Consider the following 71,599-nt stretch of genomic DNA (forward strand, 5'->3'; position numbering starts at 1 on the left):
AATATATTGATAAAAGTACTGGTTCATGAAATAATATAGGCTCCTATATGGATACCAATGCACACACACACACGCACGCGCGCGCGCAAGAGAGAGAGAGAGAGCACCAGGCTCTAAATCAATAGTGAGGTTTCAGCCAGGGCATGTAGATGTGGGCTGTGGGCTGGGTTGTCAAGGTGACACGAGGAGCTGGGAGCTCTGTGGGATGTGTGATGAATCGGTGGAGGATGAATGACCCTCTGATCCGCGGGTTGGTTGCTCTACTGCTCGGCTGTGGGTAGGCTCCACTGGGTATGCTCAGGCTATGCTAGCAAGCTAACCGCACGCTGCCAAAGGGAGGGACACCCATGCATTACAGGAGGGGCAGGAGGCCAGACTAGTCGTAAGGGATCCGACTGATACGAACACGCTGTACTTTGCCGACCTCAACAGAGATTTGACTGACATTACCGTGAATCATATAAAAGCATACGATCATGTATCCGCGATTGGTTCAAAACAAGTGCATACTCGCAACATCTTGTGCGGATTTTTGATCAAATGTGATGTACTATTACTGTACATCTTTAAACTGTTCTCCCCCCCCCTAAAAAAAAATGGTCTACAGATGGTGCTCTCACGCCTTATGTGTTGGAGATAAAGACAGTAAGAGAGAAGAACACTGATGTGACTGACACTTCCGCAATGTGTTCATGCCATCTGCTCAGCTTGGCACCAGCGCTGGCACCCATGGGTTCTCTCTGATGATGAAACGCCTGTGCCATGTTGAGCAGGGTCTGGGGGGGGGCACTGTGGACCTCTCCAGGGGGCTACTTGCCAAGTTGGCATGACTGTGTGGCATGTGCCCATTAACACCCTATCACAGATTATTGTGAAATAGACACTAATTGCTTACTCGAAATTTGCGATAGGCACACACAGTTTTGTTCATAAGGGTATACGTGTCTAGTACACGATTTTCATGTCCACCACATGATTTTATTCGTAATACATTTGTAGCCAGTAACGTTAAACGTTTTCTTATTAAACTATTCCAATTTGTTGTGGCTAACATTAGCTAGGTGGCTAACGTTAGCTAGGCTAGGAATTAAGGTTAGGAGTTAAGGTTAGGGTTGGGGTTAAGGGTAGGGTTAGCTAGCATGCTAGGTAAGTAGTTGAAAAAAAAGTAGTAAGTAGCTGCAAAGCTGCTAACTAGCTAAAGTGCTAAAGTCGTCAATCCTGTGATTTAAACACAGGATGTTTCGGTTGCTAGACCTTTGCATTATGCGCCTAAACATCCTCCCAGAAAAACCTCCCTCCTATCGTTTCTGTCTTAAGCAACCTGCTGCCTTCATCTGTTATTGAAATGCGCTGTATACAAAAATATTGGTTGTCACGAATTTCACCTAACTAATTTGTGTCTATTTCACAATAATTAGTGATAGTGGGTTGGTGCCCACAGGTAGAGGGGGTGGCTGTATGTGACTCATACTGCAGTACGACCATGAAGGTTAGGTGTGCCTCAAAAGCATTCCAGCAGTCTCACAGTCAATGGGCATAGGATGGAACACACACACGTGCACAAAGTAGTAGTGTACACACACACACACACACACACACACACACACACACACACACACACACACACACACACACACACACACACAAAGAAGCGCATGCATATGCATAACCAAACACACAGTGTAGGCTGGGGAGGCAGATTTGAAACTTTAGTTACTCTCCCCTTCACCAGAACTGCTGCCTACACTCATGAAGGCTCATTTAAACCACTCTAAAAAAAAAAGCTCACTATTTACATCCTGTCCTTGACTCTCTATTCATGCATGGGACACAGTGGACAATTTATGTTCAGAATGGAAAACACTATGCTGTTTGCAGGGATTTCAGAGCTGCGTTTCCTGCAGAGAGCGTTCATACTTCAACGAGAAAGAGATTCAGGCATGACAACAACAACAACAAAAAACTTTGCTCCGACTCAACTCCCAATTCAGGCAGTCAGACACACAGACTGACTGAAGCAAATCCTCCCAGATTAAGTCTCCCTGCTGTGGTCTAGGTTGTGCGCGTCTCCACCGTCAGTGTACGTGTGTGAGAGAAAAAGATAGAGAGAGAGAGAGATCCAGGATCTAAGATCTAAAACACGCAACCATTTCAAAGAGACCGTAGGGGGCTTCTCCTTGATATCCGCCCAACAAACCCAAGGTAGAGTCTTCCTTCCTTCTCTCTCCCCTGCCTCCATATCCCACCACCTGCCTCCAGAGCCAGAGCCAGGCGGGCAGGGAGACAGGCAGGCAGGGAGACAGGCGGGAAGGGAGACAGGCAGGCAGGTGGGCCCGCGCTGCATGGCGCACACTGGCTTGGCCTGGTGCCATCCGATTGGAATCTCTCAGGGACCTAATTAACTTGACAGCAGGCCCCTACTTTTCACTGATGAGCAACAGAGGAAGTCAAGCCTTGGTTGGCTATGGTTTGTGTCTGGCTATGTCCTCAACTAACCAGTCCACATTATCCTTCTGTAGAGGTCTTATCATCTCAGCTCCAAAGGCACTAGGGAAAGGCTATGGGATTGGAATTTGTACAGAGTTAACCCCTGTGGAATAGTAAAGGGAATTCTCCAGTCCAGACCGCTTGCTTGTCCACACACCTGCCACACTTCTGTGTTCCACATGAAGTCCAACTCACTGTTTTAAACATGAATTTAATGTAATAGACTAAATGGATTTAAATCCTCAAATCAAAGTAATTCAAGTATTCCTAAAACCTTATAGGGAAGCACTTTATAATAACACCTTGTAATAAAGCATTTATAATGGATTAGTAAATATTTTATTCATTTATACAACGGGTGGGTCAAATCCTGGATGCTTATTGGTTAAAACCGCATTTCAGACTGTGTCTGTTCCACAAGTTACCACCGTGAAATGCCTATCTACTCTATTCCATCTCACTGCGCAATCCGCTGTCTCATCAGCCCAGCCAGGCAATTTATCAACTTGATCTCCACTGTAAAAAGCATCTAGACATTATGTTCCATTTCTTTTAGACTAGCAATTGGTTTTCAATAGCGGAGATTTTTTTTAAAACCTTGCTGTCTTTCTCTTATATTTTCAAAAATGTTCTGTATTGAAATTCGACCTCCAACTGTCCCATAGTAATGAATGTGTCGGGAGTCAGGATGAGACAGACAGGCAGGCAGCTTTTCTCAGCCAGACGAAATCATGAATCGGCATAATTGTTATGGATGTAATACAAAAGAAATGTCAATAGAAAACAGGAAAAATGAAGCAAAGTGCAGCTAGTTTGCTGTCTTCCCAGCTTCAGTTTGAAGTTATTGTGTTAGCTGTATTGTTGGCTAGCTCCTCTGAACAACAGTGTCCTGACGAGAGAGCACATTTTCTATGTCAGGTGAAACCATGCATCATTAGCACATTGTTAATGATGTATCCAAATAAATGTCACTAGAAAACATCTGAAACAAACGCAAATGCAGCTACTTTGTTGTTAATCTCGCTGCAATGTTTGACGTGACTGTAATTTAGCCATAGTTGGCTAGCTAGCAAGCAAGGGATAAGAATGTTGCCAGCCAGTACGGCAATGGGGAATTTAGAACGAACGTCTGGGTCACTTCCATAGATAAAGAACAAAAAGACTTAACGACTGGGTCGCGTCTCTGACAACAGAACCGAAAGAATGAACGACCAGCCGGCTTGGGTAGCAACCCTAGATTTGTGTCGGGATTATATCTTGTGGAAGGATGAAATAATATGAATAAATTCTTCAAAATAAATTTTTTAATTAAAATATGTAAAACATTATTTGAATATGTTGGTAACCTCTTGTATAAATGTGATAATTCCCTCGAAGCCGATGTTTGGAGGATATATTGGCACGGTGTAAAGGTTTTCCTCCTTTTCGTCTGAAGAGGTGGTGTAGCAAGGATCGGACCAAGATGCGGCGTGGTAAGTGTCCATGGTTGTTCATTTAAAAAACAAACTGAACACTATGAATACAAAAAACAATAAACGTGAACAAACCGAAACAGTAACGTGTGGCGACAAACACAGACACGGAAACAATCACCCACAAAACAACAGTGAAACCCAGGCTACCTAAGTATGATTCTCAATCAGAGACAACTAACGACACCTGCCTCTGATTGAGAACCATACTAGGCCGAACACAGAAAACCAACCTAGAAACACAAAACATAGAATGCCCACCCAACTCACGTCCTGACCAACTAAAACAAACAAATAACACAAGAACTAGGGTCAGAATGTGACACACGGTTTACAACAACCGTGCCAATATATCCTCCAAACACCAGCTTTGAGGGCATTTTCACTTAATTATTAATCATTACTCTCAAATTTGTAAATATTATTAAGCTAGTTACCGTTAGTCACACATTTACAGAAAAAAAAGTATGTAATAATGATTCATAAGATGTCAGCCTACTCCCACTCTCTCTCTCCAGCGCTTGACGTTGCCGGTCTACTAACCACCAGCCCTGGCAACCATTATTACGCACACCTGCTCCCCATCATTACACACACCTGGACTCCATTATCACCTTGATTACCTTCCCTTTATTTAGCACTCAGCAGCCTCAGTCATCAGGCAGTATTGGTTTGTTTTCATGTTCACTACGCATTCCGTTTGCGTTCTGTTCATTTGCCTTGCATCATTGTTATTAAACTCTCCTTCTGCACCTGCTTCCTGACTCCTTCCGTATACGTGACGTAAGATCCTTCATAAAAGGTTTAATATATTCCCTTACAAACCATTTACTAATCATAACTTAAGTATTTGTGTATGCACTAGGAAACAGGACTGCCTTAAATTAGTATTAAATGTACCTTTCATTTTCCCTTAAAACATATCAATTCCCCTTAAATTAAACAATTGGCCTCTTAAATTTCCCTTAACTTTAAAAGGCAAAAGGGGACCCATTAAACATAGCCTATTATATTTTTGCAAATGTATATATATATATATATATATATATTAAAAAAAACGAAAAATACCTAATTTACATAAGTATTCAGACCCTTTGCTATGAGACTCGAAATTGAGCTCAGGCGCATCTTGTACCATTGATTATTCTTAAGATGTTTCTACAACTTGATTGGACATGATTTGGAAAGGAACACACCTGTCTATATAAGGTCCCATAGTTGACAGTGTGTGTCAGATAAAAAAAACATGCTATGAGGTCGAAGGAATTGTCCGTAGAGCTCCAAGACAGGATTATGTCGAGGCACAGATCTGGGGAAGGGTACCAAAACATTTCTGCAGCATTGAAGGTTCCTAGGAACACAGTGGCCTCCATCATTCTTAAATGGAAGAAGTTTGGAACCACCAAACTGAGCAATCGGGAGAGAAGGGCCGTGGTCGGGACCAAGAATCCAATGGTCACTCTGTCAGCTCCTCTGTGGAGATGGGATAACCTTCCAGAAGGACAACCATCTCTGCAGCACTCCACCAATCAGGCCTTTATGGTAGAGTGGCCACGGAAGCCCCTCCTCAGTAAAAGGCACATACAATTACTCTCAGACCATGAGAAACAAAATTCTCTGGTCTGATGAAACCGAGATTGAACTCTTTGGCCCGAATGCCAAGCGTCAAGTCTGAAGGAAACCTGGTACCATTCCTACGGTGAAGCATGGTGGTGGCATCATGGTGGTGGTTTTTCAGCAGGAGGGACTGGGAGACTAGTCAGGATCGTGAGAAAGATAAATGGAGCAAAGTAAAGAGAGATCCTTGATGAAAACCTGCTCCAGAGCAGGACTTCACACTGGGTCGAAGGTTCACCTTCCAACAGAACAAGGCTTTGGGACAAGTCTCTGAATGTCCTTGTGTGGCCCAGCCAGAGCCCGGACTTGAATCCGATCTAACATCTCTGGAGAGACCTGAAAATAGCTGTGCAGCGACGCTCCCCATCCAACCTGACAGATTTTGAGAGGATCTGCATAGAAGAATGGAATAAACTCTCCAAATATAGGTGTGCCAAGCTTGTAGCGTCCTACATACTGGCTCAAGGCTCTAAGTACTGAGTAGAGGGTCTGAATACGTCTGAATACGTTTGTAAATGTGATATTTCATAGCAAAAAAGGCTAAAAACCCATTTTTGCTTTGTCCTTATGGGGTATTGTGTGTAGACTCATGGGGGGGGGACAATTTAATCCAATTAAAATAAGGCTGTAATGTAACAAAATGTGAAAAACATCTAGGGGTCTGAACGCCGCCGCTACCGAATAAGTGTGGAGGAAACACTGGGTCTACTTTTAGTAACCTGTAATTTCCTGTTCATTTTCCATTTAGTTTCATACACTAAAGACAACTCCACAGAGCTGAGGCTAATTAATGTCACTCCAGACTTCTGGAGTACATCTGAAGTTTGGTACACAGACCTTTACCTACCCTATCTTAAGCGAGATACAGTATCGACTGCCATACGTCAAGACCAAGTCAGCACATTTGATTAAAATAATTACATTTCATTATACATCTAACAGTTGTAAAGCAATGTGAACAAGGCTACATATTGTCATGCAACCACTGTATCTGTGTTGTGTCTGTTTTATATGAGGGCCAGTATCTGTGGTGGAAAAGCATCTGTGTGCACCCTGAAGGAAGGGGAGAGGGAGTGGAAGAGAGAACTAGGAGCGGGGAAGAGAGGAGAGAGAGTGGAGCAGAGGAGAACAGAAGATAGGAGAGGGAGGGGGAAGAGAGGAGAGGGAGGGAAAGACAAGAGAGAGGAGAGAGTGGAAGATGAGAGATAAAGTATTGAGAGAGGGGGGAGAGGAAAAGAGCAGAGAGGGGAGAAGAGAGAGGAAGAGGAAGGTGCAGATATAGAGGAAAAAAGAGGAGAAGACAAGAGAGAGGGTGAGGTGAGAGAGAGAGAAGATACACTTGGAGCGAGCAAGGGGGGGGGCAAAAGTATTTAAGCCCATTAGAGGAATGTGAAAAATAAATAAATATGGCTTTAATAATAAGGCTTTCACCTGCTATATAAATTCTGATGAATTCAATTTGAGACAGTGTATTTTATTTTCTTAGAATCTAAAGGATAGAGTATCGCTGATGTGGTTTAACTTCTTTAAAGTGAACTGAGTTTGGTGTTTCTCCAGGGTCATTCCAAATATTTTAATTCAGACTTAATTCTTACTTGGAAAACTTAAGCATGTGTACATACCCAATATCCTTGATTTTTCTTTTTAATGTTTTCAATTTTGCATTTAAGGGAAATTAAGGTGAAATATACATGATTTGTAAGGAGTAAAACCCCTGAAAACCCCTTACAACAGTCCTTAATCAGTTGGCTGCAGATGTGCCTGTCTGTGTGGGTGGACCATTTCAGTTTGTCCGTGATGTGTATGCCAAGGAACTTAAAACTTTCCACCTTCTCCACTGCTGTCCCGTCGATGTGGATAGGGGGTGCTCCCTCTGCTGTTTCCTGAAGTCCACGATCATCTCCTTTGTTTTGTTGACGTTGAGTGAGAGGTTATTTTCCTGACACCACACTCCGAGCCCTCACCTCCTCCCTGTAGGCTGTCTCGTCGTTGTTGGTAATCAAGCCTACTACTGTTGTGTCGTCTGCAAACTTGATGATTGAGTTGAAGGCGTGCATGGCCACGCAGTCATGGGTGAACAGGGAGCACAGGAGGGGGCTGAGCACGCACCCTTGTGGGGCCCCAGTGTTGAGGATCAGCGACGTGGAGATGATGTTTCCTACCTTCACCACCTGGCCTGTCAGGAAGTCCAGGACACAATTGCACAGGGCGGGGTTAAGACCCAGGGCCTAAAGGTTAATGATGAGCTTGGAGGGTACTATGGTGTTGAATGCTGAGCTAGTCAATGAACAACATTCTTACATAGGTATTCCTATTGTCCAGATGGGGTAGGGCAGTGTGCAGTGTGATTGCGATTGCATCGTCTGTCGACCTATTGGGGCGGTAAGCAAATAGAAGTGGGTCTAGTGTGACAGGCAAAGTGGAGGTGATACGATCCTTGACTAGTCTCTCAAAGCACTTCATGATGACAGAAGTGAGTGCTACGGGGCGATAGTCATTTAGTTCAGTTACCTTAGCTTTCTTGGGAACAGGAACAGTGGTGGCCATCTTGAAGCATGTGGGGATAGCAGACTGGGATAGGGAGAGATTGAATATGTCCGTAAACACACCAGTCAGCTGGTCTGCGCATGCTCCGAGGACGCGGCTAGGACGCGGCTAAGACTACACTGTTAGTATTCAACCATATTCCCAGTCACCTTTCCATGGTTAAATGTTCGTGCTTTCAGTTGTGCACGAATTCCGCCTCCTATCCATGGTTTCTGGTTAGGGTAGGTTTGAATAGTCACAGTGGTTACAACATCTCCTATACACTTCCTTATAAACTCACTCACCGAATCAGTGTATGCGTCGATATTATCAGGTGGATGGATGATATTGGCAAAGGAGAAATGCTCACTAACAGGGATTTAAACAAATTTGTACACAAAATGTGAGAGAAACACACTTTTCGTGCCTATGGAAAAATTCTGGAATCTTTTATTTCAGCTCATGAAACATGGGACCAATCTTTCTTATGTCTCTCAGATATAAGACAGACACTTCCTTTCGATTTTTTGGGGGGGGATTATCTGTTGCTCCATATAGTTAATCTGTTACTTAAAGTGTGTGTAAGGGCCAATTTTCTTTTTCATCATCAAAAAAAAGAAAAAATTCAACTTAAAATTCAAAAATCAATATCAAAATCATCCTTGGAATGACCTTAAAGCATTCCATATTGCTTAGTAAACCCCCCCCCCCCTCTTTCTGTCTGTCTGTCTGGACGTGCTGTATTGCTGCTAAACCTTATGTGTGTGACGCCTGACCAACATTTTAACACCCCAGATTGAAACCGAACGTGTGTGTGGGCGGGAAGGGTGTGTGTGAGAGAAAGAGACGGAGGGAAGCCGCTCACTGAATCCCAATAACATCTAATAGAAATGGGTGTTGCATGTCACAGACTGGATTATCAGGCAGGGGGACCTATGGAGCAACTCCCATGTCTGTCTAACGCTACAGTGAATACAGGAGAGGTGAGTACTGTTGCAGCCAATAATATGACTAAAAGCCTTCTCCTCTCCTCCTGACCTCTCCTATCAACAACCCCTTCCTCTCTCCAGTCTCTACCCCCTATGACCTCACCCTCTCCTATGACCTACTGTCTCCTCACCCTCCTCAAACACTCCCTCTTGCACAAGTCTCTTCTCACCTCTGCTTGTCTTTTCTCTTTGTGTCACTCATTCCTGCTCCCCTTATTCTATCCTGTCTGTTCTTTTCTCATCTACTTCCTCACAGGTTTTTCCTAGCGTCGCTCCGATTTCTTCTCACTTCTTCTTGCCCCTCCTCTCTCTCTTTCAGTGCCTCACTCATTTCCCTGGGTCTCTCACATCTTTCCCTCAGTCTGTCTTCTCCATCTCCTCTGCTCCTTCCTGTCACGCCCCCCCCCCCCCCCTCCCCCCTAACACAGTTCTTCTCAGTTGGGTTCCTGCACCCCACAGTTTCTTCCCTGAATTCACCTCTCATTACGATGAAATATGTGCTCTAGGTGCTGCACAGGGAAAGCCTGGGGCGTGAGGGTAACCTAGGTTCAAAAGCTGATAGCAGCAATTAAATCTCTTTCTTTAGCCTCCGTGAGAGAAGCATTACGAAGATTTTTCTGACTTACTCAACGCAATGTTTTCACAGCAACAAATCGTTTTTGGGGGGTGTTTTCTTTCTGGTGCTGAGAAGAATAAACGCTGCCATGAGATATGGAGGGGAAAGTACTAGGATTATGGACCCGGGCTTGTCCTACAATCATTTTGATGCTCTGCTGGTCTGGCTAAGCTTGTCGACATCAGCTTTGTGTAGAAGTGCAGTACAGAAATATTGAATCATTATGTTCTGAGAATGCAGCTTTTTGTTTTGCTATTTTGAGCTACATTGCCCCGTCTAATGACAATTCCGAGGCATTGGATGTACCGAGAGCTGGGTGACAGCCCTGTCCTCCTCCTCCTCCTGTCCCCCCCCCCCCCCCCCACCCACACACACACACACAAACACGGCCAGAGAAAGAGAGAGCTAGAGGAGCTCCCATCTGCGTAATGACATCTCACGCTTGGTTAGGGATCTGCAGGATAATTAGAGCCCTGGCGGGTGATGGATGGCACTGCAGCGGCGCGCTGCACGGCCCGCCTGACCTTGGCATCATTATGGGACGGCAGGGCCGACTGGACCGGCTCGAGCACAGGCGAGCAAGCAGCTGCTGACTTTAATGGGACCATTTGTCCCCCCCCCTCATCCTCTCTTTCTGTGTCTTTTTTCTCCTTCTCTCTCTTTTTATTACCCTGGACGGCTGATACTCCCCGTTTTGTTCTCTGGAAGGAGTGCTGAAAGCTGCAGGACCATGCTGAAGGGTACAGTGTAGGAGGAGAGGGGGGCTGGCAGACATACCCTCAGCTGGTCCACAGATAGATGGCTCTTCCCAGACATGACAAAGTCATTACATGCCAGACAGGCGCACAGATCATTGTCATTAGTGCCCTACTGTTGCACTTGATGTATGTTCTCCTGAGTACATATTATCAACACACCTACTATAACTGCAACAGGCTCTGTACGATAATGTTCTATAAATAATGTGGTTTATATAGCATTCTCAAAGAGAAAGACAAGACTGGTACAAACACAGTTCCATTGACACAATTGCATGCTGGCAGGACAACATATCTCCAAGGCAACATGAAGGTTGCATTTGATAGTCACATAACATATCATACTGCTATCTTTCTTTCTGACTCAACATAAGAAACCAACAAAAGGAAAATAATAAGCTGAACCCACGCAGTCTTTGTAATTTTATGTTTTAAATCAGCACTGCATGTCTAATCAGTGTGTGTGCTTATTTCTTTTTTTTAGCATTTACTTCCTTTGGCCCTTGAATTGCTCAGTCTGATTGTGTGGGCGTTATGAAACACATTTAAAGATATTTACATGCACTGCCCTGATTGGCTGATAGGGGGTGTGCTTTAGACCATCCTTAGCCAGATGAACAGACATTGGTCTATTATAAACAGATCACATTGTGACATCATGATGTGGGACAAAAGTTTCATACCACCTGAAGTGACTGAATATCCAGGCATTTGTTTCAAACAGCTCTTATACAGAAAGGGCATCATTTTTCACAATGTCAGTGTTATTTCCACACGGAGATCGAAATATCAAAAAAGGAAAATCACATAACTGCCCTGTCCCTTTAATCTAAAGAAATGTTATTGGGACCCTGAAGTCAATGTACACATTCTGCACAAAGCACTGATCCCTATGTTCTAATGTTTCAGTAACCTTGCCAGTCCAACTGCCTCAGACCTGAACATTACAAAGAAACTCCTGTTCACAATGTGTCCTCTATCTGTGATAAAAGTAATTACTACAATTTTTAACAATTCTAGACCAAACTTTGCTGCCTTGCTATGCTAGACTGTGTCCAGGTAAAACTCAGTCGTAATACTCTCATAATAGTTATTTCTTACTGCGGCGTGTCTGTGTAGATGTTTTTATACAAGCCAGCAGGGGACAGTACAACTTCAAGGCCGTTCTCTTTCCACAGGCACAAACTGGAGCTTTTCATCCCAAGCAGCCTGTGGAGAAGAGACTTAAAAATGTCTCTATGCTGGCACAAGCTAATGCCTTGTTCTCAGACTCCTCATCAAGCTATGGGTTGAACAGCGGGACTAAGACACAGACTGACAGTTTACCAGTGTGGAGTTTTCCTAGCTCGAGTGGAGAAAACTCTGCCTCTCAGCTAGACAATAGAGCTAACGTGCTTATAGAATTCAAAATTCATGACCACAGTATTCAGTCTCCAAATATTGTCTCGACGAGGACCCACAAACGCTGGTTTAGGGGGGGACATTTTATCAACTGAACCCTGTTACTTTTTATGGATCTTGTGTAATTAGATGGTAGAAAGTGAAGACTTGCTGTAATTGATCGATACGTCTAATCTACAGAGAGTAAGAAACTGGGCTAAACCACCTGTCTGCTATTCTCAGATGGACACAAAACCCCATCTGATACCTGCAATTTTCGACAAGCTACAGGATGAGTTAGGAGAGTGTTCCTCTTCCTGAGCAGGTGTGTTCCGAGGAGGGAGGGGGGGGGGGGGGTCTGGAGGCAGCCTTGAGAGGAGGAGCTGCAGAGTACCGCAGTGCCAGCCTCTCACCTTGTCAAGCACCCTCTTGGGTATGGCTCACATGCAGACAGCAGGCTGGCGCTGCCCTCCCCCTCTGCCAGCGGTGCATGTCTCTGGGAGTGAGCTGTCAGGCTCTGAGGTGACCACACTGGGCCTGGCTACTGCCTAGAGTAACCCAGCCTCACAGGGTCTACTCCAGGGGCACCATGCCAAGACAGGGCCTGGATGCCTGTCTGCCAGTCGTGCCCGACACTTACCAGAGAGGGGAGGAGGATGAGGCGAGAGGAAGACGTGTGGGAGGAGGAGGGGATGGAGGTAAGAAGGGGAGGAGGAGAGGAGTAGGTTGCTGAGGGACGGTGGGAGAGAGAGAGACAGCATGAGAGGCTGGGAGACAGAAACAGAGGGACGGTGGGAGAGACTGAATGCCGGTAAAGAGAGGGACAGAGAGATACTAATGAGGCTGATGAAGTAACCTCCCGTGGCACAGTGGGTAGCGAGATTCATCTGCTCATACTTTTCAATGACTTTAGCTTCCAAGTTTCTTTGCATGTGCACATTCTCTTCTTCTCACTTTTCCTTTCTTCTCTTGCTTATGAAGAGTCTCTCTCAACATTGTTCACCTCCTATTCCCTTCATGTCGGCCCCTTATTTCCCCACCTCCAATTAATGTCCTATGACGACAGCAGGTTGAAAGGCATTAGCTCACCCTGTTGAGATGATAAAAACGAACTTGTTGTTCGACTACCTCTCGATTCGCGGAAACCAAACAATACTGAGTGAGTACTGCTGACAGAATGTCTTTCCTTTCACTGCGAAATCAAACGGTCACATTAGTTCTAAGGCAGGAGTTAGTTAGGCTGATCCAGACAGCTGTCATGGAAACAGATGTCAGTTCTGTTCTGAGGTGCCGCTTTGCTCCACAGAGGCGGCTGCCACGATGTTTGATTGTGACTCCCTCTGCCTTCCACAAAGAGTGGCTTCCCTTGATGTTTCCCACCGTCACACACACACAATTGCTGGATTCGTTAGGAGAGAATCATTCTCCATACATCTTCTAATGCACATGACAAGAGTCAGCTGCCAGCAGTCTCTGAACTGCGTCGGCACCAGATGTGCGGTAACGACTAGGGCTCAGGACTCAGTCTACTACTCCTCCCCTGCATCTCACATGGATGAATAGCGTTAGATACTTATCCTCAAGCCACACACAGAGAACTCAATATTATACCAAAAACAAGAACAGATTCAAATTGATTATCTGTATAACCACAGGGCTTTGCAATATCTTTCACTGTGGCAGTCAACACCCTGATAGAACACCATCTTGAAATCTAGATTTTATTGTGAGTTACTCATGCAGACAACACCCAGCGCTCTTAACAGTAACCAACGCAGAAGTCTCTTCGGTCAACCGCCGTGACTGACCTGCCCTGAGCTTGGCAAGCAAAACGAAACAACTAGGCGACAAGAGCTAGTTAGCCACAAGAGCCAAATAGAAGAGGAGGTGTCAAACAGATGAATACCTGAGCAGCATATTTGCTGATGGAGCAAATGTGTTGAGACGAAGCCCTAACGAGCTTCAGTCTGATGTGGTGAAGCGCCGTGACCCCCTCTCCACCCCGTCTCGCATCGACCTCCGACTGCAGCATCTCCCAACACCCAGCCCCAGGCAGGACTTCACATCTCCAGACAAGCCGGGAGCGTGCCGTGGAGAAGCCAACCAGCTAAGGTCAGAGACAGGCACAGTCATTCCTGGTGCTCTGGTTTTCTACAATCACCAACCTCACAGAGGGGAAAGGCTATATGGAGATTTCTCTCAGCTAGAGCTGTCATTATTTTCCCTCGCACACGTATAGGCCCACTGTCTAGACACCAGCTTACTGAATGGATGAGACACGTACTGAAAGACTAAGTAGTATCTGCCAAGAGCTGACTGAGTAAAGTGGAGAAGATGGAATTGTGCACCAACTAGTCAAAGAGAATATCACCAAGATCATTTCATGTCAGAGTATACATGAATAGATGATATTTGAAGCGTGTTGTTTTTCTTTAGAAGAGGGAAACGTTCATGTGACCACTAGCCCTAGTAACAGACGGGCTTTTGAGCAAGACAAATAATCCTTAGATCACACACACAAATGTCATAAGTGGCCGTTATCTTACAGCATGCAGCATGTCTCACATAGAAACCAGAGAAATCCATCTTCTATGTGAGGAATCCTCTTTCCACAGAGGAGCCTAGTACGGAATGTAATTCAGAGAGCCAGTCCTATTCCGAGGTATTGGATTTGTTTTGATGAGCTAGAGCGCCATCTACTGTCTGAAGTGTACATTACACAGTGGTTACAGAACCGTTTCATCAATCAGAATGGAATGATTTTGGAATATTGAGAAATGTTCATACGGTACAAGCACAAGCTGAATTCACTCCTTAACTTAGAAAGAACCATAAAGATGTCAAACAGGATGGAAGTAGATGTTATTTCATAACATTTAGAACATGGCAGCCCAACAGAACAGACAATATATAATTCCCATATTCCATTCAAAACCATAATCCAAATGTTGAATGAACTGCCCAGGTTTGGCTAATCTAAGTGTTTCGCTGCTCCCGCTCTGGACAGCCTGTCGGCCTCCTCGTTCCCTGGGTACCCAGCGTGGCCCGGGATGTGCAACTGGAGACAGAAGAGAGAGAAGATAGTCAGAGGCAAAAGGGGACTGTTAGTCAATTCAGTTGTGCATCATCCATGACTGAACGTTCTAGTGCAGGGGTTCCCAAACGTCTGTTGGGCCACGACCCAACTTCGATATCAGAAATGTATTGCAACCCCAACCAACCTTTATTTGGGGCTATGACAGTCGATTTCAAAAACAGTCAGAGGATTTATGATCTTCTTAACTCACCACTAACGAGATGGGTATACATAAATGTCCTGGGGAGGTTCTCAAAAGTCAGGGGGGCGCGTGGTCGATAATGCACACCTCGTCACTGCTGTCTCATCCTTCAGTGTTTGGATCGGACGCAGACAAGAGCCCCGAATCCTGCTTACCATAGATATGAGCTGGCAAAGGATACCACTCTCTTTCATGCTGACGAAACAGTTTATCATTCTGTCATGTAGTACCACGTTTTTATTTTTTGTTGTCCTAGGCTACCTGTTTGCTTGCCTAACTTCCATTCATGGGCAACGTTGGCTAGTTAACATTAGCCTTCTACATCCATCTACTGTACATATTGAACTTTGATCCTCTCAGGACAGGGGCACAACAATGTATGAATTAATGGTTGGATCAGAATTGCCGTTATAATCATTGGCCAGTATGGAGAATTCAGTAAAACCACAAGTCCAAATCCCTGTCTCCATCCATAGCTAATTTAGGAAAGGGCCAATTTTAGCTAGCTGGCCACCGGAGGACAACAACGCGAGATGCAACAATTGGAGTTGTTTCTGTTAACAACGTATTTGATAGGACAGACGCCAAATCCAAGCTGGCTTCCCTTGAAGATGGACGCTGTTTCACTCGCTCGGATGCTTTCTCCTGTGAGATACATTCAGCCTTTGCGAATTGTTGTGAAATTATGAAACACAGAGACGAAAGATACATAGTTTTATGGTTTTTGGCTTCCTTTGGCGTCCATGAATACTCTCCACTGCTCACTTAATGTGCTAGCCACCGAAGAACAAGCCGAGGATGGTCTCAAAAAAGGTACATTTTGCAGCAGCGTAGAGGCAGAAGCCATTCACCATGGGAAGGATCCAAGTGCAACAGTCAAGTGTAGGCCAGCCTTTGAGCCAATTTAAGGCACTCTCATTTGTTGATGCAAGAGAGCTTCTTCTTCGAGGTTTATTGGCAGAGTACACTCATAAGGTGTATGGCTGCCACCTACTGTACAGGGTAGTAAAACAGACCCCAATGAACAAATTCATACTAAATACCAAAAACACTAACCAAATTCACACTACTACACTGAATTTCAAAAAAATGAAATAAAAATGTACTCCTTCAGTCAGATTTAAATGTTTATTCAGATCACTACACAGGTTCAGGAACCTGGGGGGGGACCTCTTCATTCAGTACTCCCTGTAACACTTTGTCTGTAAAGTCCTGGAGATCCAGAAATCTATGCCGCCTTCACATATATAGTTTCTTAGGTGTCTAGCTTCTTAGATTTATTAGTTTGACTCGTGCAATTCATCACTTGCCCTTTAAAAATGCAACAAAGTCCACCTTCACTATTAGTGTGTCGGGATCCTTCTCCTGCATGGCATTCACTGCAGACTGTGGGACATCCCCTGACATCTCCTCTCACCTTCAGAGATTTTTCACTGACGCCATATAGGAGACTTGCTGGGTGGCCCTGATCCTAGCTACGGTGGACCCCTTCATCCTTACAGGGATGTATGAGAGCTGGACTTCTAATGCTTAAACAACTTTAAAAACAGAACAGAGGGGCGGTTCGGAGGTGAACGGGAAGACAGAGGAAGTGGATATTGAGTTGGAATTGAGCAGAGCGTCGAGTACATTTGGTGAAGACGAATATTCTAAATGGACAACAGTAGTATTGAAAACTAGTACAAAAAGGAAATGGTCAAAACATTTGAGTAGAGGATACGTGTGTTAATGATAATGAATCGTTTCTTGTAGGGATGCGGTTGTTCAGTAAGGATGCATGTGGGAAACCCGTTTGAGGTGTCAAATGGTGAAGTATATGCGCTTGGAAAAGTGGAGTCCGAGTGGCAAGGAGTGGTCTTATTTTGATTCATTGTATTTCTGAATAACTGAGGAAGAATTGCAGTGGGGCTCAAAAGAATCCGGACAACAGAAGTTTTGAGTTTTGAACTTTGGAGTAGAACAACCGTCAAAGGAGTCATCTCAGGGGTGACGACAGATGTTCAGGTTTGAGAACCTGAAAATAATTCCTGGTGTGGTCTGTTTCTGGCGTCTGACCCACTGGGCGAATGGAGAGAAAGAAGAAAGTCTGTCGGTCGTGTTGTTTTTTGATAAAGAGTAAATACCTACGTATGTGACGCTTGGTTAAGTAAAATAAGCCGTAAGAGCTTTTGTCCCCAAACCACTGCAGTGTAAAAATGTTAAAGGATATGGCCATGTTTCAAGTCTGAGCAGACGAACAAGAGTATACTGAAGAACGGTGTGTAGAAGGATGACGGTATTGCAATTGTGGTGGGGATCATGATCCTGAGTTCCTGGAGTGCCCGGTAAGGGTGAAGGAAATTGAGGTGGCGACAGTTAGAGCGGTCAATCGAATCTCCTATGCGGAGGTGATTAAAATAATTGAGAACACTAGTGATGCTAGTGAAGAGATGGTAGAGGACACACCACAGACTGTAGTAAATGTTTGCTGTCAGACAAAAGATAATGTGTGTTAAAAAGGTGGATTTGGTTGCGTTCATTCCCACAGTTATAAACTGTACAGCACAAGTCTCAAAGAAGTCGAAGAAACTCGACATTACTGTGGCTGCGGCAGAAACGTTTTTGGGACTCAAGGATTTTACATCGGAAGATTTGCAAGGGATACCAGCACCGGAAGATGCAGACCCGGTGGGGAGTGTGGTGAAACTGTCACTCTTTGAGTTTCGAGTCAGTCTCTACCAGACAAAGTCATGTTAGGATATATCAGTTATACTGTTAGAGGTCTTGTGCAGAATCCACTGCACTGTTTGATGTACAATGTTTATGGTCATATTGCAGCAGTGTGTAGGAGGGAGATTCCAAGATGTGGGAAGTGTGCAGGAGGGTATGGGAAAGAGGATTGTGTAGTTTTGGTGGGAAAGGTTGTGTGTGTCAACTGTAGGGGGGCCCATGTTGCTGGGGATCGGAGGTGTCCGGTGCGAGAGGCAGGATGAAGTGGCCTGAGTCAGAGTAGTGCAGAAGGTGTCGTTTGCTGAGGCAGTGAAGAAAGTAGAGGGGGATGGGGCGAGGGGTCAAGGGTGAGGGATCCTGAGAGGATGTGTAGTAGATTTGTGTCAGAGCAGAGGAATAGGGCAATGAGTGATTTATGCTTCAGTAAGGTTGGCATCTGAGTGTTCATAGCAATGGTTACCAACTGTATTGCAGAAACTTAACATAAATCATGGAAAATAGAAAAAATAGCAGAGAAGTATTTTGGTATAAGATATCTGACTTCAGAAGAGTTAGTGTGTAGGTGTCCTGTCCTCCCAGGCCGTTTGCATGGTGCAGGAGCAGATAGGATCAAAGTATAGGAATCGGGTAGTGGGTTTTTAATTTGTAGGTGGCAGCTGCAGAGGAGTACCTGGGTATATAAGATTGTACTGCAGAGGTTAATGGGGTGGTGATTTTTATGAAATGGTGGTATATACTGCAGGGTTAGTTGGTGGTGCTATTTTGTTCCTTTTAAGGAACAGGAATAATGAAGAGAATGTAATATAGGTAGGCTGTGACTGGTCTCACACAGTACAGTATGTGGCGGTGTATGCACCTTAAAGTTGGATGTGATCTGCCAACCCAATCCCAAAGAGGACCGACATAGAAACTGGAATACTGAATGAACTAAGGACATCCAACTTGCTTTACAAATACATTTCAAAACAAATGTATTTCGTGAAGGCGACTCCATCACAGTTCATTTTTTTGTGTGGTTAACCACAAATGTTTTTGAGATGCGGGTACAAACATTACTTATAATGATAAACGTATATATATATATATATATATAGTTTTTTTTAAATTAAAATATTTCACCAGGCTTTTGGGAGTTTCTCCTGCCATCACATCTTCAAATCAGGTGACCCCTCATGGGGTCGTGACCTCTAGTTTGGGAACCACTGTTCTAGTCTGAAACTCAAAACGCTTGCGTACTGAATCTCTGAAGTGAAAATATGTAGAGCAACATTGATATTTACCCATACAACCTCCAGCTCTTCATTCAGCTTGTCAAGTTTTTCAAAGTGCTCTTTGTTGATGACGGGGCCACCAGAGTTGAGCCTCCAGTTGTTCAGCTTCCAGTTCTTCACCCAGCTGGTGACACCTGATGGAGAAAAAACACCGACATATGCCTTTTCTTAATTGCATACACCTCACCTCCTCCTCAAAACCCATTGGAAGAGAAGGTCAGAGGGGAGGGACCTCTGGATTTCTCATCCAATGGTCACAGTAGGCCTAGCTAGTAACATTAGCTGCAGCATCAAGCCTGCAGCATTTCATGATGTACATGATGCCATGCCACATTTAGTCAGGCCCTTGCTGATAGTGTTGGTAGAGTGTTGTAAGCAGCACATATGTACCGTTTATGGTGAACTTGCTGTCTGTATAAAGCACCAACTTCTTGATGTTCATCTCTTTGGCCTGCTCCAAGGCTTTACATGCTGCCTGTTATTTAGAAGCAAAACGTGAGATTACATCTCGTGGGGTTGGTTACAATCTAAAGGGAACTGTGGCAATTCAATGAGTTGAAAATAATAACAATCTGGTTTAGAGTTCACAACTAAAGCAAATATGACATTAACACAGTACTTGCCTGTAATTCGGCTCTCTGGTTGGTCTGTCTTCCATCCAGTGGTTCAGCTACATTCCTACAATAAAGACAGTCAACGTGAACACTTCTGGACTCTATTGTGTCAAGCTCTCTTGAAGTATAATTTCCTACAGGCCTGAATCAACTCACAGAGGATGGTCAAGTCCCCAGTACACTCCGATGCCAGCTCGGGCCCCGGCCTTCCCATTGCCTGAACAGCAACCATCTGTGTACACCACCACTGCATCACCTGGAGGAAAAGACAACACTTTGTTTCCCCCCCCCTTTATTCACCCCAAAAACGTTGACAGTGACCGTTTCAATCTGCAACATTAACAACACAATGAGAAAGTCTGTACCAATGTAGGTGAATCCATCAGAGCTTTTTGAAGATGGGCTGCTGTATTGACTCTGTTTGGCAGGGGACACCTCCTCCTCGTCTATGTGATCATAGTGCCTCTTCTGACCAATGGGTATGTACTCAAGGGCCTCCGGTGCTCTTCTAGGGAGTGTTGCCTCATAGCTGGCTCCTAAAAGATAATATTGTGGTCTGAGTGCGAGTCTGATTTTGCCATGCCTGAATGGTGCACTAGTTGTCTAATGATTAGACGTGCTGCCCATTCCTAGAGCCAGTAACATCAGCACCCATCGTATTGCCATTTCAGTATAGCGACCTATAGAGAAAGAACATAGCCATCTAATGTATCTACCCTCTGACAGGTCTGGCGTTATCGAGGTTGCTAGGCTTCTGACAAATGCCCATGCATCCTTTTCTGCTGCAAACTTCTTGTAGCTGGCATATGGGAACTTGTCGACTTGGCTCTTACATTCATCCCTACAAAAAAAAAAAATAGACACATGCAATTCTATGAAAATAAATGGGACTAGAAATTATCATATAAATGTCAATGAGTTTTAAGACACACCACAGCTGCAATTAGCTAGCTAGTCAACTACACCACAACTCACCAGGTTTTGTAAACGCCAGGTTTGAATCCTTTCCTCACAGCGTAGAAGAATTTGCCTTTCACGATGTCCTCTGTGCCATTGCAGACTGCCCTGCGTACTATACTATACAGACCAGTCAATCTGAACATCACTTAGACCAGCAATTACTTGAAAGTGGAGGCACCGGTCATTGCACTTAACTTAAGCAGTGTGAACAAACTAACTTTCTATGTGTTGAAATGCTAGGAAAACGATTAGCTAGTTGTAAACAGTGCAGATAGCATGCTAGTTAACACAAAAACATATTTGGCTAGCTAACGTTAGGCTAGCCGCTATCTGACAAGCAAATATGTTATTTCTGTGTGACAAACGTAATGTCAACATATAAACATATAAAAGTTAGCTAGCTAGCTATACATTGTAACATGACGTACTTATGCTTCTCCTTTGCCTATGTATTCGCATGAATTAATTACTTTTGCTTTCGAAATAGACTATCTGCTGGGTGATGGAGAAAAACAGGTCTTCAAAATCACAGCTACTTCCGCGATCCCATGACTCCCTAGCGAGACGTACTTCTAGCTACCTCTCGCGAGATTCCGGCCTCTTCCCTGGCCGTTGTTGACTGAGGTTGGTTATGATCATGCTCCCAATTTCGGAATTTCTTTTCAAAATGTTGTACATGTGCATCAAATCCTCTGTATTTTGTATCAGAGTGCATGCAAGACGTTTGATGCGTTAGATTGTTATATTTCAGCTTTTGGATGGCCGGTGTGTAGTGAATTATGAAGTGTTTCAGGATAGACCTAACGAATGACTCGGAAGGAATGACTGGTAGTATAACTGGCGCGGTTTGAGGCCCATGTGTTCCTAGAATAATTGCTTGTAGTCAATCGACTTGTCCGTTTTTTAACCGCGTAGCTTAGTATTTTACTTTGTAGACTTGAAATATTGGTGTATGTTTGAGTACTGTGTTCCCTGGTGTTAGCTGCTAACTAAAGTTAGCCATATGATAAGGAACATGGGTTGAAAGACACTGCTAGCCGGCTAACGCTGACTAGCCAACAATGTTGCTTGGGGACATGCGACCGTAAGTTATATTGATTCAATGCAATTACTTGCTCGGTTGTTTGCGAGATCATATGGTTGAATGTGTAGATTGGAACCAACCAGTGTCGACTTCGTTTGATCAACCTTAGCTGGATGATAGCCAAACTACTGTCGTTATACCGACTAGTCAACTTAGTAACTGCATGTATGTATGGTGAGATGGCGTTCAGCATGGACCACTTTGCTGCAGTTTAGTTTCATCTGAAACATTAAATTATGCCCAAAGATGTACAACATGCTCAAATGGCTTTCTGGTCTGTCTTGTTTTCCAGAAACATAGGCCATGTTCAGTACCAGCGCCAAAATCGTGAAGCCCAATGGCGAAAAGCCAGATGAGTTCGAGTCTGGCATTTCCCAGGTAACCAATGGCTAATATGTTAGCTATTGCATGTATGGCTAATTTAAACAACTCCTTTAACTTAGTCACTTGCCTAATGCTGTTTGCAGTATTCAACATGTCTGCCTTTCTAGGCTCTTCTCGAGCTGGAGATGAACTCGGACATGAAGGCTCAGCTGAGGGAGCTGAACATCACTGCTGCAAAGGTAAGGATCATGCACAGCACCACATGGAGCATGTGTTGTACTTACCGAGCTGTGTTGGGTTATTTGAGTTAAACCCCTACGTGGACATCCGGTGAGGTTGCTCTCACATGGCTCTGTCCTTGTGGCGTATGGGAGCGTAGCGCGTCACAGTGCTGTGACGTACAGTCCCGTTCCACGACGTTGGAGAGCAAACTTTGTCCCCGGCCTTCGGGCTGGTGAGGACGGTGTTCTGTATATTCCTACATCTTCCCAGAGCCCTTTGGGCCGTGACTGGGGGGCTAAACCATGCAGTGCATACTTTTTCATCCAGACAGCTAAAAAATACAATCTACTGAAGTGTTTGTATTTGCCTCCGTAAGTTCAAATAAATCTTTTCCTCTCCCTCAGGAAATTGAAGTTGGTGGTAGCAGGAAAGCCATCATCATCTTTGTCCCAGTGCCCCAGCTGAAATCTTTCCAGAAAATTCAGGTGCGACTCGTGAGGGAGCTGGAAAAGAAGTTCAGCGGCAAACATGTCGTCTTCGTTGCACAGGTAAGAATGCAGCGGTCCTGTTTTCTGAGTTGCAGGGGCAGTTTGCATAGCTGTTGCTGTGAACCAAGCTAACAGAATGGGTTATTTTTGAGACTTGGCTATTTCAGCCACACCGATTGCTGACAGGTGTATAAAATTGAGCACACCTCCATGCAATCTCCATAGACACACATTGGCAGTAGACTGGCCTTACTGAAGAGCTGTGACTTTAAATGTGGTACTGTCATATGATGCCACCTTTCCAACAAGTCCGTTTGTAAAATGTATGCCCTGCTAAAGCTGCCCCGGTCAACTGTAAGTGAAGTGGAGACGTCTAGGAGCAACAACGGATCCGCTGCAAAGTGGTAGGCGACACAAGCTCACCGGACGAGACCGCTGAGCAATGTTCTCTAGTGGAAAGCTTTCCCAGTAGAGTGGAGCGCTGTTATTGTAGCAAAGAGGGGACAAACTCCATATTAATGCCCATGAGTTTTGCAATGAGATGTTCGACAAGCAGGTCTCCACATACTTTTGGTCATGTGGTGTACATGCTGTGATTGTAACATTACTATCAACGTGGACATCCGGTGAGGTTGCTCTCGCATGGCTCTGTCCTTGTGGCGTATGGGAGCGTAGCGCTTCACAGTGCTGTGACGTACAGTCCCGTTCCACGACGTTGGAGAGCAAGCTTTGTCCCCGGCCCTTGGGCTGGTGAGCACGGTGTTCTGTATATTCCTACATCTTCCCAGAGCCCTTTGGGCCGTGACTGGGGGGCTAAACCATGCAGTGTACATTAGTTATCAAGTATGCTTCTTGGGCTTTTAAAGTCTGCCTATGTAAATTAGTAATCCTTAATATTTTCATTAAACTTGCAGAGGAGAATCCTGCCCAAACCAACCAGGAAAAGCCGTATCAAGAATAAGCAGAAGCGTCCCAGGAGGTGAGTTACATTATCATACCTGCATGTGCACGACTACATACTGTTTGGAAGAGACAATTAAATGGCTTTAAAGTTGGTGGGAATGGGTACTAGTTTTAAACTTCAAATTGTTTCTGTCATATTTGGTGCTGCCATAATTGCTCGCCAATTTTGGACCCAACGTGGACATCCTGTGAGGTTGCTCTCACATGGCTCTGTCCTTGTGGCGTATGGGAGCGTAGCGCTTCACAGTGCTGTGACGTACAGTCCCGTTCCACGACGTTGGAGAGCAAGCTTTGTCCCCGGCCCTCGGGCTGGTGAGGACGGTGTTCTGTATATTCCTACATCTTCCCAGAGCCCTTTGGGCCATGACTGGGGGGCTAAACCATGCAGTGTACAATTTTACTAACATGTTGTATATGCTTTCTACCACTCCAGTAAACCTGCACATTGTAAATATGGTATTGGCACTGACCCTGAAACGTACCCAGTATATGGCTTTGAATAAATCGATACGGTTACAAGATGACCCGGAGACTAATTGTATGATGCAAAATCAACGTTCCCTCTTATTACCTTGCGTTATCTAAAGCAGACTCTGCTTGTCTCCAGTGATGTGATTGAGACATCTGCATAGCGTTTAGATTGACTTTATCTTTCCAATACATGCGTTCAGACGTATAAAGAATCTGTAATTTTGAATGAGGCAGGTGGTAGGAGAATTGTTTTTGTAAGGATTGCATTTTTTTTATTTGCCATATGTCTAATGCAAGTTGATTTATTTCTCCAGCCGTACTCTGACAGCTGTGCATGATGCCATACTTGAAGACCTGGTCTTCCCCAGTGAAATTGTTGGCAAGAGGATCCGCGTGAAACTGGACAGCAGTCGGCTCATCAAGGTCCACCTTGACAAGGCTCAGCAGAACAACGTTGAACACAAAGTGAGTGTCGTGTAGCAGTTTGCTAGTTCACCCAACTTAACCCCAACGTGGACATCCTGTGAGGTTGCTCTCACATGGCTCTGTCCTTGTGGCGTATGGGAGCGTAGCGCTTCACAGTGCTGTGACGTACAGTCCCGTTCCACGACGTTGGAGAGCAAGCTTTGTCCCCGGCCTTCGGGCTGGTGAGGACGGCGTTCTGTATATTCCTACATCTTCCCAGAGCCCTTTGGGCTGTGACTGGGGGGCTAAACCATGCAGTGTACAACCTTTTTTTTGACGTCTCAGTTTTTAGTGTTTTGTACAAAATCATTGACCTATAAATGTTAGTCTATGCAGTGGTTAACCAGTGGTTGTTTTTCTATTTTCTAGGTTGAGACCTTCTCTGGCGTCTACAAGAAGCTTACAGGCAAAGATGTTGTTTTTGAGTTCCCCGAATTCCAACTGTAAAGTGCAGATGACAAAATAAATGTGTTTACTGTTAACTCTGTTCTCTGGGGGTGGGGGGGTTAGTCATGCTAGTCCATACATGTTTAAGGCTGATGGCCTTTCAGACAGAAAGAACTTCATATCCAAAACAGTAGGACCGTTACCTCATAACTACACTTGGTGCAGCTTTGATAATTGACATCTAACAACTGCTAAGAGGGTTTGTTCAGACTTGCTTTTGTACCTCCATGAAATGGTAGTATTCACAATGTGTTTTTGCACATTCACTGATGCGGAATGAAATAGATTAGTCAATTTGTCAATGTATTCTGGTGGTGGGCGCAAGCCATCTGCTTTAGTTGGTGAGAAAGATCGCTGTCGAGGGAGGAGCTGGTTTTTACATAGTGTATTTCTGCTCAACACATTTCCATTTGGCAATGTCAACTCTTGAACATTTCTTCAAAATACTTATGTTCGCTAGCAGGACAGGTAATTGCTGCCAAGTTTTAAACTGAACCAATCAAATTGTGTAGAATCTCTGAACACCAATCACATGTGCATTTTAGGTAGTAAGTAGAAAGCTGGTGACAGCGAGAGGGATCTCCATCTGACAAAATGCTATCAAATAAGGTATTTATTTGTAATATGTGATACCATCATTCCAAGCTGTGAAATGACAGCTGAACACGGCAAACTTTTAATGTAGCTAGCTACTGTAGTTGCAACAGGATCTGTTGCTAGCTAGCATGAACAGATTTATCACGAGCTATCTAGTCATTCTGGGACTAGGAGAGATTTAGCGTTTAGGCTGGTTTTCTGTACAGCACTTTGAGATATCAGCTGATGTACGAAGGGCTATATAAATAAATTTGATTTGTTTAAGGTTATTCTAAGCAAATTAAGACTACAAACATGTATAGGACAAGTGTAAATCTAATAGTCAAAGGCAGGACCCACAAATGTCATTCATACTGGCGAATGCCACTTTAATCCTATCAATAGGAGTAGGATGTTTGCAGCGCGTTTCATTTTCTAGCTTACAAACTACATTCCTTTACTGTGATTTATTTATTCATTCTCACTTTTGTCGCGCATTATCTTGTTCATGTGTCCTGCTCCCAGAGATCAACCAAGTGCTATTCACCAAGCATGGGCTGAATCGCTCACCTGTGAGAACATCTGACTGCAGTTTGAATTAGCCCTAATGTCACTATTTAGACCACATGCATTTCCCAGTTTTTGTCTTAAGTCGTGCATTTTAGAGTTGGAACACCCAATACTGATGCAGTTGCTTGTTTGAGCATCTTTATTCACTAAGGTTTTTCACCTTAAGTCTTCCATGATCTATTCACCTAGCCCTGCCGTCACTATATAAACACGGAGACCATTTGTCTTTTCCTTGTGTGTTTTGTCTTAGTCACATCAGGGTGTTAGGTAGCCAAGCAGTTAAGAGCATTGGGCCAGTCACCGAAAGATTGCAGGTTTCAAAGACAACTAGGTGAAAAATCTCTGCACTTAATCCTCATTCCTCATGTAACTTGCTTGGGAAAAGAGTGTTAAATGACAAATCAAATGTCTACATCGGTCAGCTACATTGTTGACCGGGGTGGGATACTATTGTGCCCTCATTACAAAACATTAGGAACACAATATTAAGTTGCACTCCCATTTGCCCCCAGAACAGCCTCAATTTGGCTGGGCATGGGTTTCTACATTGATTGAAGTATAGGTAGTGACCTCAATAAGCGATCATAGCATTCGCTTGGTCAGTCTGTCATGGAAAGAGCAGGTGTTCCCACTGTTTTGTATACTCAGTAGATGACAATATACAGTGCCTTGCGAAAGTATTCGGCCCCCTTGAACTTTGCGACCTTTTGCCACATTTCAGGCTTCAAACATAAAGATATAAAACTGTATTTTTTTGTGAAGAATCAACAACAAGTGGGACACAATCATGAAGTGGAACGACATTTATTGGATATTTCAAACTTTTTTAACAAATCAAAAACTGAAAAATTGGACGTGCAAAATTATTCAGCCCCTTTACTTTCAGTGCAGCAAACTCTCTCCAGAAGTTCAGTGAGGATCTCTGAATGATCCAATGTTGACCTAAATGACTAATGATGATAAATACAATCCACCTGTGTGTAATCAAGTCTCCGTATAAATGCACCTGCACTGTGATAGTCTCAGAGGTCTGTTAAAAGCGCAGAGAGCATCATGAAGAACAAGGAACACACCAGGCAGGTCCGAGATACTGTTGTGAAGAAGTTTAAAGCTGGATTTGGATACAAAAAGATTTCCCAAGCTTTAAACATCCCAAGGAGCACTGTGCAAGCGATAATATTGAAATGGAAGGAGTATCAGACCACTGCAAATCTACCAAGACCTGGCCGTCCCTCTAAACTTTCAGCTCATACAAGGAGAAGACTGTTCAGAGATGCAGCCAAGAGGCCCATGATCACTCTGGATGAACTGCAGAGATCTACAGCTGAGGTGGGAGACTCTGTCCATAGGACAACAATCAGTCGTATATTGCACAAATCTGGCCTTTATGGAAGAGTGGCAAGAAAGCCATTTCTTAAAGATATCCATAAAAAGTGTCGTTTAAAGTTTGCCACAAGCCACCTGGGAGACACACCAAACATGTGGAAGAAGGTGCTCTGGTCAGATGAAACCAAAATTGAACTTTTTGGCAACAATGCAAAACGTTATGTTTGGCGTAAAAGCAACACAGCTCACACCATCCCCACCATCCCCACTGAGACTGGGAAGGAGATTTGTCTTCCAACAAGACAATGATCCAAAACATAAAGCAAAATCTACAATGGAATGGTTCAAAAATAAACATATCCAGGTGTTAGAATGGCCAAGTCAAAGTCCAGACCTGAATCCAATCGAGAATCTGTGGAAAGAACTGAAAACTGCTGTTCACAAATGCTCTCCATCCAACCTCACTGAGCTCCAGCTGTTTTGCAAGGAGGAATGGGAAAAAATGTCAGTCTCGATGTGCAAAACTGATAGAGACATACCCCAAGCGACTTACAGCTGTAATCGCAGCAAAAGGTGGCGCTACAAAGTAACTTAAGGGGGCTGAATAATTTTGTACGCCCAATTTTTCAGTTTTTGATTTGTTAGTTTGAAATATCCAATAAATGTCGTTCCACTTCATGATTGTGTCTCACTTGTTGATTCTTCACAAAAAAATACAGTTTTATATCTTTATGTTTGAAGCCTGAAATGTGGCAAAAGGTCGCAAAGTTCAAGGGGGCCGAATACTTTCGCAAGGCACTGTATTTACATACGTCAAATACTGCCCGAGACACCTTTTGTTACTTTTCTCCATACTCAAATGGTGAAACATTATTTGTGATTTTGTTCGTATCTATATGCGTGAAACGTACATTATTGAAAATCTTTCTCACAGTCAGTGGAAGAACGAATGGATTGGCGAGATTCTGGCACCGTCAACTTTTAGAAGGTTAGTAGGAAAGTTAATATACTCCCATTCAATGAACATTGAGTATTTGAAACAAAATTTTAATTTCCCAACTACTGTTTCTATAATCCTGCAGGCTCGTTATTATTCTCCATTCTTTATATTCCAATGCATCCAACATTATGCAGGCCCACCATGGTATTGGGCAGCTGCTATTTGAGAACTCATGGTTTGGAAATCAAACTCTGGTTACCTTACTGCAGAGCACATTGTACAACTGTTTTTAGAGAAGATGTATAGCGAGGTATGCTATACGTGCTAGGCTATACCATATGCATATGTAGCTGTCGTTTTTTTTAAACCTCCAGTCTAGCATGACAGACATCTTTCTCAAAACATGCTTTTATGTGTTTCCATGCTAAGTGTATGATTTAATGTTTCTAAGCCTGCTGCTAGTTACTTGAAATGAGACAATCATGCCAAAACATGATACAACACCTGAATTCACAGACAGAGATGGCTAATGAACCACAAATTGACATTTACAGTAGTTGACTAGGCTAGTCTGTTAACATTGTCTAGCTTTTAATAAATTGACAACGAAGTTACAGTGCCTCCTTTATATGATCAAGACGATTCGTATTGCATACTGCATAATACTGAACAGAAATATATACGCAACATGTGAAGTGTTGGACCAATGTTTCACGATATGAAATAAAAGATCCCAGTATGTTTTGCACAAATATGTTTACATCCCTGTTAGTGAGCATGTCTACTTTGCCAAGATAATGCATCCATCTGACAGGTGTGGCATATCAAGAAGCTGATTAAACGGCATTATCATTACACAGGTGAACCTTGTGCTGGGGACAATAAAAGGCCACTCTAAAATGTGCAGTTTTGTCACGCAACACAATGCCACAGATATCAATTTGCATACTGACTGCAGGAATGTCCACCAGCACTGTTGCCAGAGAATTGAATGTTCATTTCTCTACAACATGCTGCCTCAGATGTTGTTTTAGAGAATTTGGCAGTACATTCAATCGGCCTCACACGCAGACCACGTGTAACCACACCAGCCCAGGACCGACACATCCGGCTTCTTCACCTGCTGGATTGTCTGAGACCAGCCACCTGGACAGCTGATGAAACTGGGGAGTATTTATATCTGTAATAAATCCCTGGGGAAAAACTCATTCTGATTGGCTAGGCCTGGCTTCCCAGTGGGTATGCCCTCCCAGACCCACCTATGGCCACGTTTATGCCCAGTCATGTGAAATCCATAGATTAGGGTCTAATTCATTTATTTCAATTGACTGATGTCATGAAATGAACTGCAACTCAGTAAAATTGTTGCATGTTGCGTTTGCATTTTTGTTCAGTATATTTAAACTTCTTTCCAAAACAGATATTTATCGTATTTCAGTTTGGGAGCTAGCTAGCTATATATTGTAACGTCCCTGGGTTTATAAACGCGGAAATCGACACGAGCATGCTTTTGCGGCACAGTCGTTAGCGCGCCGGACCTCGGGCTCGAAGGTCGATGGTTCGAGACCTGCTCCTTTGTCTGTTTCATTACAATATGTTCATTTTCATCAGAGAGCAGCTCACGGTTTCACAAGAGAGTCGAGTGTTGAAATGTACTTTTAATTAGAAAATGTGCAAGAATTTAACATTCAAGAAATGTCAAAAGTCATCAGAATGTTTTACTGGTATATACAAGAAAAAAAAACTGCTCCTCCCTAGACAGGAGTGACCGGTTCTGCCCAACGGTGAAGTCAGCTCAAAACAAGAATGACACTAGGTTAAGCACGTGGAGTAATGAGTAGGATTCTGATTTCACATGCAAAAGTGATTGCTTTTGATAAACGCTTTATCTGCCTTCCCAATGATAACTGGTTGGAAAAGCGAACATGCATTTTATGGAAAAGAGACGTACGTTTCTGAATGACGGATCATGCTGCCTTTGTAAAAACATAACCAAGCGGTTCAGATTGCTGTTCGATTTTAGCAGGGCGCGCCTCCCTCACGTGACGGACCATAGTCCCGTGCAACTCTGGCCAGTTTAATATAGCCCCATCGTGGTTGTACAAGGTGCTCTCGCTTTCTTCCCACAAAAGAAAGATAGAGCACAACAATCTTGAACAGATATACAGTATTCAAAACAAAAAAAATCAATTCCCCCACCACCTATCTCGTTTAGTTTAGTTAACACTGCTGTCAATGACTTCCCAGTCACCGGACTTTGCCCTGGTGAATTGATTGAAAGAAAACAGGCACCAGAAGAATCTATTCATTAGTGGTTGTGGACTGCTTTTTTAAACTTGGAAGTACAGGAAGCTGTAATATATAAAAGCAGATTTATCTTATTGTATGAGGTAAATGAGAATTATTTTCTTAATCTGGATCGAGTTACATATTGGGATTGTAAATTATAGTCTGCAATAGAATGGCAGACCGAAAAGCAGTGAAAATTGTCAGTGGTCAACCAGACTTTCTGCAGTTTAATAACCTGGCCTGTGAGACAGCTGGAGGAAATGTAAGTCTTACACCATGGGCACAAGTTTGACATTTTGAAAACTGTAAATTACACAACATGAGACAATGTTCATCTGTTTACGTGCTCACTATCATTTTAGGTTATTTTTGCGACAGACGAATGGTTTGCACCAGCTAGCAATCTTCTGAAGGTACTGTGCACACTTACATTACTAATCCACTGTCATCTGTTGATCCACTACCATTCACATCTACCACCCTCTTCCCTTTGTTCACTGCACGTGGTTGGAAGAGAGAGCCACCAGAGTTCATGGCGTCTGCATTCACCGAGTACGGAAAATGGATGGACGGCTGGGAGACGAGAAGGAAAAGAATACCTGGTATAACTTGAAGAGACACAAAATGACAATCATTTCATTGGTGGGAAAATTAAATGATCATAGGTAGGCTAATCTGAATACAGAAGCTTGACATTGTCTGCTTTCTCTTCCAGGTCATGACTGGTGCATCATCCGGCTGGGTGTACCTGGCATCATACATGGCCTGGATGTGGACACGTCCTTCTTTACTGGAAACTACTCGCCCTCTGCCTCTGTTCAGGCTGCATGTCTGGGTATGGATGACTGTGTAACAGGCTGTGTTTACACAGGCAGCAAAATTCTGATATTTTTCCACTAATTGGTCTTGACCAATCAGATCAGCTCTTTTGCCAAAAATTGTGAGGGAAAAAAAATCTGTCTAATACCTCATGATAGGTTAGAAAGATCCATAGGGTGTTTTCACATGGAATTCAGTACCCTGGTTTGGTTTCCTGGAGTGTTTGTCAGAATTCTACAGATTACGTTTTGCTTTCACAAGACAAGAAAAGAACTGTTTCGGGGCGTGAATTAGCAAGGCCCACATTCTACATGACATCCGCAAACTAACCAGTGTGAAATGGCTAGCTAGTTCGTAGTGCGCACTAGTAGTGTTTCAATCGGTGACGTCACTTGCTCTGATACCTTGAATGAGTTGTTTTAAAATAGAGTGAAACAGGGAAGTACTACCTGAACTTGTCCAGTAAGAATGCAGATTTTCTGTAACTTTTGTGGAGGGATAGGCAACGATGCTTCGAGCGTGATCGTCACCGACGTGTGCAGAGGGTCCCTGGTTCAAGCCCAAGGTTGGGGCGAGGAGAGGGACGGAAGCAACACTGTTACAGTTACAATTGGCAAAAGTCATAGTCATGCATGTTTCTGTGTTTTTGTCTGTCTGATCAGATGAGGCCCCAGCACTGACCCTGGAGGGAGACCGCACTGGCATGGCTGCTTCCGACAGTCAGTTTGAAGCAGTTGCTAAGGTACAACCGTTTACACTGACACTGTACACACACACTGGAGAAGCTCAATGATCAATTGTGTTTGACTGACAGTTGCACTCTGAGTCGTGGGAGGAGCTTGTTCCTGTGACAGAGCTGAAACCTGGATACTCCGACACCTGTCATAACTACTTCCCAATCACCTACCCCAGCAGAGTCACCCACCTACGACTCAACATGTACCCAGGTAACACCTCCACGTCAGACACTCTCTCTGCTATTGGTTACATCATTTCTCATCAATATTCCTGATAAAGGATCTGTACTTACGCTTGTGTTGCAGATGGGGGGATTGCTAGACTGAAGGTCTATGGCGTTGGGCAGAAAGACTGGTCTGCCCTGCCCACACAGGACCAGCTGGACCTGGTGGCCCTGGTCAACGGTGGGGTCTGTCTGGGCTACAGCGACGCCCACTTTGGCCACCCCCGGAATATGATTGGTATGCCAATGCTGTCATTCTGCAAACATTTCAATGGGGCTTCTGTCATCATACTGATTAAGGACTCAATCACTTCAGTACAGATGGCACTGGAATATAAAGTAAAAACAAATAGGGCAATATTTATTTTCGCACTATTCATTTGGAAATACTGAATAACACAGACAGATATAACACAGACCGATATAACAAAGGCAGAATTCTTTCAACCAGCTGTGTCCATCTCATTTGTTGATCTATCTTTCACTAATGAAGTGCACACATGATTTATCTATTTGGTAAATGATTCCAGTCAGTTGGGCCTTTGTGGCTGAAAGATCTTACTCCAATCTCATGATGTACCTTTGGGATTTGTAATTGTTGTCGAAAGAAGCAGTGTGAGTCTTGAATAGTTAGGTCTTCCTTAATATATATATATATACAGGGAAATTACTGGCAGGCCTGTGATATGTTTTAATGACGATGTAAATATTGGCAACGGTCCAGAATCTCATCGGTAGTGCATACCATTGGTAATGAACATATCAAAATGAGACAAGTCTATAGACTGGGTTGACCGGGAAACGTCATACCCTTGTAGGTTTGGGAAGATCTGCAAACATGGGCGATGGATGGGAGACAGCCCGTCGACTGGACAGACCCAAAAACCTACAGGTAACTCGTCACGTGTACAGGATACAGCGAGTGTAAACGGTACAGTGAAATGCTTACTTGCCGCTCTTCATCAACAGTGCAAAATAAATTCAGCTAAGTTTGGCACATGCCATAATAGCACTGGATCGTGTTCAGTAGGACAATTCAGAGTAGAACTTTTTGAAATGTTTTCTACAGAAAATCTGTGTTCTTTTTGGGCAATTTCAGGTAGTACCTCCCTGTTTCACTCTATTTCATAATATTTTCTCCTTGGTGAACACGACACTGATGTATCATCTGGTGACATGATACTGTGCTCCACAGGTGGACGGGAAGGGCATCCTACAGGTACCAGGTTATGAGTGGGCTGTTCTCAGACTGGGGCATCCCGGAGTCATCAGCCAAATTGAGATAGACACCAACCACTTCAAAGGTAGAGTAACACACGCACGCACACACATTCTGTCTGTTCCAGTCACTGTTAAAGACTTGGTTACTAGGGTTAGGATTAGGGCAGGTAGGCTAGCGGTTAAGAGCATTGGGCCAGTAACCCGAAAGGTGGAAAAATCTGTCGTTCTGCCCTTGAGCAAGGCAGTTAACCCCCAACAACTGCTCCCCGAGCGCCCATGACGTGGATGTCGATTTAAGGAAGCCCACTGCACTTCTCTGATTCATAGGGGTTGGGTTAAATGCAGAAGACATATTTCGGTTGAATGCATTCAGCTATGCAACCGACTACTAGGTATCCCCTTTCTCTAGTTATGACAATGTAACAGGTTAGATTACAAGCGATCACAATGGAGACATCCACATCTTTCGCCTCTGTTGTAAATACGGAAGTCCACTGTACAGACTACTGAGACAGAGGTTTTGTGTTTCTCTTACTGTATCATGTGATGACAACACGCAGGAAACTTCCCAGACTCCTGTAAGATAGAAGCGTGCCATCTGACCCCCGAGGAGGAAGGGAAGTATGTGAGTGGCAGGTGGAGCAGCGATCCAGGAAACAAATGGCGGGTGCTTCTGCAACCTCAGAAAGTAGGTCAACCATTATCCCTTTAATTCACTCCAATGCCTGGGCCCGTTAGAGCGCTGATCTAGGATCTGTTTAGCCTTTTAGTAAGTTCACAATGCGTAGGGGGGACCTGATCCTAGATCAGCGCTCCTACTGAGACTTTATCAGCCCATTTTCATCCAGAATGTTTTTTTTCAGCATTTTAATCAATTCAGTGTTTAAATGTTCTCCCCATCCAGACAGATGGGGAGAAATTCAAGTGTGTGTGTTTCAAAACATATTATTTAGGTAAACAATATTGAATGTGCATGTATAACAACTAAATCAGGTCTTGGCAAATGTAAGGAGGATATCTGTCTCATCTGTGAGAGGTGTTGTGCTTCACACTTCACTCTCTAATGTGCCCAAGTTTCTGTGACGTGAAACATCTGCCAAAGTCAACAGTCCACCTAACTTACTTTTCCCCCTCGTGCAACTGCTTAAGTACGAAAACGACTCATAACCTACAATCAGTGATGATAATAACCATTCCAAACTGCCACAGTAAAACATCAGTTTTGTGAGAACTGTTTCCTGTCTGTTCTAGCTGCAGGCCCATCACAGGCACTTTTACTCATGTGACTCGCTGGCGCTGTCTGGGCCGGTCACTCACGTGCGTCTGGTCATCGCCCCAGATGGAGGGGTCAGCCGACTCCGACTCTGGGGGCGTCCGACTTCCACAAGACACATCTCCAAACTGTGATGCATTAGGCCACATTATTGGATGAGTTTTGGTGAGCTCATTGTGGAAATTAATGGCCTGAGTGTAACATGTAGGCTACATATGAAGCTTAAAAAAATAAACTTTCATCTGAAAAGATACAACTGGGTCTAAGGAGATGCATAAACTATGTATGTTTTGACATTATTTTTGAGTTTATATTGGATGCAATTATATTAAGAAATCTTGCATAGCTGCAACAGTGGGTCTCACAGGGTTAAGCTGTTATAGGAAACAATGGTGTGTGTGTGTGTGTGTGTGGTGTCAATGCCATGTGAAGAATTGTAGCAGTAAACAAACAAGTGCTTGCACTTGTTGGCGATTCAGCACCACGGACAGCGGCAATTGGAATCTCCACGATCTGACCTTCAGACACTATTTAGGCCTAGTCGTAGGTTTGCACTGTAACCAAGCCAATAATATTGTAATTTTCCATTTGTTTCCCACATTCAGAGCGCTATCTAGCTTTTTCAACCACAAACGTGTTTTGTCATGTTTAGGCTACAATGTAGGTAAAAAGTGAAATCCGACACGCCGGCTTACCTAATGTAGCCTAACATTTATTTTGCCATGTGACTATGAGATAATAAGATGGAAGTAGACCGAATTGTAAACAGCTTAGTGTCTTTGAAAAAATGTGTTGCTTTTTTTGTTACAGACTTGCCCAGTTAAACAGAGTGATGCTGCCATCTAGTGGATAGACTCATCTTCAACATTTTCATTTTGAAGACTGATTGAAAATACTGTTATTGAAACTTAAAAGTATGACAAATAATTTCATTCAAATACTTAAAAAATAGTTTGCAGTCGTGCCCATCAGTAAGGAAAAAGAAAGAGGAGACACTCTCACATTCATCCTTGAATCTCCTATTTCACTATTTTGTTTCAGTTCAAACTGTAATAAGGAATGTGCCTATAAACTGCAATTAAGTGTAGGCCTATTTATGTATTTGTTTATCTGGATAGCCTGCCCTACCCCATTACTTTAAGTGAAAAGTTTTCATTGCAGCCTACCCAATGAGTTTAAGCTTCCAAAAGATATGCTGAAAAATATGGTAGCCTACATGCACGTGTTCTGGTGGCGTGCTGGTGATAATGGGATTTGATTGAAAAGCTAGTTTGGAAAAAACTGTCCAAAGCTTTTGAGTTTGTCTTAGCTTATGGGTTCGTAGTATATCCTGATGACGAATTCAAAGTGTAAGACAGTGATGAGGGAAAAGTGGATCGTACATGTTCTACCAAAACAAATCCACAATAGGACGGCATAGGCTACAGTGCATTCGGAAAATATTCAGGCCCCTTAACTTTTTCCGAATTTGTTACGTTGCAGCCTTATTCTGAAATGGATTACATAAATTTTTGCACTAAATTTACACACAATAACCCATATCGACAAAGTGAAAACCAGTTTTTAGACATTTTTGAAAATATGTTAAAAATATAAAACAGAAATACCTTATTTACATAAGTATTCAGACCCTTTGCTATGAGCCTCGAAATTGAGCTCAGGTACATCCTGTTTCCATTGATCATCCTTGAGATGTATCTACATCTTCATTGGAGTCCACCTGTGTTAAATTAAATTGATTGGACATGATTTGGAAAGGCATACACCTGTCTATATAAGGTCCCATAGTTGACAGTGCATGTCAGAGCAAAAACCAAGCCATGAAGTCGAAGGACTTGTCCGAAGAGCTCAGACAGGATTGTGTCAAGACACAGATCTGGGGAAGGGTACCAAAAAATGTCTGCATCACTGTAGGTCCCGAAGAACACAGTGGCCTTCATTATTCTTAAATGGAAGAAGTTTGGAACCACCAAGACTCTACTTAGAGCTGGCCGCCCAGCCAAACTGAGCAATCGGGGGAGAAGGACCTTGGTCAGGGAGGTGACCAAGAACCTGATGGTCACTCTCACAGAACTCCAGAGTACCTCTGTGGAGATGGAAGAACCTTCCAGAAGGACAACCATCTCTGCAACACTCCACCAATCAGGCCTTTATGGTAGAGTGGCCAGACGGAAGCCATTCCTCAGTAAAAGGCACATGTCAGCCCGCTTGGAGTTTGACAAAAGGCACCTAAAGGACTCTCAGACCATGAGAAACAAGGTTCTCTGGTCTGATGAAACCAAGATTGAACTCTTTGGCCTGAACACCAAGTGTCACATCTGGGGGAAACCTGGCACCATCCCTATGGTGAAGCATGGTGGTGGCAGCATCATGCTGTGGGGATGTTTTTCAGCGGCAGGGACTGGGAGACTAGTCAGGATTGAGGGAAAGATGAACGGAGAAAAGTACAGAGATCCTTGATGAAAACCTGCTCCAGAGCGCTCAGGATTTCAGGCTGGAGCGAAGGTTCACTTTCCAACAGGCCAATGAACACAGCCAAGGCAGTGTAGGAGTGGCTTCGGGGGACGTCTCTTAATGTCCTTGAGTGGCCCAGCCAGAGCCCGGACTTGAACCTGATCGAACATCTCTGGAGAGACCTGAAAATAGCTGTGCAATGACGCCCCCTATCCAACCTGACAGCGCTTGAGAGGATCTGCAGAGACAAATGGGAGAAAATCCCTAAATACAGGTGTGCAAAGCTTTTACCGTCATACAGAAGAAGACTCGAGGCTGCCAAAGGTGCTTCAACAAAGTACTGACTAAAGGGTCTGAATTAATGTGATAATTGCGTTTTTTACATTTTGAATAAATTTACAAACATAAAAAAAAAAAAAGAAGACTTTTTGCTTTGTCATTATGGGGTGTTGTGTGTAGATTGATGAGAAAGAAAAAAGCAATAATTGAATCCATTTTAGAATAAGGCTGTAACGTAACAAAATGTGGAAAAAGTTAAGGGGTCTGAATAGGACCATTTCTGTGCTTTGACTTGCAGAGAGTGGAAGAGGAATAGTAGAGTCAGGAAGCCAGGGGAGCAGGGCACTGACAATGATGCAGGTAGAGATATAAGCCACAGCATTGGTTCTCTACATCTGTCTTGTGATGTGCAGGCCAATTGTAATCTGTTGTCAATGAAACCGTAGTCAAATATTGTAGTCAGGATGAAAGGCTGTGTGGACAGTTTAATTCAAAGAGACCTATAAAACAATTATATCACTATCAGAACATGGTATTGAGAGAGAACGTAGATTTCTCTTACGTTTTCTTCTACTTCCTCAAGGTGCTGGAATAGCTGTGCTCCTGTTGTCTTTGTGCTGACTTAGCGGTAACGCTGTGGTTCTAAATCAGTAGTTGTATAGTAAACTATTGAAAAACATGAACTTGTTTGACCATGCTGCAGGTGATAATTGTTTTGTAGGCAACGTTTGCTTTGTGGATTTCACCGGACAGATGTTGGTCTCTGGTTTTGTGATGAAACAAACTATGTGTAGTTGAATTTATTCCGCCACTGTGTGACTGTTGTCTTTTTGGTGTCATGGTCTTATTGTACATCACTGTGGCTCATGAACAAATTGATTACAGAGCAAACACCGCAATTACCACAACAGGTTGTAAAATGGCTTTTTTTTGCTGGCTTGGCTTGGCTTCCTCAGTGATTTTACCCACGCACCACTACTGTGAGTGAGATTGATTTGATCATGCATTGCTTGTTTGTTTTGAAGTTCCCAGAGCTCAGTGAAAGTCCACCTAGGGATGTCAGAGGACAGTATCATCAGCAGTGTCCAGGAGCAACTGTCTGACCATGAGATGATGTCCTCTTGCCCACCTGAGCTGACTGCTGGTCTTTTCAAGGAGGTGATTGAACAGCTCAACTCTGTCCTATCAGCAGAACCCTTTCTGGGCAGTCCTCCCCTGTTGCCTCTGGTACTCTGGCAACTGAACAGATGGTCAACATGGTCCAGAAGTGTTTCAATGATCACACCAATCCAGAGGACGAAATAGATGTTGAGTCCTGCATGCCAACCCGCGACAGACAAGGTGATGACTATTTTTGAAGACATGTTGGATAAATGGAACATAAAAAGACCCGGGAATCGTCTAAGCTGCTTTGAGAAGTGGCTGTGAAAGTTAAAATGTTGGCATCTGGCAGTGACCTTGCGTTGGAGCACCTGGATGCTGAAGACTCTCCTGTTCCAGAGAACCTGCACATACAGTTTATTGCAAGGCATTGGTGGAAAAACCTTGACACTGTCAAGTTCAACACCAAAGCTTCAAAGGCTGTGGCCGAGATGGTAGCGAGAAGGTTTTGTAGCGTTACCTCTGTTTTGGTTCAGACTTCCCATTCATTTAGTGGCACTCCCAGCTTAATAAATACGTCTGGCCCATCTGACAGGATCCTTGATTTCCGTGGCCATTGGGCTCATACAGACAGATGTGGATTTGGAGGCGTCAAATAATTGACGACTTTGTTGTTGATGTCACAGATCTTGTGAAGGAAGCTGAATTAGATAAGCCAGAAAGCACCCAGAGAGATCCCCAAATGGCACGTTGCATGTCAAAGCAAATAACTATTTCAAACTAGAAAAACAAGCCAAAGCAACAATGGCTCAAGGCAAAACAATCCTCAGCCATATTCTGATTTCCAAAAGAAAAATGTTGACCAAACGGTGACTGCAGGAGAGCTTTCACAAATAGGGAATGTGGTTGGAATTATACTGGAGGACATTGAGAAGGTAAGCAGTGGATGTGGTGAGGACCTGGAATCCATTTTCCTCTTTGCCAAGGTCATCAGCCAAATTACGGAAAAGAGTGGGAATTTGCTCTCCCTGGCACTCCCATCCCTTCTGAATAACCAGAGAGGACTACTCCACCCATTGTGAGATGTCCAGTCATCGACATGAGCGAATCCACTAAGCCAGAAACATTGGTGTGTGATGCCAGGAAATCCATGTCTGCTATAACAGATACCGTGATAAAGGAGGAATATCCAGAGGGAGAAGGGCAGGTTACTGTGATCTGACAGCTTGGATAGCTAGAATGGAGGAGGTCATATATCAGAGTAGGATTGGTGCTCTCTCCCATGATCTTACTCACCAAGTCAACGTCATCAGTGACCGTGGCGGCTGGAAAGATTGCATCCAATACAGTTCTTACTAAACTGAAGAGAAAGGACAAGAAGGTTGGGAACCCAACAGCTTATGAGCTTGTTCAGCTGTTTGCAGAGGAGTCAGTGAAGTGTCTCCTCCATCCTAGTCTTGTGCTTTCTTTAGCATCAATGAGTTTGGCTCAGGGAGTCAGTGTGTTGGCTAGCACGTCCGAAGATAGGATTTCCTGCTCCTCTTCTTCATCAGTATTCAGTGAGTGGCACAGTCAGTCTGTTTAACAAAGTTATGGTAAGCCAGGTCATGGACTTTCTGATGCCCAAAGCAGAGTGTCATCTTCAACCGAGGGACCAGAATCCCTCCAAGTATCTCTGTCCACTGTCACTGACCTAGGCAGTTTAATGAGTGGCAAGTCCTCCCCCTCGGCCATCTCTCTCCTGTGTCAGTGTGGCAATAAGTGAACCCTCCAAAGTAGTACGAGGCTTTGAAGCCAACATGGACGGAGAGAAAGAAGATACCACCAGTCATTCTGGTGTAGCTCAGAAAATCGTCAGTGATCAGATGTCGACGGGCCCAGATTTGGTCAAATATGCCTTGCCTCCATCCCGATCCTCTGACAACTCAGACATTGATGATGCCTTTTACCGGCCTCGTCAACACGCTAGGGGTGAGGCTTCTGTCCAAAATCCAAAACCCCAGTTGATGTCGCACGCACATCACAAGACCTGATCCCGACGGTAATGGCTGTCTTCTGTGCAATGTCAGGCTCCTCTGAGACACAAGCTTATCCAGAGAGCCTGAGGATTCATAAAGAGTACAAACATCTGTTGGAGGAGTTTAGCTCAGAGAAAATCCTCCAACTGGCTGTGTCGACTCACGACCATACCTTTGATAGGATTCTTGTCAAGTCCTTGAGTAAAGAGCTCCTCGACATATGTAATAAGGCCCGCCTCAAGAACATTGTTCGAAGCCACCGGATCTAAAGTGCTTCCTCTGGCTGAGGATGCGAAGGCTGGCAAAGTGAAGTTCTCGTTCCTACAACGGCTTGCCAAAATTGTTCAATGTGAGTAAATAACTCAATTGCGAGTGTCTTAAATATAAAGCCATCCATTCATTTCTGAATCTTTCTGGTGTGTTAGATTCGGTTGTTGTTATTATTATTATTATTATTATTATTATTATTATTATTATTATTATGTTGTTTTTTCTCTTCCAACACTTAATCCTCAAATAAGATGAACAATAAGGATTCACACCTCTCAGAGTCCGAAGACCAGACTACTGCTGAGAGTAGCCTGGGTAAGAACATACAGCAGGACATTTTCTATTCCATATTGGTGTACAAAGAAAAGCTATTGGAAAATAAAAAAAATGATCTAGTCTAGTAATCTCTTATGTAAAACTCAAGTTGCTGGTTCTCATGTATCGATGTAATTTATGTTGTAACTGAGAATAGATGCCATTGTACATTATAACATCATTCCTAAATGAAAGTACATGTCAAATCGGTCTTCTGTAGTGCCCAGCATAGTTCCACATGCTGCCACATCTGCACTTCCAGAGGATCTTCTCTCCACGTCTCAACAGGAGAAAGCAAGCATACCCTTGTCAAGATATTTTCGGCGATCTCCAAAAGGCCTGTCCAGGCCCTTCAAGTGCTTATTGGCTAATTGATTAAATATCATTGCATGAATTGATGGCCTTTCTGACTTCTTGTGGGGGTCATGTGTTAAATCAGATTAGAAAATAACTTTTTTTTAAATGTTAGTCTAGTAATTAGTGATTACCACTTAACAGGGATTAATGCAGGTTGAGGACAAGCGTGGAGTGCCACACAATTTAATCATAACATAGTCATAGCTATATCACCATCTACACAACCAGACCATTACTAAACAGAGTAGTGCTGTCCATGAGTGTTGATTCTAGATGACACACACACATACACGGTGGCAGGTAGCCTAGCGGTTACGCGTGTTGGGCCAGTAACCGAAAGGTTGCTGGTTTGAATCCCAGAGCAGACTAGGTGACAAATGAGCCAATGTGCCCTTGAGCAAGGCACTTAACCGTAATTTCTCTTGTAAGTCGCTCTCAATACGTGGGTCTGCTAAACTGTAACGCACACATTAAATACTTTATTTGAATCCACCAATCAAATGTACATTTAAAAAAAGCATACAAACATTTCAAAGGTGCCTGTATGCAAGTCACTGAAGGGTACCGGGGGCACAGAAATAATCTCCTTCTTCTGCCTACGACAGCTGAAACAGGAGTACCCAGCCGCCAACAGCTTTGGCTAGTTTAAGCCAGGCCCACAAGCCTGTGTACGTGGCAGAGACCGCCAAATATCAGTGCCACCAGCTTGCACCTCCACCCAGGCTGTCCAAGCACGAGGGGCTGGTATTTAAGAAACTAGCCATCAAATGAGCAGCCCACTTCCAAAATGAGCTGTCGTTGTGAGGAACTATAGTTTTATCAGACATTTGTTCTGTTTTGTCCTGTGATGTGAGTGATCTGTTTTTTCACACACACACCAAATACTTCAGATACTTCCTACCTCAGTCTAAAATAACTGATGCAATATTAACTACAGGCCTACTTAGTTCATATGTAATGCATTCATAAAGGATGCAGGACACTCTGACAAGGAAATCAACAGTTTATTTTATTTTTTAATCATTGTAGAGAATTTGGTGCCATAATACATATCATACCTGCATATATCCAGTAGGGGGCAACATATACAGTATACACAAGACACAGGACCACTACATTCTATCATCAGCCACTCATAGGAATATAGTTTAAGATTTTTCAAGGGGTGCTGTAGCACCCTCAGCATCCCTACTTCCCTCAGTTATAGACATAGGGCCAAATGATAATGTACTACTAAAACTATAAATGCGATTGAACATACTTGGGCTTTGGGCTATCAAAAACCATGAAGACATAACGGATATAGGCCTACATGATATAATTGCCCAAATTGTAGTGGGTAGAGAATGATAGAGCAACCACCTGTGACGGAGGCATCATTGACCACATGCTGGCGCCAAAACACATCGTGGGATTCAATCACGATGTATGCCGTTGTCCGTATGTTTTCACATTTTAGGGGCGAGGCACTCCCACACTTGCATCTTCCCTCCGGAACGAGACTCTCACACAATAGTTCCTGGCGCCATCAGAGGTGTGAAGACTGATCAAACTTGAGTTGACATATGAAATGTAACTGTATGAATTGAATTGTGATGTTTGTAATCTCATTAGCGAATAAAGAGCTGAACATTTTCATATGTCTCACTGTACTGTATGTGGAGCAGATATTTATTTCCAGAGTTGCTTGACTAAACTGGTTTCATCAAAGCAGTAGCGGCCCGGTTGTGCGCTCATATTATTTAGATTGAGTTGTGACGATTAGATTAGAGGATGTGTGTGATGTTTTTATTCTCTTTGATTTCTTTGTTTTGGCTGGCAAAGTGAAGCTAATAAACGTTGGGGGTTATTGAAATTGGGTTCCGCCCTGGGTAGGATAAAATGAGGATGTTTGTCTCCATTCAATTTGAGTCATTTGTAATTACACATTTCCTGGCAACACTTTGACTTTGCCCACGGTTACGGTGTATGCTATGTTCTAGACTTAGACAAAATGTTACCTTTTTATATTGACGACTTATGGTATGTACGCTTTTGATAATTGTATCTTATTGCATTCCTGTAATAAATCAATTACTTTTAAATTGATACATACTGTTGTCCTCATACTTCAGAGTAATATTATTTGATTCATGTTATGGTTTAATGGTACAGTTAATTACACAATCTTATACTTTGGTTTCCAACTTGGTGTAACCTTCTGGTTCTAAATCCTTTCTGAGGCATGGACACGATAGTACTGGAGCTCATACAATCTTTGTTTATTTATTTATTTCTGGGACAGACAAAAACTTACACTGCAGTGTTAGTTGACGTGACTTTTCCCACACTCCATTAATTACATCAGCATGAAACAGTCTGTTATATTATTCTTGTTCTGAACGTATAGTATTTTAATTTTGCATATGCGCTCCGCACAAAAGTATCAAATACAAAATGTACAATAGCAATCACATGGAATAAATACCCGATTGACAACACATTCATGCACATACCTGGGACAGACAATAACATACATCGCAGTGGTAGTTGACTTATGGCTTCTCGCACACTGCTACAGACAGATTTAAATACTATTAGTATAGAATTTCTCCTAAATTAATTCTGTCATCTCCAGAAAGTTGGAGTGGATTTTCAGTCTATAATTACAAAATATGGGGAAATTGATGTCACGTGTGGATACATGATTGGGTCTAATGTTGCTCCAATTTCAATGCAGATCTGTGCTCTTCCTTAAAATATGCAACGGGGTCGTTTTACTGAGATTTCACCACCCAAGTATTGCGTAATGTTTGGTGAATGCAGATACTATTTAAGTATATTTCCGCTAAGTGAACCATAACATCATTTAGGTATCTACTTAGCAGAGTGAGTGCTGTAAGTGTTTATGCTTGATAACACATCCACCCTACTTTTTTTTCTGTCACCCTAACAACGTTTGATCTAGCGTGGATGACAGCCGTTAACAAGCCATTTATTTTCAAGCACTTTTTCCTGGTTATACGATCAGAATGGGAGCAGAAAGATTTAGGCGTCTCCTCCCCTATGACAATACATCTCATGTTCAGTAGGTGTCACTACAGCTCCAGCAAATGTTGAAATCCGGCAACTCCCTCAGTATTGATGCTATCGTTCCACAATGCCACGTTAAATTGTTCAGATAAGACTGTCTGTTCTGTTCTGAAATGGAGTCTGAAGTCCAATATTTTGAAACAGTCTAGTCCTAGACTCTTAGTCTATATCATACCAAATCATGCACGGCCCTAATCCTACTGTAATCAATTAGGATACATGATGTATTGTCTTATTCTTTATAAACTCTTAGCACAAGATGGAGGAAATACTTAAAGGCTAGTGCACACCACACTGAGGTGTTGTGAAATGGGTCTATGTGAGCTGTCTATGGTGGGAGGAGAGCTGGTCTCTATTTCACGCTAAGCAGAGTGCTAGCTCTCACTACTTGCGCTCAGTGGACAAAACATTAGGAACACCTTCCTAATATTGAGTTGCACCCGCTTTTGCGCTTAGAACAGCCTCAATTCGTTAAGGCATGGACTCTACAAGGTGTCGAAAGCATTCCGTAGGGATTGCTTGCCCATGTTGACTGCAAAGCTTCCCATAGTTGTGTCAAGTTGGATGGACGTCCTTTGGGTGTTGGACCATTCTTGATACACGCGGGAAACTGTTGAGCGTGAAAAACCCAGTAGCATTGCAGTTATTGACACAGTGAAACCGCTGCGCCTGGCACCTACTACAACATCCCGTTCAAAGGCAATTCAATATTTTGTCTTGCCCATTCCCCCTCTGAATGGCACACATACACAGTCCATGTCTCAAATGTCTCTGGGCTAAAAAAGTTACTTCATCTACACTGATTGAAGTGGATTTAACAAGTGACATCAATAAGGGATCATAGCTTTCACCTGGATTCACCTGCTCAGTCTATGTCATGGAAAGAGCAGATATTTCTAATGTTTTGTCCACTCAGTGTAGGACGGATTCCGTAGTGGTTCTCATTCTCTACAGTGGATCTCTTCTTCTCAGAGATCTTCCTCCCTTCTTTTTTTTCTCTTCCCTCCATTTCGTCCATCCCTCCTCCCCCTTTGAGGTATATGATGTTTAGCTGTGAGAGTGAAACCGAAGTTGGTGGAGGAACCGAGATAGTTGACTCGGAATTAAAAGGTCAGTTCTGGCCTACTTAACTGGGTGTGTCTCCCATAGACATCAATGCAAAAGCAGCTGGGCCTGGCCTACTTAGTTCATTGACCTTTATTGAACCAGAAAAAAAAACGGAAGTAAAAAAACAGTCTCCTTACCGGCCAATTGGTTCAAAGCATTGCTGTCCTGGCAGGAAAAGGGACATCCATTTACACAGAGACAGTGGGGGTGTTAATAGTCCAACAAAATGCAATGAAGGAGGAAGTTTTAAAATGTATATTGGAGGAAGGGAAAAACAAAAAGTATCCTCTGCAATGTTGATCTCATGAATATTGCAACTGTAATGATGCAGGGTAGGCTAAGCATTGAAATGCATGGAGACAAATCTTGACAAAGCACAGCGCTCTCTCTCTCTCTCTCTCTCTCTCTCTCTCTCTCTCTCTCTCTCTCTCTCTCTCTCTCTCTCTCTCTCTCTCTCTCTCTCTCTCTCTCTCTCCCTCCCTCCCTCCCTCCCTCCCCCCCTTAATCTTCCATTGACACATTCCATTTTTATTTGATTGCTAATAAAGAGCCCTTGAGTCAGATAGAGGGTGAATCACGGCAAGATGCTTTTCTCCTTTTGTAGCGTTCACATCCCATCAGTGACTGGACATACTCATTCGCTCTCATTGAGTAGCTCTAATCAACACGGTGCATTCTCAGTAGATTACCACCTCTATCAAGGGTTCTTGCATGGTGCAAGAAGATACATTAGGCATGGCGAAGAGCCCATATGCCAATGCGATATATATATATATATATATATATATATATATATATATATATATATATATATATATATATATATATGAAAAAATGGATCTGGGTATGGTGATTGTCACACATGCACATATGATATAGAGGACAACCATATATGTAGTATTTTGTTGAGAGAGAGAACGGAACTCATCAAGCCATGACTCACTATCCACCATTCTTATCCTTGGATTGGTATTAAAAAGGCTCAAAGTTCCGAATTGTGAATTCGCAGAGCTGTGGAGGAGAGCCCGAGAGTCCGACTGATTCATGAAATGAGCTTAACTGGGAAAACTGTGATCCGTTGCCCATTTCGAGACTTAAGATTGTGATTTTAAAGCATTTTTTTTTTTACGCACAGCTGCCAAAATTAGGTATCAAATGTAAATGAAAGAGCTTTTTAATACATTCCAGAGTAAAAAAAAAACGAAAAACAGCTCGAGCCAGAAGACCCATCAAGGTGGGTCTGGCAATGTGACTCTCAACAATAGTGATATTCTGCCACATGCAGCCACACAAAGAATACTTGTATTGGCTCTAGAGTGGGAGAGAGTGAATATTAAATACTATTACATGGCCTATTTTCCAAGCAGCTGTGCTTGTGAAATGCATTCAGTTTAAACTCTATGAGCCAGTGGGAGATGGAGGGCTGTTAAGAACTAGAATTCAGTGTTAGAATGTCCCCCTCTGTGGGACTCAACACCTTTGATCCTTAGCTTTAGAATATAATGTCGTGAATTTTATCACAAATATTTTGTTGTGTATCAGTGTGTGTGCATACATGTTTGAGTGAATACGGTATTTACCGTTACCTCAAAGTACACAAGCTTCATAGAAAATGACGTGATATAGTCTGGCATGGCCCTTTAAAGCAGTCTTGTCCGAGCCAGAAAGGCAGCAACCTTTTTTTCTGTTGCTAGGCTTTTTAGAGTCTCATTTTAGTCTTTGGTACGACTCAACCGGGGCTCGAACCCCTAAAATGCTCATCTCAGGGAGGACACTCTAATCACAAGGCCTGCTGAGTTGGTTATATGGTGTGAACCTTTAGTGCTCCTTATCTGCTTTCTTCTTCCCTTTTGAAATTTCATTCTCACGTTTCTAGCACCAGCTTTCCTAATAATACAACATCAAAACAGCTGCTTTAGTTTCTGTCACAAGGTTTGGGTGCATATGTCAGATCATTACACTAGCATTAGCGCCACAAAAGGCCAGGGACAGAATATTATTCTCAACTAAAACAAGCGTGGGAAGTGAGAACTATTAGTCAGAAAGATTTGCGTGAAATGGCTTTCAGGTTTTCTAATTAAATCGTATATGGTATCTGCTGCTGCCTTTGGGTGACTTTAGGTGACTTCAATCCTCAGCTCAGTTCTGGTACAGAACCTCTCTGAAATCACATTGAATTATAATATCATAAATAGTGAGTCAGGGGGAGACACGTAGTGGGGAATCTCAAGTTAAGTTTCTCTCGTTTCTGAGTTTCTGAGCCGCTGACATTGAGGGGCTATTCTGAATAACCTTGCAGATGATGTACTTGGTAACTGATGATGCATCCCAGTTTATCTTCTCATGTCTCATTTCAAAATGTTCAGTTTAATGGTCTGAAAAATAAGAACAATAAAAGTTGTTGGCACACTCAGACTAATGAAGCCTAATTATCCACCAGCTTCGGGACAGAACACAAAGGAAGAATATTCACTGGCCCAAATATAATGACAAACAATGAAGAGGAAATATATATATCAATACTATAAGAAATAAGGGATATTAATTGTATGCGAGTTGTTGAAAGACTATTATTGATGCAGCTGCAGAACATTCCAAACTTTTAAGAACATTACATTTTTCTTGCTCCTCCCAGACTTCTCACCACTCAAAATGTGTGGCCCGGAACTAACCATTTTATAACGACAAGTCATTTCCAGGCATGGCCTTCAGGCCTTCAGGGTGAAATCCCGAAGATACAATATGGATAAAGCAATGATGAGTGACCCTGAATGAACCACTTTGATTCAGTAAAGCATCAAACCGTTACATTCTAGTAAGACGTAACGTTATACAGCATCACACAGCATTTACACTCCACCTAATTGGACAAGTTTGGGTAAATAAAGCAGCAAGAGACAAACAATGAGCAAAATGAACTTAACTGTGTTTCCAGGTGAATACAAACCTGCTCCCCCTCACAGCGGGATCATGGGTAAAAGATGGCAAGTGTCTGTTGATGAAACAAACCCCACCCACGCACAAACACACACACATACACACACACACACACACACACACACACACACACACACACACACACACACACACACACACACACACACACACAAACACACACACACACACACACACACACACACACACACACACACACACACACACACACACACACACACACACACACACACACACACACACACACACACGCTATGCACACACAAACACACACACTAATATAAATCCTACAAAGAGCTTCTTCTCTGTTGGCACTCTCACCATCTTTGAGTTTCTTTTTGAATCCTTTTCCCCTGCCAAATTTGCAATATGTCACAAAATTTGTATTTCAAGTGGAGCCGCATCGTATAAATCACTCAGTCATTTTCGTGGGTGTGAAATAATAGGGCGACGAGGGAAACTATTTCTCTGCTCTCTGCAGTGCAGGCCTCCTCACAGCAGACTGCCCGGTGTGCACAGGATGGAAACGGTGACGTGTTCTATCCATCTCTGTGTCGTGTGTGTGTGTGTGTGTGTGTGTGTGTGTGTGTGTGTGTTTCACTGTCTGAGAAAGCCGAGAATGTAGAGATCAGTGCCCCAAATGCCAGGAACCAGTCGTCTCTCTGTCTTTCTCTCATCCTCCTACCGCACACGCGCGCACACACACAATCACACACACACACACAATCACACACACACACACACACACACACACACACACACACACACACACACACACACACACACACACACACACACACACACACACACACACACACACACACACACACACACACACACACACACACACACACAGGTGGAAAAAGTACTTGAGTAAAAGTAAAGATACCTTACTAGAAAATGACTAGTAAACGTGAAAGTCGCCCAGTAAAATACTACATGAGTTAAAGTCTAAAAGTATTGGGTTTTAAATATAATTTTGTATGAAAAGTAAAAGAAAAAGCATAAATCATTTCAAATTCCTTGTATTAAGCAAACCAGGCGGCACTCATACATCATTTACAAACAAGGCATTTGTGTTTAGTGAGTCCGCCAGATCAGAGGCAGTAGGGACGACCAGGGAAGTTCTGATAAGTGTGTGAATTGAACCCTTGTCCTGTCATGCTATGCATTCTAAATGTAACTTGTACTTTTGAGTGCCAGGGAAAATGTATGAAGTAAAAAGTACTTTTTTATTTTTATGTAATGAAGTAAAAGTAAAAGTTGTCAAAAAATAGAAATAGTAAAGTACAGATACAAAAAAAACTACTTAAGTAGTACTTTAAAGTATTTTTTACTTTGCACTATTGCACACTACTGAGACCACACTTACACTGCCAACCATTTAATTCTGCTGTCCTATCCCCATCAGCGACAGTCAGTGAACCTCATAGACAGGGCTGTGTGTTGGCAAAACAAACGGCTCGTCCACAACGTTCTTAGTCTATAACGACTTGTTTCATTCCAAAACACCCGTTTCCATCTGCTAGCAGAATCAGAGGTGAGCTTGCAGCTGATTGACAGTTTTTTTCTAATCGCTTAGGTACTATATTCACAATTATGTGGTACATTTTCACAACTCTTAATATAAAACTCCAAACTGGTCACGCTTGTAACACAGCCAGTCTTCTATTCAAAACCTGTCACTGTGCATTCATTTGGATTATAAACTCTCGCCACACAACCATTGATTCAAAATACAAGTTGATTGTGAAATGTAATGAGAACATTGGTTTAATCACCAAAACACAACATAATTATATCTTTTTCAATTTAGTCGTTTTAACTACCAGTTAATCCAATAGCAAACAATGCAAGATACGAGTTTCAAATCGCCCTTAGAAATACTGAAAGTAATATGCAACAGTACTGTAAATTGCAGTAGATTACACAGTTTCCACATGCGGCAATAGACTTACATTATCCAACAAAATTGACAGAAAATCTATGATTTCCATAATATCTGTCCAATGTGTAATCAAAGGTGTGCTCAATGAAGACATTCTCTACAATCATTCATGCAAATATATATAGATTTCTTTTCCGATAGAATTGCAACATAACGTAGGTGTACTGTCTGTTTTCACATGTAAGAAATTAAATGAAAAAAATGTAATGAATGAAAAGAAAAACCTACTGTTTATCACGCATGAATTTGCATCAAGCCTGTCTTGAGCATTTGGCCACACATTCTCATCCACACCACAGTGAATGTCCTCATTGTTCATGTACTGCTGGAAAAATAATTTGGCGTGGCGAATCCGAGCTTGACATTGCTCTTCATTGATGTTGTCACATGCCTCATCCATGGCCAGAAGGGTGGCACGCTCATGGGAATGGTGATCGTACACCTTCAACCTCAAAATAATTCCTCAATAGGGTTGAAGAAAGGAGAGAATTGGGACAGATATAGGGTCACGAATCTGGGATGGGCCCCAAACTATGCCAAAATATGCATGGTGAAACCTGACATTGCCCCAACAATGACATAGGAGTCCCCTTCACCTTTGACAGGCCTGCTCAATTTAATTGAGAAACACAATGAGGTGTGCAGTGTTGTAGGATCCAAGTAATGACCTACGTCCTACCCCACCATCTTCAGCAATAGCTGCACAGGTGGAGATGTTTCACCCATGTTGTCCAGGCACTTGGATGGTCGTCCGTTGGCCGATGAGGTTCCGCCCATGGCGCCGAGTTTTGACCAAGTTGAAGCCCGCTTCACCAATAAAGATATACTTGTGATGGTTCACAGCTTCATCAACCACCATCACCCTCCAAAAATATATTTTGGTTAGTTATTTTTTAAAGTATAGTTCCAATATGGTATTGTGAAGTAACAGTAATACCAGGGCTGTACCTGAACATACTTGGCCCACAGTTGTTTCACCCAGTCGTTGTTTCTCTCAAAAGGCACCAGGTAAATGTGTTTCATAGATACAGTACCTGGTGCCTCTTCAAAAGGCGGGCGATTGTTGGTATGCTGATGGATGCCACGTTGGCAAAGGTGTCATCGTTCTCCTCAATGGCCCGCTTTATTTAGGACAGCCATATGTCACTCCTGGCCCTCACCATTTCCACCACTTCCCACTCTTTCTGGTCGATCAGCACAAGGCCACAGGCACCACCATTGGGTCTTCTGTCAATTCTGAGCATAGAACAGAAGATACTGTCAATAGAAAGTACTGTAAGAATTCTGTAACATGAATTTACATGCATTACAATATGTAATTTGCTGTAAATGTAACAGTAAAGCATAGGGAATATCCTGCAAATCCTGGCGAAATGTTCTCATGATTGAATTGACAGTTGATCTTTTCAGATTGGGGTGAACTAATCTGGCAGCCTCGGCCATGGTCTCTCTTTATCGTATGGTCAACGACGATGGCCCGGACTTCATTAGACACAATAGTTCCCTGCTGTCTGCCTCCCTCGCTCTGATGTTCACCTCTGACGGGGCCCATGCCCACCTCTTTGACCTCTTTGATGGGGCCCATGCCCACCTCTTTGACCTCTCTGACGGGGCCCATGCCCACCTCTTTGACCTCTTTGATGGGGCCCATGCCCACCTCTCTGACAGGCCCCTTGTCCACGAGCTCTTTGATTTCTTCCTCTCCCTTGCTGTCTATTCTGCTCCATGTTGAAATAAATGTGTTCACACAACCCCTTTTACATCTATTTGATGGCCAATTGTGGTTACCACCATATGAAATCAATTAGCAATAACGAGTAGTCATTATGTATGGTTATCATGCATCATACATGTCATTTACATGTTTATACTTTACAAACACACATTCTATTTCTGTAGTTCTCAAAATCCACAAATAGTAGACAAACCAGTTAAAAATCTTTAAGTGATTAACCAGTTAGCACAGTTGGATTAAGTGATGGTCAAATCATATGAAAAGTATTGTGAGCAGTGCATTGTGAAAGGAAATGACTTCATATGAAAGGCATTTCTAGATGAAACACCGATTAGGCTTGGTGAAAAAGTTACTGTGTGATTCAGTGTTTTGAAAAAACGGCAGTTTTTTGATGATCTGTTTTGAGTTTTGTACAAAGAGTTGTGAGGTTTTACCACATGCTGTACTCGTGAAAATAGTACCAAAGAAATAACACAAACTGTAACAACACGATGCTAAGCGAACGGCAAATGGATTTCCTTGAGTTGAAAGCTATATTAGGCAGGCCATTCAAAAGCTAATTAAGAGGCTGAGCCGTCATCGAAACACTCATGAGATGAGGTTAATTGTCATGCTGCGATGCCAATGTTAAAGCTATTGTTATAGTGAGTAAGGGTATACAGAATCAGCTTTCATTAGAAATACATCTATGGAGCTGGAGGTATAAAGGGAAATACTTGTAATCAAATCAAATGTTATTGGTCACATACACGTGTTTAGCAGATGTTTTTGCGGGTGTAGCGAAATCCTTGTGTTTCTAGCTCCAACATTGCAGTAATATCTAACAAGTGATAGCGAACATATACCCAATACAACACAAATCTAGGGAAGGAATGGAATTAAGAATATAAAAATACATGGACGAGCAATGTCAGAGCGGCATAGTATAGGGTACAGCGTATACATGTGAGATGGGTAATGCAAGATATGTAGACATGATTAAAGTGACTAGTCTTCTGTTTCTTAAAGTGGCTAGTGATTTCAAGTCTGTGTATATCGGCAACAGCCTCTATGTGTCTGCCACTCCATAATTGCTGTACCGTAGCTCTTCCCCTGTATAGCATAGTCTATTCTTCTGGTAAAGCTTGTTATGTTTGTTATCATTTAACATAGGCTGGCGTGACCAAAACGAACTGCACTGTTCCGCCCTCATCCCACCCCTCTGGATGCCTCTTCCCCAGAGCTACACAACCGAATCAACCATTCTGCACGTGTTACTTTACCCCGAACTCTTCCCAGCAACCAATTTGATCAACGTGATGATGTAGCCTTCGTCTCTGCCTCATATTTCTGAACGGCTACTGCAGCGATTTTCACGAACGTTCCCCCAAAATATATATTTTGTAGGCTAATTTCGGATGAAGGCTACAACCTTCTCTGTCTGTTGTAAGTATGGATATTGCAGTAGCACAAACAAAAGCCAGACACAATCTGCGTTTTAACCACAAATAACTTCCAACTGTTTCGCTTCTCAGAGTAGCTTGTTCCACCTACATTCATTTGTTTTTACAGTAACATCAAAAAAAGTCCTCTGTCTTCCAGCATGCACAGCACTTCCTTTCACACAGACCTGCCTGGCCTCTTGACTTCCCCAATCACTAAAGCAGCTTAAAAGCACAGTGTAAAAGTACTCTTAAGGCTGTAGAGGGGCTTGTCACAGACAACCATTAATTCCCTTTTGACAGGGGAGAGGGTGAGAAATGAACTCGTCTTTGTTCGCTGGTGAGCCCCTTCTATGCCATATGAAGGTGAAGGGTGGTATAACGTACTGCATGGTATATGATTGGTCCATTCGTTATTAGGGTTATTGTGCTTCAATGACATTCTGTTGTAAAAAAACCCCACAAAAAAACAATGGAACTTGAGTCAGTCAACATAATGACTCTAGCCTACTTACAGTTTGAGGAAGTATTGAGAAATCAATGCAGGTGATGGTCTATGGACAACGCTGGTTTGTGGATTGTCCTTCAAGCCTAAAGGAGATCCCCAGGGCTCCATGGTTCCTTGAGATATGTTTAGAGGAAAACTCTCTCTCTCTCTCTCTCTCTCTCTCTCTCTCTTCTAAAGACCTTACACCTCTTTTCACCAGCTCTGTGTCTGTTCTCTTGCTTAAAAAAGAGGAGGAGAGGAAAAAAGACATGATAATCTGGCTCATAATCAGTGTGTGTGTGTGAACCCAGGCCAGGTAGAGGCTGTGTGGAGTGCGTGTGCTGCATGAAGATGTGGAGGGAGGGAGACAGAGAGACAGACCTTGGAGGCTGGTGTGTCAGGACAGGTGGCGAGGGGAAGAGTGGAAAGGGGGAGGAGGGGGAGAGGGATTAGCTCAGGAGGGGATTTGAGGGCATAGGGGAGGAGAGGTAGTTGAATGGGGGAAGAGGGGAGGGCGAGAGACTAGGTAAGACTGGCTATTGTGTCTGCCACTGATACAGGAATATGGAGTTGTAGACAAAGGACACACACACACACACACACAGTAATTTCCCCCCTACCATGACATTTACGCTTAACAGCAGTCTGTCTCGTATGTGTGCCTATGTGACAGGGAGAGCGAGTGCACTGAAATGGTGTGGCGTGCAGTCGTTCATCTTAATCACATAATGTGGAGAAGATAGGTTAGAACTATGGAGGGTATTAGGGAATAAACAGGGCTGATTCTGAGGGAAATGTGACAGCGTTTTGACAGAGTACGTGCACTCTATTCCAGTGGAGTCATTATTTATGCATTAGTGACGGGGCGCTAATTGCATCCATCACCTCCTCCCACCATCCCACTGAGCTCAGCTGACACCGCTTCTGGATTTATCATACACAACATTAACATACCGCTGTTGTGTAGAAAAGTGGGTTTGTTGTCGTGCGTGTGTCACGGAAATAAAAGAACAGCAACATCGACTGGACTCGGTATGAAATGTAAAAATGTACAACCGTCTTCTGTGCTGCTGCCTTCCTCTTCTCTATAGGGACACGCTGAACTGAAATAGTACTGTAGGATAGTCACCCAGAGAGCAGTGGAGATGTTATCAGTGTTGGGTAATGGATGGAAATGGGGTTGTTTACAAACTGTAAAACGCTGTTCTGGTGCATATAAAACGACTCTAAAATCAGTCTGCGAGGGCTGACATTTTATATGTTGAATATTGATTTTGGAGCACTGTAATGTGTTGTTAAATTCTGTTGAAGCTGTAGAGGGATGTATAGCAGCCCAAAATCATACAAATAAAAACACTGTTGCGCGGGGGGGGGGGGGGGGGGGGGGGATGTTCAAATTTGGCCTTAATCAGCAGGCTAAATCTTGAAATTGGAAGCCGAATGTTGTGAGTTTTTCCTTAAACCCTGTCCCCATCCCCAACCAGCCACCCAGAATAGCATCTACTGGGCGGCTTGACTGTCAGAGTGAGAGAGAAAGATTGCAAAGCGAGAGAAAGAAGCAAAACAAAGGCGACAGAAGACAACACTTCAGACTCTTCAATCCTGGCTCCCCGAGTTTCTAATCTCAGCAGATCCTGGCCCTACTGAACTCACTCACAATTTGGGGATGGAAAAAGGTTCCCTGGGTTATCAATTTGAACCCCTCATCTCTGGTGGATACAGCTTTGATACCTGACATATTAGAGCAGAATCACGCAAACACTGCACTGTATCAAGCATGATCCTCCTCGCGAGCTAACTGTACCCACTTTAAACATATCAAAGTGCAGAATGAAACACAAATGATCATATTTGAGCAAGATTGCTGTGGGGAGGTCAATCTGTACACATTGCTCAATTTACCTGACGCCCCCTCATGCAGAGAGGCTCTCAGGTTGGAGAACTAAAATACTGTGCGCTAAACAGAAACCTACGAAGATCATGAAGACTGTTGTGCATGTGTGTGGGTTTGTGTGTGAGTGTGTAAAACAGTAGCGTCTTTTGGTGATGAATGGCGAACACGTTAATGTCTCTATGTCCTATGACAGTGAAGCTGTGTGACAAAGTAACTGTTCTCTTCATAAAAAACAGTTGGAGGCTATTCCACCCCTACCCCCCCCCCCCAAAATGAAACGGCATGGTGTTACCCTGAGGTGTGTACATCAATAACTCAATATTTGGAATTCACTTTGGACGTTTCAGTGGAGTATTTCAACAAACAAAATGATCAAGGCCTAACAACAGTAACTTGGGGAGAACTATTTGCTCATACTTTTCTATTCCCATAGAACATATGAAACTCCTTCTTTGCAGCTTTATGTAAATAGACCAATTGAGCCTTTATTGAAAATGAAAGCAAATCTGATTCAAGTTTTGATTAAATCAAAAGCAAACAGTTCATTTCCTGACATTTATCCTAACTCGGCCAAACAATTCCATGTCATCCCATCCCACGTGTTGATACTGTAAGACGCTGGCGTGATTACATTATATTATATAGAACTCAGAGCTTCCAAGCAATTTGCTGAATTCATGCATTTTCTTTTCTTTGTTTACGCCTTTAACGAAAACCCATAATTACAAATAATTATCCTCACAAAATATCATGGCTCGGGGCCCCAAAAGAGTTCAGACGAAGCAACAACGGTGGGATTAAATATTCATTTTGATTAGGAAATAATTAGGACAGCCGGTACTCTTGATGTTTAGTGTTGCCGTGACTAATACATAAGAAATAATCCGACCTTTGCAAAATTTACCGGAATTACTTGTTCTGCTACAATTTTGAGACACTGTGATTTTGTTTTGTCATTCATAAAGCAGAAAAAAGAGGAGGAAGAGGAATAGGAGATTGAGGAGAAGAGGGAAGAGGAAGAAGGGTAGAAAGAAAAGGAGCAGTTGAGGAGGAGGTGGAGGAAGGCCCAAAAAAGGCCAATGTAAACTCCTCATCACATTTACAAACGTCCTATCATTAAAACAAATATGATTCTGACCCTGATTTGAATGTTTCCGAGGGCAACCAAGTGTTTTCTATGTTTTAAACATTATATATTCATTTAATCTCAGAAAGCAAAATAGTCCACACTGCATCTCTCTTCTAAACGGGCAACCTGGACTTAGACGTAACATAGTAAATGTTAATCCGAGGCCATTCCAATTACCATATGTTACTTTTCGTATGGTATGTCTTCGTTCATTTTGTACGATATGTTACGAATAAAAATGTGTATGATATGCTATGATTTGCAATTCGTACAATATGTTACGAATTTGAAAAACGTATGTTATGTTACAAATTCCAAACCTAACATCTGCTAGGTGGCTAACGCTAACATTAGCTAGTTGGCTAATGTTAGCTAGGCTAGGGGTTAAGGTTAATGTTAGGGTTAAGGTTACGAGTTCGGTTAACCGTCTACAGTCTTTTGACGCACCAGTGTGTCAATCTAAGTTACATAACAAAAAAATCCCCATAAAACTCTTGTCAGTTTAAGCTAGAGGTATCTGCATTGGATGTGTCTCAATCCACTACATCCGCTAGTGTCTCATATCCACATCTGCGATGAAAAGTTGCAGAGCTAGAGCGATGTTCGTCAGACTATGACAAACCCCGAAATTCGGTATTTTCACGTAAATGTCTGTAGTGTTTGAACAGTTTGACCTACAAACTATGACTCTCACGAACACGATGCTGTTCTCCGTTTTGCTCTACGACACAAGTGTCAGGAGACTCGTCTGAAGTCGGTACTGTCGATGTGCCAACATCTGTTTGGTAGTGTCCAAACAGTTTGGGCTACCAACTAATGGGTCCCCACTGTGGAGAGGGGATATTCCCACAAACACGATGGTGCTTTCCGTTTTGTCCTATGAGTCCCACAAGTCTCACAAGACTTGTCTGAAGGAAACTGGTACAGGTTTTTAAAAAATGAATGGATGTATGAAGGCAGTTTTGTGCCTACCTAAAATGTATATATTTCCCAAGATGTTTTTATATCGCTAGATTTAGGACAGGCACTTCAAAACATTGTTTCTTAAGATGTATTTTTTGACTGTCTTTTTTTAGCATTTATGAATGTGTTATTCAATGCATTTCAATGGGCTTTAGTCTTAAACTCTAAATAATGAAAGAGGTAGGTTTAGAGTTAGGGTTAGGTGAAGGGTTAGATAACATGCTAAGTAGTTGCAAAGTAGCTAAAAAGTGGTAAGTAGTTGCAATGTTGCTAATTAGCTAAAATGCTAAAGTTGTCCATGATAATATTCGAACACGCAACCTTTGGGTTGCTTGACTTTTGTGTTTTACGCCCACCCATCCACCCCGACCAGTGGTGAAAAAGTATCCAATTGTCATACTTGATTAAAAGTAAAAATACCTTAATATAATATGACTCAAGTAAAAGTGAAAGCCACCCAGTAAAATACTACTTGAGTAAAAGTCTAAAAGTATTTGGTTTTAAATATACTTTTATATTTTTTTTATTAACAGATAGGCAGGGGCACATGCCAACACTCAGACTTCATTTAAAAAGTAAGCATTTGTGTTTAGTGAGTCCACCAGATCATAGAAAGTAAGGATGACCAGGGATGTTCTCTTGATAAGTGTGTGAATTGGACCATGTTCTGTCCTGATAAGCAATCAAAATGTAATGAGTAATTTTTTCGTGTCAGTGGAAACACATGGAGTAAACAGTACATAATTTTCTTTGGGAATGTAGTGAAGTAAAAGTGTAATTTTTTAAAGTATTTATACTTACGCATTTTACACCACTTGTATCCTACTTTCGTTTTCAGTTGGGTATCCCCTTTCCCTTTCCTTTCCCTTTCCTTCTGTCTTATGTAGGAAAAAGGAAACTGCACACTGCTCTTTCCTTTTTCCTTCATCTTGTTCAATTGTTGCCATGCACCAGATGTGCGAGTGCCTTTTGAATTTTGGACTTCTGTCTTATGTAACCATGCCAAATGTAACATATCACACTCATTTGAGTGTTCCAGATTTTCACTTATCGTGTTACGTCTAGTCTATGAGACCAGGCTGCAAAGGGAATCCACATTATTTTCAGGGGCATTTAAGTTTATATTATCAAAATCCCCATTTATGTCATTCCTTGGCCCTAAAAACCCCCAGTTAATACGAGTTAATGCATAGAGCAGTTCTTGTAAGATTACCTCCTAAAATCCCCTTTCCTCAACACAGGCAACCACCATGCTGTCTAGAATACAGCTGCCACGACACACTCCATGTCTCCAAATCCTTGATGGATCTTCAGCTAAACAGCCTATGGCCGTATAATGTAATCGGAGGTAATCTCACTGTGAGATAATGGTATAAAAAAGACAACCTTCACATTTCAGTTTGACCTTATCGGAATCTTTCATCTAGACTTTCTGATTCGCTGGGGCTTGCAGCCCGAACACTGTTCTATGATGACCTATTATGGGTATATTCTGCTTCTTTGTACTGCTGGAGATTGTTTTCCCTTTCTGCACCTGTCAGTCCTGCCACCATTTTCCCATCTGCCAAAACAATGATCTAGGCACTGAACCATAGGCCTTTTCCTTTTGCCCGATAACGTCTGTGAGAGGAGAGGACACTCGTAATGTCACCTTAGGCTCTCTTTTTCTGGTACTGTGTGGGAGAGGACAGGACACTGGTAAAATCAGGAGGACACTGCGCTGTCCTAGCACCAGTAGGTCTCTCCTCCGTATTAATCCAATGTGAATGTGGTTGATGGGGCGGAGGACACACATCGTGGGTAATTGATCATCTCCATGTCCTGAGAACAATTGTTCCCTTGGCGGGTGAGAAGGGGAGAATGAGGGGGAATGAGAGGAGAGAATAGAGAGAGAAGGCAATCAGAAGAAGTGCTGATAAGGGGCTTTTTATCCTCATTTCCACCGTCAATCTAATTGTATGAGTTTCTGTGTCACTTTCAGAAAAGCAGCAAGCAGTAAGTCAATGGTGACAAAGGAGGATGGCTGAACCCTCACCTGTCAGGCAGAGTAGGTAGAAAAGGAAGGAAAGACCGAGAGGAAGAGAGTGTGAAGGGAGAGGTGTAGAGTTTCACCTTCGTCAGCAGGTTCCTTTAACAAAAGACTGGCACTGCTTTGTGCTGTTACAGCGATGGCTGGAGAGGATCCCGAAGGGAGTTGTATAAGGATTGTACTCTCTGCTTAAAAATGTGTTAAATAGTTAACACGCTGTGTCTTCACCTTATGGGGAGAGGTGAGACAGAGTGCAGTGTGTAACATGAATTAAACATATAAGTACCGGTAGCTTTGAACGTCCTCTGTAGGAGATAAGTAATAGCATACATTTACAGTGAAAACACAGGCTTACTTGTCTTCTGAGAAGAAAAAAGAAAGAGTAGACATGAGGGATCATGTGTTGAGGATTCCAACAAGAAGTGCATTTCTGAATATACTATGAGCTCAAATTCAGCTACTAAGGTTTGATATTTAACTAAATCTAAATCAAATTGTATTTATCACATGCGCTGAATACAACAGGTGTAGAAATGCTTACTTACAAGCCCTTAACCAACAATGCAGTTCTAAGAAAAATAAGAGTTACGAAAATATGGGGGTATATGGGTATATTCTGGGGGTATCGGTTTTGCGAGTCAATGTGCGGGGTACAGGTTAGTCGAGGTAATTGAGATAATATGTACATGTAGATAGGGGTAAATAGTCCGGGTAGCCATTTGATTAACTGTTCAGCAGTCTTATGGCTTGGGGGTAGAAGCTGTTATGGAGCCTTTTGGACCTCGTTTTCCTGTAGTCCACGATCAGCTCCATTGTCTTGATCACGTTGAGGGAGATGATGTCTCTGACCTCCCCATAGGGTGTCTCACCGTTGTTGGTGATCAGGCCTACCACTGTTGTCTTATCGGAAAACTTAATGATGGTGTTGCATATGTGCTTGGCCATGCAGTCGTGGTTGAACATGGAGTACAGGAGGTGACTAAGCATGCACCCCTGAGGGGCCCCAGTGTTGAGGATCAGCGTGGCAGATGTGTTGTTACCTACCCTTACCACCTGGTGGTGGCCCATCAGGAAGTCCAGGATCCAGTTGCAGAGGGAGGTGTTTAGTCCCAGGTCCTTATCTTAGTGATGAGCTTTGAGGGCACTATGGTGTTGAACACTGAGCTGTAGTTAATGAATAGCATTTTCACATAGGTGTTCCTTTTTTCAAGGTGGGAAGGGCAGTGTGGAGTGCAAAAGAGATTGCTGCATCTGTGGATCTGTTTGGGCGGTATGCGAATTGGAGTGGGTCTAGGATTTCTGGGATGATGGTGTTGATGTGAGCCATGACCAGCCTTTCAAAGCACTTCATGGCTACAGACGTGAGGGCTACGGGTCGGTAGCCATTTAGGCAGGTTACCTTGGCGTTCTTGGGCACAGGGACTATGGTGGTCTGCTTGAAACATGTTGGTATTACAGACTCGGTCAAGGACAGGTTGCTGACCTGTTTAAAGGTCTTACTCACATCGGCTACGGAGAGTGTGATCACACAGTCGTCCATAACAGCTGGTGCTCTCATGCATGCTTAAGTGTTGCTTTCCTCGAAGTGCGCATAGAAGTCATTTAGCTCCTCTGATAGGCTTGTATCAGTGGGCAGCTCGCGGCTGGGCTTCCCTTTGTAGTCCGTAATAGTTTGCAAGCCCTGCCACATCCGACGAGCGTCAGAGCCAGTGTAGTAGGATTCTATCTTAGTCCCGTATTGACTCGTTGCCTGTTTGATGGTTCGTCAGAGGGCATTGCACTTATCTCATAAGTGCCTGGGTTAGTGTCCCGCTCCTTGAAAGCGGCAGCTCTAACCTTTAGCGAATGTTGCCTGTAATCTATGGCTTCTGGTTGGGTTATGTACGTACTGTCACTGTGGGGATGACATCGATGCACTTGGTATACTCCTCAATGCCATTGGATGAATCCGGTCTGGTACCTGCAAATAGGACACACACAGTTGGTGTATCAGGTTGAATGAATCATTTTTAGTATTGAAGAAAGAGCTGAATGTTAGATATCCACAGCAACCTAAAATGTTTTTTTTTTTTTGTTTCCTAAAATGAGAGAAAAAAATTGACTGGAATAGAAAAGCATAAGTAATTTGATAGAGCCTGCGAATGCTTCAGTATGACACCTGTCTCTTTCATGGAGACTACCCACCGGCAGGCAGACAGGAAGCAGTGGAATGGAAAGATGTGGAGTGGTGGGTATCGAGATATTGATTGCTGTGTCCTTGCGGTGACGGAAATACTCTGCATTCTCTAAATTGTATGGACTAAAGAGTAATCTAACAATTTAAAGTGTGTGTGTGTGTGTGTGTGTGTGTGTGTGTGTGTGTGTGTGTGTGTGTGTGTATGTGTGTGTGTGTGTGTGTGTGCATGCACTGTAAATAGATATGCTATTATGCGGGGGCATGACTGATAATAACCGGAGGGTATTTGGTTTGATCCCAGTCAAAGCAATGGGGGCGGAGAGCTGTGATAGAAAGCTCTCTGCGGTTCAAAATTCAAATGCAAAAAGCCTGCCCTCGTCTGGGATATATTAAGGTAAATAGAATCTCACGCTCCCTTATTCAACGTCTTTCTAGAGTGTGTTGTTCAACCTTTCCGTCTAGATTCAATAACTTTGCAATAGAGAGGCCATGATTTCCTTAAATTCATGATATGAAAGAAACGCTGACGCATGGTGTCAAAAGTGAGATAATTCAAACTCCAGGAATGGAGGACACTTCAATCAGGTTTCATTTCAACCATTAAGGGTCATAAAAGCAAGGTTCACTGACAATATGTCATTATGACATATCTGACACATACTAACTTATCAATCAATCAATAAATAGACTCTGTCATGCTTCTACCATTTTTGTCATTGTACGCTCTCTTTGACATTGTTACCAATCAGTCACAGCTCATTGCCTCAAACATGATACATCTACTGTCACATTTACCTTTAACACAAGACCAAAATATGTACTTTATGTGTGAGTCATTTGAACGACACTTAATTGTCACGACAGTTAGTGTGAGTAAATTAAACTTGTCGCTCATATCAGTCAACTCTATTACCTCCAGTAACTCGAAGACTAGCAGAGCACATTAAAACAGACGATTGCCAAAGATACACTTTTACACATTGTAGCACTCATACCAATGGCACCTATCATGATTGAGATGTTGGAGCTAGAGAAATGCTACCAAACCTAGGCGCACAAACCAAGCTTCAGTCAAGGCAGCAACGGAAATGCAGAAATACTTTATACTTTAGAATAAGATTATAGTACGATGTCCGTATCAGGACTATTCTAATATGGACAGTATAATACAGTATGAAAGCTAAACCAAAACGTTGTTGTGATTCTACTGCAGATTCTACTACAATGATATTTCATGCATAATCCAGTGCTAGAATCGTGAGGGAGATTTCAAACGGAACCGAACGAGCTTTATTAATTAAGTTACCATAAAACGTCTCTATATTTACAGAAATAAAGCGACACCCAAGAAAGAAGCTGTAGAAAGGAACGGTTAACTAATTAAGATGGATATTGTTATGTATCTGTATGCAGGAGAAAGAATAGAACGATGATGTCATCCTATCCTTGAACAGCACTGTCAGAAAAAGAAACAAGTGATTCAAATATTTGTGAACATCTTCCAAGCAGGCGGGGGGAGAAGGATGGAAAAAGAGAGGAAGAGATGCTGGTTATTAAGATCACAGATAAGACATCTTCCTCCCAAAGAACTGCTCAGGGATTCAGAATGGCATACACGTTTTCTAAAAAACCATCTGCACAATTCGCCCGGTGCTCTCATCTCCACTCATCCTTTCTTCCTCTCCTCTCCTCTGTCCTCCCCTCTTCTCTCTCCTCTCCTCTGTCCTCTCCTCTGTCCTGTTCTCTGTCCTCTCCTCTCTCCTCTGTCCTCTCCTCTCCTCTGTGCTCTCCTCTTCTCTGTCCTCTCCTCTGTCCTCTCCTCTGTCCTCTCCTCTGTCCTCTCCTCTGTCCTCTCCTCTCTCAGAGTGTTGTGGTGGGATGTGCTGTTTTTGCCTCGCCGGGCTCCATCAAACCCAGCAGACCAGATAGTGGCTGGGTCAGCAGTGACGCTGCATGGCTGGAGGTGTGAGGACGGAGGCTGGAGGCTGAGGCTGAGGGGGGCTGATAGGAAGAGCACATGGCTCAGGAGGGCTCGCAGGGAGAGGTGGGTGCACCATTTGTTATTGAATGGGTATGAAAACAGGTGATCATCTGCTCTTGTAATTCACAGAGTAATAATCGGAAGCTGCTCTCAGTCACACTTGACTATTCAAGTTCAGGCTGTGAGTTTTCCCATGAATTAGGTTGAATATTCAAGTCAGACTGTGAGTTTGTCCTTTGATTAGGTCGAATGTTCCAGTCAGGCTGTGAGTTTGTCCTTTGATTAGGTCGAATGTTCCAGTCAGGCTGTGAGTTTGTCCTTTGATTAGGTCGAATGTTCCAGTCAGGCTGTGAGTTTGTCCTTTGATTAGGTCGAATGTTCCAGTCAGGCTGTGAGTTTGTCCTTTGATTAGGTCGAATGTTCCAGTCAGGCTGTGAGTTTGTCCTTTGAGTAGGTCGAATGTTCCAGTCAGGCTGTGAGTTTGTCCTTTGATTAGGTCGAATGTTCCAGTCAGGCTGTGAGTTTGTCCTTTGAGTAGGTCGAATGTTCCAGTCAGGCTGTGAGTTTGTCCTTTGAGTAGGTCGAATGTTCCAGTCAGGCTGTGAGTTTGTCCTTTGATTAGGTCGAATGTTCCAGTCAGGCTGTGAGTTTGTCCTTTGAGTAGGTCGAATGTTCCAGTCAGGCTGTGAGTTTGTCCTTTGATTAGGTCGAATGTTCCAGTCAGGCTGTGAGTTTGTCCTTTGATTAGGTCGAATGTTCCAGTCAGGCTGTGAGTTTGTCCTTTGAGTAGGTCGAATGTTCCAGTCAGGCTGTGAGTTTGTCCTTTGATTAGGTCGAATGTTCCAGTCAGGCTGTGAGTTTGTCCTTTGAGTAGGTTTGCACGATTTTTTTAACATTTTGGTTGGTGTCAATCTGTAGAAAATGGAGTCTACTTGAAGGATATCAATCAATTTCTCCCCTTTCCTTGCATTCACACAGCAATCAAACCAGAAATGAATTTGGCAGATAAACCCTGACTCTTATAAAGAGCTTCCGTCAGTGGATAGAACTGTCAAGTCAGGTGTGAATATGGACACTTGTACATATACATGTCACATCTTTCACGTGTTTGCTCGATCAATATGATCAAGTTGTTTGCAAATAGTCACTGCTGTGTAGATTACGAGGAATATTGATCGGCCTGTGTACTGTGAATTTGTCGAGAAAAAGACACCATTTTTTATCCTCTTTCATCCTCTTCTATGTTCTATCAAATGAAACCTGGACTGATCAACATTCAAACAGCATCACCACTAAACCTCATCAGGAGTTGTTTTTTTACCCACAATACCCTCACGTGCATTTGGAAGCTCAGAATTGTTTGTGCAGAGTGCCATTAGTAATAGAACCACAACTTGCATAACAAATCACAATACAACAAAGTGGCACTAAATTCATTGTCTGCGCCATTCAACCGACGTGCATCTATAGTATACCTCGAGCGATTGGTTCAAATAGCCTGCTCATAAAACATCCTCCAGTGTGTATGATGTCCATATGAGGACCTCCTCAGTCTCTGGAGTTAAGGCTGTCCTAATATGGACACAGCACATTGAAACAACGGAGACATTTGCAGAGATCCAGTGTTTATCTGAAAGGAAAGTGGGAGAACATAGCCCATCACTACAGATGCTTTATTGATTTGTCGTTACGACTTGAAAAAGCAGGGGCCCATAAAAAGCAATTAGACGCTACAGCGGGCTGTAAGCCCCTCTGTCTGTGCCCAAAGCCCTTCTGAATTCAGGGGGAGTGCTGGGCCTCGGTGTGCAAACTAAAAAGAACTGCACACTGCCTGATCCCGTGGACCATAGCACTTCCGCATCACGCACTTTGGAGACACTTCAACACCATATGCTGTTCTGTGTCTTCGCCTTGACCCGAGGCGTACGTCTGATGGTAGGCATATTTGAGCTCTGTTATCTTTGTAGTGCTGCTAGAGGTGGATGAGATGCGCGTGCACACACACACACACACACACACACACACACACACACGCACGCACGCACGCACACACAGGCTCTTAATGGTTGGCTCTTAATGGTTGGCTCCCAGCGTGCTGCATGCTCTTCAGGGAACAAGTCAACGAAATGCATCAAACACTCCAAAATCTAAGAGAGAATGACATCAGATCCTAACACAAAGTAATCTACCCCTTCCCTGATTCATCCTAAGCTCACCGGTGTGAATTCAGTCATGGTTGTGAATAATGAATGTCTCCACTTTAATATATATACAGATCTCGTTGATAGGCACACGTACACACACACACACACACACACACACACACACACACACACACACACACACACACACACACACACACACACACACACACACACACACACACACACACTTCACAAGCTCGGACCTCGGTGCAGTGAGACGTGTTTTCAACATCACACGGCCTTGTGGGGGAAACTGTATTTCACAGGCGATCAGTCTACCTTTTGGTGTGATTGACCTAAGCAGGAAATCTTTAAGTCGCTCATGCATACATGGAGAAGCCAGAAGCATATCAAAGCAGCCTCGAATGCAGATGCCTAAGGCCTGCTAACATGACAGCCAAGGTCGCACACGCTGCTAACTGACCGCTCCAAATTGGGCCACGTTAATTGCACTTCGATCAAGGCGCTTCTTGAACATCAATGATACCTTCCTTTTAAAAATGTGTGTAACACTCACTTTAAATAACATTCTCCATAGTGCATCTATAACACTTTATGAGCAATGTTCAGTTGTATTCCCAGCAGTTTTATAAGAGCAAAATAATTCAGCCACCTCTGGAGTGAAATTGGTTTCATTTTAATAACACATTGAGAGAGTGTTTCATTCTAAAATGCTACATGTGAAAGAATGCAATCTATTTAAGAGTGGGCTTGTAATACATCGTATTGATATGTAATTGACAAGGGGCAAGAGCAAAGTAATTCATGTTTTTAAAATAATGAGATGAATGACAGAGAATAGATTTCTGACCTGTGGTCTTCTATCTAATCAGATATTGGAGACTCGTAAACAACTACACCCTCATTTTTTTCAAAAATGTCTTGTTGTTTTCTGAACTAGGGGCAAAGTAAACCAACTGACCCGTCCGTTCGTTGTGCTTTAATTGTATTTGAGAGTTTAAAGGGTCCCTAATCCTTTAACCACAAACACAGTGACATTTGATCATCTGGAGCAGTGGGTTGAGAAGATGATTGAATGCTGCGAAACCCATAATGCCCTCTTTGCACTGGTCAGCCCCTGGGAGCAGTGTGATGTGTGGGGATTGGATCAGGTCGATCAGCAGACCAGCCGGCTAGCAGCCCAGTGCCTCTGGTTCTGCCTCACGGAATCCATCAGAACTGGGTTCAAATACTATTTTAAATCATTAGAAAATTATGTATCTTGGTTTAATTGAGCTTGCCTGTTGCAATGGAACCAGTAGAGTAGTCACAGAGGTGCCAACACTGCCCATCTGTCACTCTGGGCAGGCTAAAGTAAAGGCTAAATGTATTTGAACCATTTCAAATACTATTTGAGCCCAGGTCTGATCCATGCAGCTAACTTTGCTCAGGTTAATGTTTTTCATAATGAGTCATGTTCTGAAGGCAGCTAGTGGTCACTAGCTGGCACAGCCACAAAGTTATAACTCTAACCTTAACCACACTGCCAACCCCAATGCCTAAGCCAGTGCTAAACTGGAGGAGTGAGATTAATCAGGATGTGAACACGTGAAGGGCCAGGGGGACACTCCACCACACCTCGGCTGCATGCCACTCAACTCCCTGCCATCACACAGAGCATAAGGAGGGGGGCATAAGGATTAATGCCTGAGAAATGTGTTCTCCTAATTGGAGAGAGGAACTCCTGAGTAAACCTCAGGCCTAAAGAACATGAGCTATTGTGTAGCATCCTCTAGTAGAGAGCGGTAAACCTGAGACCTTGAGCACATAAAGTATTGTGTTGCATCTTCAAGCATCTTCTAGTATAGCAGAAGGAAAACCTGAGAGTGAATCTGAGGCCTAAAGCACATGGTCTATTGGGTAGGCAGTGCTTGACTTGGGCAGGAGCTCACCGGAGGTGAGAACCTACATTTATCTACTGCTTGAGCTCCTGCACCTCTTCTAGAGGAATATTAGCTCAATGAGTAAATATAAACAGTACCAGCACCCAAAATGAGTACCAGCACCTATTTCAGTTCAAGTCAAGAACTGTGTGTAAGATCGTATAGGAAAGAGGGAGTAGCTTGAAATGACGAAAGGAGGTCATTTGGCCGGATCACAGATGGATCCCACTGCTGCCATCAACTGTCAACAGATACAGTGAGTTAAACTGCCCATTTCAGCACTTCATCAACCCCCACATTCAAAGGTTATTCTGTTAAGGGGATGAGAAAAGAGGAGCGGAAAATACAATACAGCAGGAGCTCTGGAGGAAGAAAAGATCTTTGGAAAATAGAAAGCCCCAGTGACACTGTCAGTCCAGGTAATGGCGGAACGGAGGCTCTGCTGAGCGATTTAGGCCGCACAGTTCATTCAATCCTACAGGTCTGGCTTCAAAATGAGCTTCTCTGCACCAGCCCGAGCAGTGGGCCAACTCTCTCTGTCCAATCTCTTTGATGGAGGAGTGCAGTGGTGGAGAGCCGAGAGCGGAGCATGGACCCTCTTTTCTGGCGAGGCCAGGCGAGGCAGCAATGTACTGTAGCAGAGGCAGGGTTCAGCAGGGGGAGGGGGGGGGGGTGAAAAGTTGCAATGTTTTCAAAGTGGACTGCCTCCCTACATCCCGCCTCTCCCACCCGGGGGAACTGGCGAGAGATTAGAGGGTGATATTAGAAAGCAATGAGCTGTACCACCAGAGCATAATACACCTCTCCTCTCTCTTTCTCTCGCTCTCTCTCTCTCTCTTTGTGTGTGTCTGATGTGAAATGGCATCAATGTCATTACTTCCCACACTCATTGTGATCCAGGGAGGGTGGAGGGAAGGACTTCTCTTTCTGATTAATGTTTTGCCTGTGTCTCAGCACAGTCTGTTAATGCTCACCTGAACTGAATCCCTGATCTTCTGCTGCAGTTCCTTAAGACTCCACCCGTGGCCCGCCCGAAACCCACCGCTAATCATTAAGTCTGAGTCTGAACACGAGCGAGCACCGAGGCCTGGAATTGAGGGATCTGAATTTCATATGCTTGCCTCTCTAAACTCGCAATTCGGTTTGTGGTGATGGATTATTGTCTCTCTCCGACGTGATGTTGACAATTTTCCCTGGTTTAATATGCCTTGCATTGCCCACCTGAGATAATGACGATTCCCTCCCTTGCAACAAGGGAACAAATCAGAGGGGAACAAAGCTGTTACTGATTATAACAATGGCTTGAGAATTAAAACAATATCACAGGAAAACCCTGTTATGCATTATTGCTGGAGTAAGTGGTTATTGGTGTCTTTTAGACGGGAGAGCTGCTTCCAATGCCTTTATAATACTTTTACAGTGAATTAAATGAGCCTGTTCTGTTCTTGAGTGGTAGTTTCATTCAACTTTTTTTGGCGGTCATTGGGCTTGTTAACATGTAAAAGAGAGAGAAGGGAGAACTCATACTCATGAGGCATTCACATAATAAGGAACTCTTCTTTTGACAGACACAAACTACGCAATGCATATTTGTTCCTTAGTACTTGTGTGATCAAGAATGTGAGGAGACTGTTACTAGCGTTGCGTACTACCACCTAGTACTTAGACATATCTCTTAGAATTCTGTTTTAATGTCCTCTCTCAAATTCTCCTAATCCTCTGCTATGACTTTTAAGGACAGTAGCTAATGATTGTAATTCAGTGTCACGGTCAAGCCTCAGACTTAATTGAAAGACTGGATTATTTCACTTAAATTTATTAGGGGCCATCTTTGTGCCATTAAGTGCTTAACCCACATTCATTTAGTATTTAAATATAATATCTTCTCACACTTGCTACTGAAATGGCCTTAGTATAGAAACAGGATTGAGTCATTTATTATTGTTATTATTATCATTTATTATTATTATCATTATTCCAAGATGGCATAGCAGTCAGACATCCTTTGTCCTCATCTTGTCGTGCCCCGTGTATCTTTTCTTTGCATATATTTTTATATATACTGTATATATATTTTTTCTTCTAAAAACTCAAATTCAAAATACTCTCCTCCAACCCACCACACAATTTATTAAAAAAGTATAATTCACCTCAAATCTGAAATCCACAACAGAAGCTAGCCAGAAGCTAGCCAGTTCACTGGCTAACGTTAGTTAGTATTCAGCTAACCACGGTTGGCGGTCATCAGCTATCCTTTAGCTCGAAAAGCTATCGGCAGTTTTGTACAACGCGACTCAGACCAGAGCATACCGGACCCATTTTCTCTCCATATCCCCGGATTTCTACCGCAAGCTCTGGACATTCACACCTGGATCTTGCAATTAGCTATCTGCAATCCGAGTGACTATTGGCTTACGTCGGTCCTAGAGCAAACATCAATTATTCAGGAGCTAGCCAGCTGAAGAGTTACATCAGCCACTCCTGCGCTACAATCACCTATCCGGACCCGTTTTACTGCTGATACAGAGCCCCACCGGACCTTCACGACAGGACTACCGACGTTATCTGCCCGAGGGAGTTATCCTACTGGCCCCTCCGTCGCGATGTAACCTGAACCCCCATCTTAAAATGCAAATCAATTTATAACATTTTTGATATGTGTTTTTCTTGATTTTTTTGTTGTTCTTCTGTCTCTCACTGTTCAA

General features: G+C 43.1%; 3 protein-coding genes, 1 long non-coding RNA gene and 4 other non-coding genes across 8 annotated transcripts; 7 read left to right on the forward strand and 1 right to left on the reverse strand.

The window, feature by feature from the left end:
* Window positions 1-14,688: 14,688 nt before the first annotated feature.
* LOC139415308 (ribonuclease H1-like) lies at window positions 14,689-21,225 on the reverse strand. The gene is made up of 8 exons (XM_071163346.1): window positions 20,693-21,225; window positions 20,434-20,558; window positions 20,083-20,253; window positions 19,874-19,973; window positions 19,723-19,781; window positions 19,494-19,574; window positions 19,113-19,237; window positions 14,689-14,903 (listed from the first exon to the last, which is right to left on the reverse strand). The coding sequence occupies exons 1-8, from the start codon at window positions 20,818-20,820 to the stop codon at window positions 14,817-14,819; spliced, it is 876 nt and encodes a 291-aa protein (XP_071019447.1). The 5' UTR covers window positions 20,821-21,225; the 3' UTR covers window positions 14,689-14,816.
* LOC139415309 (small ribosomal subunit protein eS7) lies at window positions 21,165-25,176 on the forward strand. The gene is made up of 7 exons (XM_071163347.1): window positions 21,165-21,301; window positions 22,054-22,139; window positions 22,253-22,324; window positions 22,712-22,855; window positions 23,710-23,774; window positions 24,544-24,694; window positions 25,064-25,176. The coding sequence occupies exons 2-7, from the start codon at window positions 22,065-22,067 to the stop codon at window positions 25,139-25,141; spliced, it is 585 nt and encodes a 194-aa protein (XP_071019448.1). The 5' UTR covers window positions 21,165-21,301; window positions 22,054-22,064; the 3' UTR covers window positions 25,142-25,176.
* LOC139415695 (small nucleolar RNA SNORA73 family) lies at window positions 22,400-22,624 on the forward strand. Its single transcript, XR_011634973.1, has one exon. It is a non-coding gene; the product is annotated as a small nucleolar RNA SNORA73 family (small nucleolar RNA).
* On the forward strand, window positions 23,406-23,630 carry LOC139415735 (small nucleolar RNA SNORA73 family). Its single transcript, XR_011635009.1, has one exon. It is a non-coding gene; the product is annotated as a small nucleolar RNA SNORA73 family (small nucleolar RNA).
* On the forward strand, window positions 23,931-24,155 carry LOC139415718 (small nucleolar RNA SNORA73 family). The gene has a single exon (XR_011634993.1). It is a non-coding gene; the product is annotated as a small nucleolar RNA SNORA73 family (small nucleolar RNA).
* LOC139415729 (small nucleolar RNA SNORA73 family) lies at window positions 24,737-24,961 on the forward strand. Its single transcript, XR_011635004.1, has one exon. It is a non-coding gene; the product is annotated as a small nucleolar RNA SNORA73 family (small nucleolar RNA).
* Window positions 25,177-30,820: 5,644 nt separating the features above from the next.
* LOC139415310 (allantoicase) lies at window positions 30,821-35,367 on the forward strand. Its single transcript, XM_071163348.1, has 11 exons — window positions 30,821-31,104; window positions 31,205-31,255; window positions 31,357-31,444; window positions 31,558-31,677; window positions 32,324-32,403; window positions 32,476-32,608; window positions 32,705-32,860; window positions 33,441-33,514; window positions 33,818-33,926; window positions 34,404-34,531; window positions 35,095-35,367. The coding sequence occupies exons 1-11, from the start codon at window positions 31,015-31,017 to the stop codon at window positions 35,248-35,250; spliced, it is 1,185 nt and encodes a 394-aa protein (XP_071019449.1). The 5' UTR covers window positions 30,821-31,014; the 3' UTR covers window positions 35,251-35,367.
* A 3,225-nt stretch (window positions 35,368-38,592) lies between these two features.
* Window positions 38,593-42,570, forward strand: LOC139415649 (uncharacterized). The gene is made up of 3 exons (XR_011634970.1): window positions 38,593-41,317; window positions 41,490-41,553; window positions 41,774-42,570. It is a non-coding gene; the product is annotated as an uncharacterized lncRNA (long non-coding RNA).
* Window positions 42,571-71,599: the final 29,029 nt, after the last annotated feature.

Source organism: Oncorhynchus clarkii, chromosome 8, assembly GCF_045791955.1.
Source record: "Oncorhynchus clarkii lewisi isolate Uvic-CL-2024 chromosome 8, UVic_Ocla_1.0, whole genome shotgun sequence".
Classification (NCBI taxonomy): Eukaryota; Metazoa; Chordata; class Actinopteri; order Salmoniformes; family Salmonidae; genus Oncorhynchus; species Oncorhynchus clarkii.

Excerpts from the sequence above, each read along its gene's own strand:
- LOC139415308 (XM_071163346.1), bottom strand. The coding sequence starts at position 20,820 with ATGTTCAGATTGACTGGTCTGTATAGTATAGTACGCAGGGCAGTCTGC. Across the intron at positions 20,559-20,692 it reads CCTGGCGTTTACAAAACCTG|GGATGAATGTAAGAGCCAAG; the intron begins GTGAGTTGTGGT and ends TTTTTTTTGTAG. Across the intron at positions 19,238-19,493 it reads CAGCAAGTTCACCATAAACG|GTGTCACCAGCTGGGTGAAG; the intron begins GTACATATGTGC and ends TTTCTCCATCAG.
- LOC139415309 (XM_071163347.1), top strand. The coding sequence starts at position 22,065 with ATGTTCAGTACCAGCGCCAAAATCGTGAAGCCCAATGGCGAAAAGCCA. Across the intron at positions 22,140-22,252 it reads TCGAGTCTGGCATTTCCCAG|GCTCTTCTCGAGCTGGAGAT; the intron begins GTAACCAATGGC and ends CTGCCTTTCTAG. Across the intron at positions 22,856-23,709 it reads ATGTCGTCTTCGTTGCACAG|AGGAGAATCCTGCCCAAACC; the intron begins GTAAGAATGCAG and ends TTAAACTTGCAG.
- LOC139415310 (XM_071163348.1), top strand. The coding sequence starts at position 31,015 with ATGGCAGACCGAAAAGCAGTGAAAATTGTCAGTGGTCAACCAGACTTT. Across the intron at positions 31,105-31,204 it reads GTGAGACAGCTGGAGGAAAT|GTTATTTTTGCGACAGACGA; the intron begins GTAAGTCTTACA and ends CTATCATTTTAG. Across the intron at positions 33,515-33,817 it reads ACAGACCCAAAAACCTACAG|GTGGACGGGAAGGGCATCCT; the intron begins GTAACTCGTCAC and ends TGTGCTCCACAG.